Genomic DNA, 72,089 nt, shown 5'->3' on the forward strand with positions numbered 1-72,089 from the left:
GGTTGGAAGGGACCTCTAGAGATCTAGTCTAACCTTCCTGCTCAAGCAGGCACACCTASAGCATGTGGCACAGGGTGGCATCCAGGCGGGTTTTGAAGACCTCCAGAGWAGGAGACTCCACAACCTCCCTGGGCAGCCTGTTCCACTGCTCTGTYACCCTMACAGTAAAGAAGTTGCTCCTCACCTGGAGATGGAACTTCCTGTGCTCCAGGTTGTGGCCATTACCCCTCATCCTATCGCTGGCCACCAGTGAGAACAGCTTGTCCCCTTCCTCCCTGCATTCTCCCTTCCTGAACTCATACATATTAATCATATCCCCTCTGAGCCTTCTCTTCTCCAAAGAAAACAGGCCCAGCTCACTCAGCCGACAGGCCCAGCTCACTCAGAAGTTCCACTACCTCTCCTACCGCTTAACATGTCCATTTAAAACCAGTAGTCCACAGTGGAGATGGAAAATAGTTTCTTTCCTCACTCTATTTTTTTTTCTCTTAATTCCTATGGAGCATAATTTTTGCATATATTCTTGTGTAAATGTCCGTGCCTCTCCAAAGAGCCGAAAAGGTCTCAGAATAAGTGCAGTTCTTGAAAGTACTAGCAGCTACCACAGGGCTCTTGCTTCCCTCCTCCATTAGGAGCTCAAGATCGATTCCCACAAAAGCTTAGTAAAATTTCTGTGAGATATGGATCTCTCTGTGCTCATGTGGCCCCTGAAACTGGGGTACACAAACAGGCAGCCACCACTTCGAGGCCAACAGGGTGTAAGAAACAGTCCCGTGTCTCGCTGAGGTGGCACCCCGAGCCCTGCGAGGCAGGAGTGAGATGACACCAAGAGAGGTGGCGACGTGAGGAGGTGTCCGGAGCATTCAGGGGTCCGTCCTCGGTGCTGTTTCAGGCCAACAGATCCAGGTATGTGCCAGGCCAGCACCTGCCTCAGTTTCCCCACCTGGAATGGGAAACCCACATAGATCCCATCAATGTGAGGCACTGAGCAAGACCAGTGTGGAGAGGGCACAGAAAATACATAAATTAACATCCTGAGGGCTCAGTGCTCCAGGATGCTCTTCTCCACTCCCCAAAAAAGTGGCTGCACAGATGTCACCTGCAGAAGGGGCAGTTTTTCTGAAGCAAAGGAAGGCTGCRTGCCCGGGGGAGCCTGCCTGGGCCATAAGGCAATAAGCATAATTAAACAAGCCACACAAAAGGCCGCCTCCATATTTACTGTTCTGCTCAAATATTTGAACCTTCAAATTGTTTAACATTTTAGAGGTACAAGGGATGAGTGGCAGAGCCTGAGAATTTCATAAAGTAGGTGACCAGAAAAGTGGTGCTTTGGTTACCTGCTCTTTTCTGCACTTTTTTTTTTTTTTTTTAAATGAAGGTTTCGTTTCATTTGCCACAGTTAATGTAAGATATCATTACTATTTATTATCATTATGACTAATCTTACAGCCATATGGAGGAAAATCTTTTAAAGTCAGTTTTATACTTGATAYTGAGAGGAAAAAAGATCACTTCCCAGGAGACATCAAAATCATGAAATCTCCATTCACTTTTGTTTTTTTTCTGGTCACATATTATTCATACCTTATTAAACTCACTTTCTTCCATTATTTCATCAGCTGTGTCTTTAGATGAAATTTAGAGAAATAATGAAGTATTAGTTACATTTTGCCATTAAAAGATCTTAATATGAGCATCACTTAATTACAAAAATAATGTAACATGGAAATTAATACTTTTATTGAAGCAATCATTTTGAATAGTTTTTATATATATATAAAAAAAAAGCTTTGCACTGTATTGCATGTGACGTGCCAAGAAATTTCACAACCTGATGTAAAATAGAGTTTAGAGCAATGCATTTGTATTGAGGACTAGTTATTCTCAGACTCCAGTCATTGTTTCAAACAACAAATAAGTAACTGCCAAGGGGATCGTTTGGAAAACGCAACGTGATGCCTGCAGCAAAGAAGAAGTGAAGACAACCTGCCTGTAACTGGTGTGTGGTCCTGAAATGTTTCCCAGGCAAAACGTGCTAAAAACACCAAATTTCTCCCAAGCCTAAAGAGGAAAACTGACTTCTAAATCATTCCTTCTAGTTATATTTGTGATCCCGTCCCCAGCTTTATGCCGCTTTACAGACAGCTAAATTTAATTTACCTTTGCTGAAGGTCCCTGTGCCGCACAGGACCCCCACGTCCCCCCTAGGGGAGCTCTGTGCCCCCAGCCCGGGCAGAGGGGCTGGGATAATACCCTGGTGGAAGGGAATTTGCTGCCTCCAAAGAGCCTTACTGCTTGCCGGGTAACACACAGCAATTCACTGGCCAGCTGGCCAAAACTCTGCTTTTTCAGACTTAACTTTTTTTCAGATTGGAATTAGAAAAAAAGGCACAATTTGCTTGAAGATGGCACTACAAATGAAAGATCTTTTAATGTGAGATAGACATGTTAATAGTTGTAAATGGAGTAAAAATGACTTGTGTGTTGCTCTGCAAAGACTTCTTACACAACTTACACAGCATGAAAATAGAGTAAAAAAAGTCACCACCCAAATAATTAACATTAATAGCTGGAGCCCCCAGTTCAGCTTTGTGGTATATATTACATCACCCTACTAAATCATGCTGGGGTTATATATTTGTTTTTTTCATAATTCTTCCTATATATGTTTCCAGGACACTCTATAAGCCACAGCTATTCCAGTGCTTGCATTGCCACTGTTAAAAAGGGGGCTTGCTGCTAATTGGGTGCCTTATGAAAATACCAGTTACTTCAGYAAGACAAATGAAAACCTGTAATATTTCTATCCCTAGAATGGTGAAAAAAGATCCTCTATCATTATTTTTTCCCCTTAAAAAAAAAAAAGCTTTCTCATAATCTGTCCTGTTCCTTTCCKTCCATATTCTCCTTCAATAGTGGGAGAAGAATATAATTAAATAGTAATTTTCACAGACTTATTCAATCTATTCTGTCTTTAAATCAAATTACTGCATTGTACAATATTTTTGAACGGAGAGATCATTAATGCAAAGTTATCAGGAAATTTGCAACTGAAGAAAATACATTTTTGGGTTAGTATAGTACACATTACGTATACATTTAAGTAGGTAGCATGAGCACAGAATTTTGGAATTAATTTTATAATAATAAGAGGACTATACAGTTACAAATATATCGGCCTGCTTGTCTGAACGGACACAAACGTGAGGAGAGACCTGTGCAAAACTAACAGCGAGAGCGAGGGGGACGTAATCTGAGGAGGTCCGAGACGGGGCGCACCGCGGAGGCTCCACGTCTCCCTCGTGCCGCAGAGCCTGGCGCTGGGCCCAGGTGCGGGCTGAGGTGGAGGGTCCCCTCCACGGACCCGCCATGCCCCACAGCTGGAAACCAAAGCCGGGCCTTGCAGGACCCCCGCGAAAGGGGAGGCACTGCCGCAGCGCACTCGTTCTTTAGGTTTGTACCCACGTAAAGGGAGGAGGATTGGGGCGACTTAGGTGGGGGATACAATATTTTCCTGTCAGTTCCTGTACTAACTAAGAAAAAAAGAATCTACTGCTGTGATTTATATTTAAAAGAGTTGCTGTAACAATGTGGGCGAACACATTGCCTACTCTTTTTGCTATAAATAAGCTTTTTTACCAGATTTTTCCCCCTTTCCAAACCCTTAGCTTACTAAAGCAATCTCAGTTTTACCTATGGTAAGAAAAAAAAATGAACTCTTTTCTGCCTCCCTTTGGCCCTGGCTCTTTGAAACTGTTGAAGCCTTCCTTGTTCCACTCTTCCTGTGGCCACACGATCCCAGCAAGGATCCCCCAGGCCACATCARTTGGTGGCTAAGGGAAAAGGGCAGCTGAAACAAGGCTTGGCACAACCCTGGAATAAAGAGCGTGGTGGCCACCGGCTCCATGCATGTCCTTGACCTGGGTTTCAGGCTCTCCTCAAACCAGGTTTAGGGTGTTAAATCATCTCTGCTCAGAACCCAGCAGCTTGATCCTCACGCAGGGAGACACGTATCTATCATCCGGGCATCACTACCAGGGTGCGCGCAACCGCCACTGGATAACGCAGGGAGAAACAAGCCATCCATCATCCCAGCCCTGCCGGYAGGGCCACAGTTCACCAACCTCCACGAGAGATTTCTCCAGACTAAAAAGAATTTAGCGACAAACTCACTTGGACAAAGTCGCAGGAAGATATATGGAGCGGTGAGATGCCCGAGCCCTCAGACAGGAGGAAGGCGGACAGTGGGATGGGAGAAGACGGCTTTGCATTAAGAGGTAAGAAATGCTTCCGACTGTGCTTTCTTCCCTGAAATTTTTATGCATACACACAACACACACAAATTTTGGAAGGGAACAARATCTGAGAGCAGACATGACGACAAGCAATAACCGGCAGAGGGAGGAACTCCAGCGGCCGCAGCGGGTGTTGGGAAYGGGGCACAGGGTGCGATGGAGAAGTCGCAGGACCACATATGGACCACCATATTCCCAACGATAACGAAGCTACCAATTTCTGAAAAAATGGGCATTAGAAAGAAGTGATAACATGGGAGCAGCAAGGGATACCTGCTGCAGTGTGAAATAACCTGGCCAAGTTGAAAAATACAAGGAGCAGAAAATAATCTTTAGAGAAGAGAGAACAAGGGAGAGAAGAAAGGCCCATGAATATGAAATGCGTAGAACGATCTATAAAAGCAGTTGTTGGACAAGATCTCTTGTGGAGGGACAAGCCTTTGCAAGTCTGCTAGCCGTTATCTTCCAGAGAGATGGCATTTATTATGAAAAATAATGTGGCCTGTCCCATGATGTAGCATCTTGCTCTCACCACTTCAACATGGCCCTATTTCTTTGTCTGCATTGCCATATATCAYGTATGCGCATCTAGTTTTGCTTCATTTCTTCCTCCTTTTCTCAGCAGATCTTTCCCACGTCATTACGGCAGCGACACTTCATTAATAGGAACACTAATTGCGAGCGTGGAGTGGGCAGCCCGCGCCCGGCACGGGCACCTGTTGACTGAATGGCCAAAGCACTTGCAAAACCCAAGAAAAGCAGCCCAGGCCTTTGTTCCCTTCCAGCTGCCAAATCTCCAGCCCCATAAATGAGGGTCTGAGTGCGCCTGGAGTGGGTTTTCAGGGTGCACTAACCCCTGGCTAAGCTCTGGTTTTACTGAGCTGAGAGGTAGTCAGCTGCAATGKCGCAAATCTCTTGGGATTTGTGACTTCACCATCGAGGCCCTTTTGTTTTTATGGACAGTTTTGCAGCTTGGGTGCACTGGGAAGAGAAAGTAACTGCCATTAACTACCATTCTGGAATGAGAAAGGACATTCATAAACACATACTGTGATGATATTCACTCTGAGCTGCATCACCTCGTCAAAAGGCAGCTAATTATTAAACTACGAAGATTCATTCCAGATTTAATCATGTAAATCTCAGCTGCTCGTTGTGTAACATGGGCCACAAACATTTACTGTGGCTGTGCAATTGTCCTTATTAACTGTTCTCCCAGTTGGTCCTAAAAAGGTCATATGTCCCAAAAGCAGCAAATATAGGCTGCTGCTGGTTCCTCCACTGGAAAGTTTGGATTTCTTTGCATTTCTAAGAGGAGAGGAAAGGAAAAAAAAAAAATAAAAGCAGGTTGCCAATGCTCCTGGTATTTCGAATTTATATAACAGCACTGATGATGAGGCATTCATTTATTAACATATTCCTAAAAAGAATGCTCTAAGGAAGAAATTCTTTAGGTTTGTTACTATGCAGATATTGGTTCAGATCCTACTGGTGTCTTCTCCTTGAGTGGAAGTTCTCATTGATTCTGAGAACCAAATTGCTGGTATTTGTATCCAGTCAGACCACAAGAAAATGAGTATACACCCCCAAGCAGACAAATTTAAGTCTCACTTGCTACGAACATTCAGACCAGCAAGTTTATGATTTTGAGCTACATTCGTTCAGAAGAAAAAATGCAATTTATGACCAATTACAACAAAGCAGATGTCACACTCCAGAGGGCAAAAACAACACATGAAAGAGCTGACAGAGGTCAGGTCATTCCTAAAGTGCAAGAAAAAAATTCAAATTTTCCAGAAAATGCAATATAAATTTGTTACAAGTTTTCACTTTGTGCAAATATTGAACCAGAAATGCCCTTTTGACAGGACACACAGGTGTCCCCTMTCATTTTAAGTCAGAGTATCTATTTCAAGGTTCAAGCATTGAGCCTTACTGGGATGTATGACTGAGATTGCAAAGAAAATTGAACTATTCTCATGCTGCTTTGCAAAATAAGTGGGGAAAAATGAGGGAAAACATGCACAAAAACTATGATTTACATTCAAAGTAAGCAAATCGTGCCATCATATAACAAGACAGTTTCCTTAGAATATCTAAGACCATTTTGAATAAGATCCCGGCCATTGTCAGCAAAAGTAATTTCAAGCCCATAAGAGTTAGTAAGACAGTGACAACTTAGCAGAGACTTTTTGCAAAGTGGGCTAGGCTATTTTTTAAAATAGCAAAGCTTGCTCCAATCTCAGTTACTCAAACTGTTTAGTCTTTAACCACGTGAAAGTGAAAAATGCACCCGCTTTTTGCTCAGCAAGTGGCTGATCGCCTTGAACGTGACTGATGCCAACACCAATACACAATACAGGGCTTCTTTTCATAGGAGAGCATCACTGCGGTCCCCTCCTTCACCTGGGCAAGGCCTGCACCTAGYGAACAGAAATGTTGATATGAGCAGAGGAACTCTTGTGATCAAGAACACCAACACATGGAAAGGAATAAATATTAAAATAAAATAAAAAAAAGATTATAAGAACATTTATAGGCTGTGCATACACGACAGTACTAAAAGCCCTACAAAACTCACTACAAAGCTGCTTGAGTCACTAACAAATTGAAGCACTTTACAAAATTTGTAGCTCTTCAATAATTTTGAATCACTCTAAAGTGCTCATGCTCCAAACCATAAAGTCTTTCTTAACCACTACAAACGTATAAAAGGCACATCATCAAAATGACGGTAATCAACTCCTTCAATCTCAGGTGTGAAATTGTTCTCTATTTTTCCCTTGTCACTTTTGTTATTCACCAAGTGAAAAAAAAAAAAAAAAGTGGTCATAAGGACATAAGAAAAAAAAATCCATTTTCTACATTCCTATGTAATAAGAATTCAAAAAAAACTTTGTAGCTAAAAAAAAAAACCCACAGTTATCTTATGCAAGGTTGGCTAAGCTGTCATAGACCTTTTGTTTTTTAACATCCACCCCCTGCACAAGAAAATCAGTGAAGGACCTTAAGAGCCTCCAGAGGGATTTCCTCTAGCAGCRAAAGTGTGGGGAGAGCAGGGCACAGATGCACACTCAAAGCTTGTTCTGTTGGGTACTGAAAGACATATAACAGACTTGTTAAGCTAAACATTTTTCCTATAACTCCCACCACACAGCAGAGAGCAGTATTGAATTGTCTAGGTCAGATGTTCATAACTAGAAAGTTGTATGAAGAGCGTGTTTCCCGCTCTCTCTACGAAACCAGAAGAATATTGGTGTGTAGGAGGGAAAATTTCAGAGTAACTCCAAATAACATGAAAATATTATTTTACCCCAACTAGAATGGTCAGCTGCAAAAATTCAAAACTTGTGTTCTTTTTTTAAAGGGACTGAAATTAAAAGTTTAAATTGTTTTTGTGGAAAAGAAAACCAAATGGAAAAAAAAAAGAAATTTTGTTACAGTTACCAATTTACCTTGCAAATATTCTTAATCCCCCGAGCAGAGTAGCCTTTTGCCCTTTGGTTTTTATTGAAACCTCCCTTGCCCTCACGCTGGGGCGCAGACGTTTGGCAAGCAAAGGCCTTGCTGCACATGTGGCTACCAGGAAAGCTCTCGTGACCACCATCGGGCCGGCCACAGCCCGGCTCCGCTCTCGGACGTGGCTCCCTGGGGCTCGGGTTATGTTTGATCCGAGTTAACCGGATGTATGTCCGGTTAAGACGTATTATAATGCAGCAGTGGGGCGTTTGAAAGCAACCTTATGTTTAAAAAAGGCAAAACAGAGAGGGAGAGGAGGAAGGAGGGAGAGAAAGGGGGAAAAAAGGCAAATAAATAAATAAATAAATAATAAAAAATAAATAAAAAAAGTGAAGCAAATCCCCCCATGCCACACCATCCCTGGGAGCAGCAGYGATGCCTCCCTCCTCCTGCCTCTCTGCCACAGCCAACTACAGTAATCAGATAAACTAGGTCAGCACAAAWGAACAAGGTGAGCCAGCTGCAAACTAAATGGGCAAAACAGCAGCGAGCAGGAGAGCTCGGAGGGCATGTGCACCAGAGTTCAAATCTCCGGGGAGCAGCTTCATGCAGCTCTAATCAATTTTTAAATGTGCTTATTCTTGGGTTTTGCAAGTGAGTTTAAAACTAGCATTTCACACTAATTTTGGAACCATATTTTGCATCAAACGACACAATAAACTTGTCACTAAATTGCAAAAAACTTCAATTAAACTTTCTGCCTGTGTTAAAATTAACTCAAATCCATTCCTTTTGATTCAGCAAGGTCTATATCCTCCCTGGATCCTGCATTTACCTTTACAGAACCTCCATCTACAGAGTGTGGAAAATATTCATATTCGAGCCACATACAGGCAAAAGGAAAAGTGCCAAAACACGTTWCCATTGCTAAATTCCCTCCAAATGCCACGCAAAACAGGGGAGGGAGCAGGACCAGAAGCAAGGTCCCGCAGAAGACTGATAGAGAAAGAGGCAAGCGTGAGCAAGTAACACCCTGCAGTAGTTATATGCCCTCGCCACAGGGGCAAAGCCCAGCCGCAGACTAAAGCCAGGGGGCCTTAAAATCACCCGGGGGGAAATGAAAAATGCAGGTTTGGGGTTGAAGCAGGCCCAGCACTGCTGTGCCTAAAGCCACTGTGGATCCACTCAGCCAGCTGGAGATGGGCCCAAGTTTAAAAGTCATCAGTAGAGAAAAAAAACCCAAGACCTGGCCCTCTGCGCAGGCTTAGGTAGGCAGCTTCGAAAACTTTGGCCCAGAAACACAAAGAGGGAGATTTATAGTGACAGGGCGGTCTAATATTTACCCACTAAACAAACTATTTACATTGCTAATTCAGATTCATTGCCGTTTTGTTTGTTCAGCAGCGGAAACTTAATTTTAAAGCCTTTTTAATTGAATGACCTGCTAGAAGTATATTAAAGTGATTTCATTATTTTAAAATTTCCTCAGGAAAGGTCATTTGCATAGCGATCATTTTTCACRTGCGCCGGCACCAGCCATTTCTCAACCTTCAGCCTCCGTGGCTCCCTCCCTCCCCGCCGCTCGCTCCCGTTTAATTTGACACCAGGTACCAGACGTGCTTTGTCTGTAACAGCTCTGAGGAGACCCCGCACCCGTGGACCCTACGCCAACCCTTTTGAAAGTGTAAAAGATTCAGACCTTGTTACTCCAGAATTTCACAGCTTCACCATATTAATTTTCCTGAGGTCTCCCTTGACCGTTGCAAGCTCAGGAGGCCCTGCTATGCCAGGATATTGAGCAAGGAGATGCCCCCTCACATGGGGCTCATTCATCGCTCCTCACACAGCTGCTTCCTTTGTGGCAAAAATAAAAGCCAAGGCAGGTTATGGTTGAAGGTTATGGTCCAAGGTTATGGTCCAAGGTTATGGTCCAAGGTTATGGTGTGTGAGGAGCTGTTCTTGTTGAGGGAGAGGCTTCAGAAGGTGGTTGCAGTCATCCTTCCTTATGCTCTTCATCAGTACCTTGCCCTTTCCTCAAGCGATTTGTACTGTTTAGGCTTGATTTCATTTACCTCCATTGCAAAAACTAGTAAAACGCGCCCATCTTCATGCTGTTTCTAAAATCCAGTCTTTTCACACTGATGCTGCTTCGTGGCCCTTTTATTTGAATAGAGAATGATGAAACCACCAGTAAATACATACGTTCAGTCTCTACTGTTGTACTTTCATCTACAACAGAACCTGCTTTAAAAAACATACGTGGCGGCAGAAAAAAATTCTTTCAGTGTTTTGACAATTTTTTATTAAGCATGTGAAACATTTGTGTATGAAACATTAATCACAGTCATTCTCTCAGATATAATAGCCTTCTCGCAGCAAAGAGTTTGGAGGAAAAAAAAACACTCCCCCACACATACACTTTTACACATCTGAATCAGAAGACACTGATAATGGAAGACCAAGGGGGATGCTAGAGAGTCTGAAGAAAGCAACACCAGGGCACTTCAAGACTTGTACCTCAGAGCTTATGAGGAATTTAATGTAAGCTAAGTGAAAGCCTGAAAAGCAGTACACCACATTTCTACAGGGAGGACCAAAGCATACCGGGGGGACAAAAGGATGAGCAATGAGCACAAGTGCACAGCCCTTCTCGTGACGCCTGCCACGGCTGCCAAGCTCTCCACCAAGTTCTGGGGCGCTTTCTCCCACCCGCCCTGCTAAAGAGCTGCTGCTCTGCTTCACACGGGGCAGCATGAGAAGTATTAGTGATTTAACTTTGGGCCTGCGTATGACTATTTAATTCTTTCTGCAGAAAGTTACTCCTTTCTATGCTACAGCTCTGCCATGGAGAGGAAAATATCTTTAATTTTTTATGTTGTTGAGATGTTCAGAGAATACAGGAGATGAAAATAGATATCTAAGTCGAACAAAAACAAAGATCACCCCACTGAAATTACTTTTTGATTCTGCACGGTAACTTTATTGTTTTCTTTCTGAGCCTAGAGAGGCTTTGTTTTCTAGAGAGGAAAACATCTGGAACCTGTGGACATGACAGACAACAAAGCTTAGTTCACCCACGTACCCCACAGGAGAAATCCATGCTGCAGGGTGACTTGGCAGGTTTCAACTCCTGCAGCAGCTCACTTCCCCCAAACCATTTAAGAAAACTGACTTTGCTAGGAGAAAACTAACTTTGCTAGGAAGAGTAAAGAGAGAATGCCAAGTTACGGCAGCATGATAGAAACCAAAAAAGTAATTAGTGCAAGAAACACAGATTCTTCCATAACCAAATAATGGTACATAATTAAGGAGCATAAGAAGGCTACAATCAGCAGATAAGGACAAAACCAAGAAAGCTAAAAGGTCTGCAGCACTAAAGAAATAAGAAGGAAAGATGAATAGCAGTTTACTGCTTAGTAGAGAAAGTAAACAAGCTGCTTAATCCCTTAACATGTTTAATTTTCACAGTGATAGGCCAGAATAGAGGAAGAAAAAATGATAGCCTGTTAAGAAAAGTTAGATGCCTTTAACTAGGAGGGCATAATGAAACCCTCTGGAGCACTCGCTACACAGCTGACGGTGTCACCACGTAATTATTGGCCAGCTCCAGAAATCTCATGGAGGATAAGAAGTTTCACAGGGTTTAAGATAGAGAAATATAATGTCCACCTTTAGAAAATGTGGAGTAGGCTGGGATATTAAATCGCCCAACCTAACTTTAATACCCGGACAAAAAAAAAACCAAACAGATTACTAATCAATTTGTAACCTCTGAGGGGGTAAAGAGATAAGGAAAGCTAACACAGATTTGCCAAGGACAGATCATGTCAAACCAATCTAATTTCCTTTTTTTGACATAACTGGCCTGATGGGAAAGGGGGAGGCAAGAGATGCTATCTTTCCAGGCTTTATTAAGGTCTTTGAGGCAATCCAGCATGAAATTCTCATAAGCAAACTAGAACATATGGATTAAGCAGGCACATGCCAGTTAGTATAGGCAGAAGTGAGCATTTACTATTAGCAGAAAGCAGGGAAGAGGGCATTTATAATAGAAACATGTCTAGATATACACATGTGCTCCTGTGAGGGCAACATGTTTCAATATTTTTACTAGTATCTTAATATAGGAGCAGAAAACACACAAATCTAGCAGACACCAAGCTACAATTACTTTAAAAGATAGCGTTAGAAATTAAAATAGCTCTGATGCACTGAAAAAAAAGGTATAAAATTAAAACACTAAGTACTACGCTTAAAAAGAAATGCATAAATACAAATAGAGAAAATAATAGTCTAATGACAGTACTGCAAAAAAGGACGTGGGAATTATGGTAGATCAAATGCCCAGTACTGCAAAGTTCTTGCAAAAGAAAAGGCAGAATTGATTCTGAGATATATTAATGAGACTGTCACATTAATACTTAGGGAGTGATTATCTGGGATGTTTGAAAGARCTGGGCTTATGGTAGGGAGAGAAAAAGACAGGGTGTGCAGTAATAGCTTTTGTAAGTACATAATGGGGTACAGTGAGTAATAACTGTCTATACCTGCAGCTAAAGATAACTGGGAAAGTGTTGACATTGGTGTCCCTGTTTGTGGGAGCAAGGAGATGAGAAGTCTCATACTTGTGATCATTGAATCAGAATGRGTGGAAAAGACCTTTGAGCTCACCGAGTCCAAAGGTAAGCGCCCCAACACCCTGCCTGCTAAACCAYGTSCCCGAGGGCCTCATCTGCACGTTCCTTGAACACTTGCAGGGACGGCGACTCCCCCTCTTCCCTGGGCAGCCTGCACGTCTCTCACCTCCAGGTAGGGACACGGCGAGCGCCTGCAGGCTGCAGCCGAAACCTCCACCTCTCCCGAAGAGCCGTGTCCAAGGGCTGCACAGCAGATCACACAGGGAAACGAGAATCAGGGGTGAGAAAGGAAGAGGAGCGTACAAGAAAAACAATTTACAGAAAAGAGGCAACTAAAGGAGATAGAAGTCATCCAGCCTAGCCTMTAGGAAGCCTGTAGCAGACGGGGCTGCGTTGAGTTCCTACAGTAACATCCACAGCCAAGTTCAACACTCTGCTTAAACTACCATCGTGGGATATCCCCTTCTCGAGCACAGTTCTGGGGAGGAGAGGAAGTTGCAGGGGGAAAGGAGAGGAAGTATCAACATAGAGTTTCTTGGCAGTGGCACAAAAGTCTCAGCAGTACAGCCAGTAGCCTCCAAAAAGTATGTATTTAAAAAAGTACAGAAGAGAAAATAAATGATCCTTAATTCCAGGCATCTAAAAGAAGTAAATTTAAGCACAGATTTGAAGCCCATAACTGCAACAGGAAATCTCTTCCTACTGACAGCTTCTGCTGCTTTGAAAGCCAAAAATATAACTAAAATGTGTCAGTTCTTGCTCTCTCATCTACAGCTTCCTTAAGAAATCCATGTTTGCTCTATTTTTAGCTGGTAAGTTACAGTCACACAGAAGAGTTAAAGTACTGAAGATTTACCCCTCTAACTTTACAAGAATACAGTTCTGACTCTACYGGTACCATGAAGTTTGATCCAGCAGCTTTTGGAAAAAGAATTTTCAGAGAAAGTTTTCTCTTCCAGGCTATCAGTATGCTATTAAAATGGTAAAAAGTAGTATTTCCCTCCTTTCCTACTTATGTGACCTCCTTTGCCAGATACCAGCAAAATTTGTTTTAGAACATTTGACCCTTTGCAATTTCTCAAAGGCATCCAAACCAATGCAGTCTACAAACCAGCTATACAGTCCAAATTTTAGACACATTWCAGTGAATTCATCACTTCAAATTGCAATCTAATTAGTGAATCAATCTATTAAAATGTTTATTTTATTCTATTGAAATTTACCTAATGTCAAGTTTGAGTCACAAGTCCTCACCCTGTCTTGCTCTGTAAGAGTCCTTCTCCATGCAGCTATGACTCCTCATTAAGGTATTTTAATTTCTGAATTTTCCTTTGATATTTTGCGGAGAGATTTCTTTTCATGTTTCTCAGTAAAAGAAATTTTTCTGGTACTTAAATTCTCCACTTTTCCAGGTTTTCGCATTGAATAAATACTCACATAGAGACCTCTGTAGTCTTGCCGTGTTGGTCCAAGTTATTCTGGTTTGCACAAAACCGGCAAATTTCAACCCACCACTTTTGTTCCCAAATCCATATACCCCACTCTCCTAGATGTTGTTGGAGCAACCTATATGGAGCTGCCCATTTACTACATTGCACTTGTGAGGATAGATCTCTTCCATGTGCCCACCCAAGGAAGAAAACTGGATTTCAGGACCAAACTGTCTTAGAACCTGCTCCCAACATAAATCAAGAGAATGACTTGATGACAACTAGACCTTTGTGATCCTTAAACAGCAACCATAATSTGTAATCCTAATTCAGAGGCTGTAGGCTTTTAGTTTTCAACAACTGTAGGACTGCTTCTTGCACATTATCTGTATGTAAAGAAAGAAGAGCACTTCAGTAAACCACTTGACTATGGTGATTAAAATGCTTTCATAATTGACAGTTGGGAAGCATTTGGGGAAGTTTGCCCATCCGGAGCTGCAGGAAGTAGTTTGTGCCTTTCGTAATTTAGAGATGATGCTTTATCTCCGTTTGAGCTTTCAGGAGAGACAGAATTTAAAATTGGCTCCATAGTTGAAGAATGAAGATCAGTCAAGGCCATGGCTGTAAGAGAGTCCAGGGCAATCCTCTGATAATGACGTTTTAGGAGTGTCTTTAACTGAACAGGCATTTTTATATGAACAGGTTATGACGAGAAGCTGAAAACATTCTAGGGTTGACTCATTTGAACAAACGTAAGAAATTGCATTCAGTTAACATGAAACTTTAACAATAATTAATAGCCCACGTATGGAGCTCAGGGAAAGAGGCTTCCTGTTCTTTGGGAAGGTTTGCTGGTAAACGTAGCACTTCTCCGACCTTCTGAGGAATAGTCCATCTCTACTCCTTTGCAGTAACAGCTGTCTTTTACCATGCCAGCAACAGTAAATGTGTAAGAGCTTTTTTATTATTATCCTTTATAACATATGAATCAAAATGGCAACAACTTCTCTCCTTAGTTTCTTATTTCTGTCCAGAACAGCTAGAATCAGGCAGGTAGCAGATACTTTTCCAGTCTTGCCTTGACTTCTCTGCTACAGAACTGTGGTTTTTATAAAATTAAAGCTAATGTTTTAAAATTTTGGATGGTCCCTACGATATTACATTGAACTATATGGTAATCACGCATGCTTGTCTTTTACAAGGGAACACAACTACTAAAGTTTTGCTCACTGATGGCCTTTAACAGAAAGATACAGAAACCTAGTCCGGAATAAACCTTGAAAAATATATTAGCATATATTAGCTCCATATATTAGCACCTACCAATTAACCTTGAACCYTGAAGTAGCAAAGTATTTCTGATACATTATTCAAAGTTTCTATCTCTAGAGAACATAGGCTATAAAACGCTAAGACAAACCTGCAACATTAAACATCACTTCTTTCTTCTGGAAAGTTTCAAAGATTGTATATTTCTTTCAGTTTGTGGAAAAAAAACAAAACAAAAAACACTCATTACTTTCCTTCTAGCCAGGATCTCAAATTCACCCCCTTATCTGGAATGGGAAAAATACTCTTAAGAGCAGGTCCCACAGTTCGTGTAGCTTGCACGCTTCCAAATATGCCAAAAATCAAGCTATCATCCTAATTTTTTGCTTTATCTTTTCAAAAGCTGCTTGCAATACATATAATTACACAGCTTCAGGAAACAAATAGCTTTCCTAAGTGAGTCTACATAACATTTGGTCGTAACATTTCAAAAGCCCTTGCTCAAGAACTGTTGTATCACAGCTCTCTTCCTTAGAACTGTGGAGCACTTTTCCCCTCTGCTTGTAGTTAAAGGAGATTTTCTTCCCAAGGAGATACACATACGTTTTTTACTGCTGCAGAAGTACCTGGGAGTAATTAACTGAGCAGTTATGGCATTATTCATCTGTATGTGTTGTTATGTGTGAATCCATGAAAAAAAAAAAAAAAAAAAAAAAAAAAAAGCATGCATAGCCAAATTGCATTTATTTAAAAAAATAAAGTAACATTCTTCTAACAATTCTTTTCAAGTATATTCCTTGCTAGTCCTGAAATTCTAGTGATGACAGAGATAGAAGAGACCTTGAAGTGTGGTTTTAAACACATAACTTATCTTCTTTAGTTACTGAAGATTACAAATACAGTCCATGTTTAAGTGGCTACCTATCAGGAAGGGTGACAGTCAAGAAGAATGGTGGGAGATAAATCCAGCAGTGGGTGCACTGTCAAACTTGGAAGATATTCCACTCACCTTTTCACACAGTAGGTCTTTTTTTCCTGAAAGTAAATGATTTCCTAAATTTAATTCTGAAATTCTCAGAAATTAAAATTTTATCATATCTGTAAGTGGTTCTTTACRGACAAACAGTCCTTCATAGGATTAAGTCTGAGCCCATGCTGCTGCATTCCAGACAAGGAGGGGAAACATTCCCCACAGGGCTTTCCAAGCACCCCGCTTTGGACCACTACAGAAACTGAGCAGATAAAGTCTGTATGTGGCAAGTGGGATGTAGGATACAAAAAAAGAATTACACTGACATACAATAACCATTTATTGATCTTCAGCTTTAGAAGCTGTCTTATTCTGAACAAGGGAACTACTGTCTAAAATAATGGAAGGTATATTTTTAACTTAAGAGTAAGTGCTACAAAACAGCCTAAGCCATCACTTTAGTGCTCAAATGCAAGGCATGCAGAGTAGATGTAGGGATGCTGAAATATTGTGTCATCTCTAACGCTGTAGGCATTAAATGCCTCTCAGATCTATGCTTTACAAAGGTAAGCCTGTTGATACACAGCAAATATCTTGAGCTTTTCTTAAAGTCAGTGGGGTAGTACCATTAGCACCTAACTAATACACATTTAATTTAAATAAATTGTTTTTCATACAGCACAAATTAATTACAGCATCTCAACAGAATGCCTAGGGAGATAAAAAAAAAAAAGTATAATCTCTTTTCACTTTGCAACATTTAATGCCAAAATTTTGATTTTTTTGGATTATGCGCACGTACTACTTTTGCCAACATTACTAAAATGCTGACACTCACTAACACTTACTAAGCAAGAAAGAAACAGCTTCTTAGATGCTCTTCGGTAAAATAATAAGMAACATAATTTCTTACACACAGTGCAAAGAAATGTTTACTAAGCTTCCTAGAGCAAGTTTTCCCACGGCATTATATAGAGTTTAGAATGAAAAAGACACTTTTTAGAGCTTAAAGCCCAACACGTTTTTATAAATCTTCCTTTAAGAAGGTTTCCTTTGGTAGATTTAAATTAATAACTCCATTTACAAGCACTTCACATTTAGAATGCATAATTAATTCAAAAGTAGGCACCTACTGTTTTCACCACTTTTTTTTCCTGCTGAATCAGAGCAGTCAGGTTTCATCCTCGGTTCTTACAATTCTCCAGGGAAAAACAAAATAGTAGTTGTAAGGTAAAGGGAAGGTTTTGCCATTTGATACCCTAATAGCATTTTAAAAAACTGATACAACTCACAATTTGTGCTTTCTGCTTTGGATCGCCTTTGTTCAGTCTCAGACAGCTACGTTACAATCCAGCCCTTTCACACACCTTGTGCCCCACATCCATATGGATGTGCTGAACCTCAGTCTCCCTAAGCTCGAGCTGAACTACTTACCTGGCTACAGTTACCTATGGGCCTGCTGAGCAGAGGCTTATGCAACACCAAGGCTGTCATTACAGAGCTCTCTCAAATCCCACCCTTCCAAAGATGTGCCTGTCCTTCAGTCTCGGGGAAAAAAAAGGAAGAAAACTGAATATGAGGGAATATTGGGCAGAGCTTTTAGAATATAATTAAATATGAAAATCAACTTTTCTACAAAACCTTATTTGCTGCCCATTCATAATAACCCTTAGCTCGCACAGGTATTCTACATATAGAAAAACAGAAAGCAGGAGTTTCATATCAAGCCCCTTTTTTAGATCCAGCAGTTGCACTTGCTTTCCCAAAGATAACCTTCTGTTATTTAGTGAAGTACCTACAAAGGCACAAATTTAAAATACATCTCCCAGAGACCACTCATGCTTAGGCACTTTAAGTCTACAATGTACACAGAAACTGCAACTTTTCTGTAGGCTGTTTATTATAGGCAATAATTGCACCTAAGTATTGTCCACACCAACTTAAAAAAACAAACACAAAAGAAAAACAYAAAAGCTCAACTTCAAATCCAACAACTCCCCAGCTTTTCCAACAGGGGCTGCTCTCTCCTGCTCGTAACTTCCCACGAACCTCTAAAGCACGGAGCAAACAAGATTTGTTTTAAAACCACGTGCAAGGCAACCCTAAACAAGTATATGTAATGCAATATCCATTTGGTATCATCTTCACCAGGAAGCATGTTAGTTTTAATACGTGTAAAAGTAGAAATATCAAAWCTTATTTTTACAGTAATTTAGCAGAAGTGGGAAGTTACAATTCACATACACAAAACCAGCGTCCTTCCTGTTTGAAACGAAGGCAGGGGAGCCCTTTGGTCTCAGGTACCATCTAGAATAGGAAATGTTATGTGCTCCTTGCTCCAGAGGRAAAAAAAATAAACGGAAAACCACCCCAAACACAAAAAGATGAACGAGAGTGATACAAGAGCAACACTGAATTTGTGTGTGTTCCCAGCAACAGAGACACATTCAAAGTATTTACAGCCTGGAGCGTGTATCCTGTGCAATTTATAAAAAAAATCTACCTAARGAGAAATCTTAGGCTTAAATTATTTAATAGCATGTTTACATAAATATCTGCGCATACAGATGGAAAAAGAATGAAACACGAGGTGACGTTTTCTGTGATTGCTATTCCAGACCGTTTTCCCATGTATATTCTTCTTAGAAATCTTACATATACTGCAAACATGCAAGATTGTTAATAATAGGACAAAGACATGATTGAAGACAGGAAAAACATTAGTTGGCACATACTGATCAGGCATAAATTGTATTTACAAAAYAGATTTTTTGGTGTATTTTTTTTCTTCATCTCAGCTTTTTATCAAAAATACTGTAAATATGCAGTTTTGAAACTTAGAACATATGAGGAGAGCAAAGTTACAAAGAACAGAAGACAATAAAGTTTCATTTTAAGCACGAGAGTTTTAAGTCTGGCTTAAAAAAGACTTAGCAGCATCATAAAATAAATAAATGTCCAACTACTAAGAAGTTTGAAAAAAGCTACTCTTTAAAACATCAGAGCTTTCTACATAGTTGGGTCATAAGGACAGCATGTTGTTGAGAGAAATACTGTAAATCTGGATTTGCCCCACTATTCCCGACTGATGTGTGATCTGAAAAAATGTTTGGTACTTTTAAGGTTGATACCAATTTCAGTATAAAACTGCACACTTGATAACACTTCAGTCTGGATATCAAGGGTTTTTTTTAAATTAGAATGTAGGAATATTTGAATTCTAGTTGCAGGCACTGATATTAATTTAAACAAAAATAAAAAGGTGATCAATGATATCAGAATTGAAAATAATTTCCATTAAAAATGTTATTCAAGCCAAGATATAAAAATACATAAACCCTGGTACGTAAAACAATGCCCAGTGTAACATTCTCTCCTGGCAGTCGACTTCACAAAGGCTCTGTGCAGCATATGGGGCTTCGTCGGAGCAGCCTTGGAGTCACATCTCAGCCTCACCATTCTCCCGAGCAGGAGGAAGCCCCTTCCCTCTAAAACTAGGAAYGAAGATTATAAATATGCCACCAATTTCAGAACATGCACTGCCACAGCCCCCAAGCATGGCAGCCCTTTTTGAAGTAAAAATTGCACAAAYTAATTCAGAAATACAGGCTGACTACCCTCTATCAACTATAGGCTCAACTATATCTAGCATTTGGCTACAATTCTTGTTGCCTGCATCTTCTGTAGAGAAAATAATCAGTATGGTGAAAATATTGCTCTTCATTTATCATTTAGGATTTAAGACTTAGGCTGCATATGCTGAAAATAACAGTCGTACTCATTATGGTAAACATCCACCTTTAATATTTGATTTAGGATACAAGTGACCTGTTGTTGCCTACCTCCGCTTAGATTTTATTCAGACATAACAGATTTCTCCAACAGAGCACACTATTTTCTTTGGCCTCTTTTTTTAATTCAAGCTTTTCCATTTTCACTGTGCACTTATTTTTTCTATTTTAAGTAAGATGTTTTAGTAGCTTTCTAGGGACAAAATTAAGTGTGAGGTTGACCTTAGCTTTTCTGACTAACAAATGTACAAACTGTGTTGTATTTCAAAACACGGAATATAGCATTTTGAATCTAGTTAGAAATCTCAGGAAGAACAAGATCATGCTCAAAAGGAAAATGAAGGCCTTTGAGAATAAAGAGGTATAAGGACTTTTACCGYGTAGAGCTTACCAACCCATCTAAATAACCGGTTTCAGGACACAGGATGTTTTATGCATTAAATCCAAGACCTCATTACAAGTTAGCTGTCATTACCACGACAAAGCACAAAAGATTTACTTGTGAGTTAGACTTTCTGTACTTGATAACCATATTACATCTGAAGTTACGTGAACTAGCTGCAGTGTTGATGTCTCTGGATACCATTACTGTGGTGAGTTTGACTTCAGAATCTGAAGAAACAGGCATCTCTGCTCTTATACCTTCCAGTATTTGGGTCTAAAATACTGAAGACCAACTCTCATAGAAATGATTTTTTTAAAGCCTATCCTTCCATACCAGGAGGTTCTCTTGCACCGAGATACCATCTGCTTTTTTTGACTTGTTACCTGTTGATTCTTACGAAACATAAGTCAGCAACACCAAAAAAAAAAAAAAAAAAAGTAGGCAGCTGAAGTTACCACAGTCCCTTCAGCAACTTTTAAATCCTAAAGCTTGATTAGGTGTCAAGAGGCAAGTGCTACCTGAGAATACTGAAAAGTGCCCACAAAGTGAAAGGATAGGCTTGCTTATAATCCCCTCTCCTCTTCCCAATCACTTTCTCCAAGTTCAGAAACAGCCAGGGTCATGTTGGGCTTTCCCTGAATCTTGCTGGAAGACTTGCCTTTATTACTATCCTAATATTTTGTCTCAAGGGACTTCCACTATATATCCGAGTGCAGGGTTCAGCCAACCGATAACAAGTCTGTGTTTAGCCATTCATATCCAGCTAGATTTCAAAGTTATTTAAACTACTGGAAGGAAGTAATCCTTCACAGACAGATGAATTTAAATCAAAACCGAAACACTGAAAATCAAACTATAATTTAATTTAGCCAGGTCAACTCTAAACCACATAAGTTCCCAACTCAGAGAAAGCTGTGGGCAGGASTGAGAGTCGAGTTAACAAGCACATTACAGGAGTGAGGAGGGAGGGAGGGAGGGAAGACTGATTCTTCAACAAAGACATCTTTAGAAAACAAAAATCTTCAAAATTAAACRGTAGGGGAAAAATGCAGCAAAACAAACTGCTTAAGTATCCTGAATAAAAACTACTACTTTCTGAATCAGGTTTGACCTGCTTTTTCATTTCTGTAAGCCATTTCCCGCTGCCTGCCTCATGCTGACAAAGATCTGCAAGAAAAATGCATTTGCAGGCTGCTGTTTTAAAGTTAACTCACTAAAGAAGTCAGCAGATACTTCTTTGAAGCTTACATAATATACGTGGAAGTCAGGGCTATCAAACCTGCTATTTTTCTCCTGTGCCACCAGGTAGTTGCACAAAGCACGGCTCACCATCAGAGCAGTATTCTTCCTCTAATGCCTGTGTCATCTCACATTTCAAAGACATTTGTTGCCACATTGTAGTTTATAATAAGCCTCCCGGACTCATGTAAGGATTAAATGAATCCAAGGACCGACCGTCTCCCACTCAGACCCAACTGCTGACCAGAGGGTCAACAATTCAGTTCTGCGGAGCAGCAACAGTCAGAATCCATGGACTTAGTGACAGCCACATCCAGGGGCACGTTTTCAGTTTGATCAGTGTGACCTCTGAAGAATCAGACTGCACAGACACTTATCACAAGTTCAGTGAGGCTCAACTACAGCACACAGTCAACTAGCTTCGCTGAATCGCTGAAAACCTGTTGATTTTATGTAACTACAGCTTATTTTCAGTCATGAGCTTTCAAATTAAGAGTGTTTAAGGCAACAGAAATGGTATCTTTTAACAGAAAAGTACCTTTTCAAGATTTGAATGTGAAGTCAAATATTATTTAGCCAATTCATACAGCCGAGCCTTTGTCACCATGAAAAGTTGGTGTAAAAATGAAGATCCAGTGGCACTGAAATATTATATTGCAATGAAACTGGGCGAATCATGCAAAGTGTTCTCAGATATCCCAAACACATGCAAGAGGTACTAGTTGGTGTATACAAACATTGTCCCCAGTATCAGTAAATACAGTTTAATAAACTAATAAATAACTTAAAAGGCTTTCAGAGTAGCAGGACAGTTAGCACCAGCTTAAATCCTTAATTTTCTGTATCCATTGACACTTTTTTCTTCCATTTTCACATATGGTAAGTTTGCAACAGACCAAATATTTGTTAAGATTTCCATTTATAAATGCTTATTATATGCCAAAGCTTTGCACAGTTTCAAAAGAATAGTAACATAAAAAAAAGCTAAGATTAAAAACTGAGAACTCCCATCAGCTTATTAAAAAGAATGCTACTCCATTTAAGTTTCCACTCCTGTTTCCCGATTACATAAAATCTGTAAAATGCTGTTATTCTAGCTTGTTTCCCAAGGTTTCTATACTTAGTATCTGTCCTACCAATTAAATGAAACTTGTAATATAGACACTTTGCTCCTCCTTACTATAACTGCTTTACTATACCGAAAATCTACTTCTGAAGCCAAATTGTATTAGTTGTTACTATATGGCCAAGTTAACAAAGATTAAACTGGCAAAAATGATGATCTGACAGAGCAAAAATCTCAGGATTAGACAGTTTAGGTGGATCTTGTCTTCCAAAACAGCAAAGGTTAGTGTAGTTAAGTACCTTTGTAGAGGCACCAAAAACAAACAGCCCTTTCAAACTGAACTTTCAAAAAAATTTTAATTTTTCATTTCAAAGGGGATCTTAAAACTACTAGATACACATATATCCCTGCCCCACTGCCTTGTAACATACATTCAGTAATTTAAAATAAAGATTCAATATTTTATAGGTTTCATATATATTATATATTTAATATATAATATATATTTATATGTACATTACACAGATACATACACTCTCAGTCAGCAGGATTAAACTGTTCTGTTTTGAAATGTTTGATTGGTATCACTAGCCTACGTCAATTATTTTGTGAATTCAATGGTATTTATCTATTACCTGAAAGGAAGAAATTTAAAAGACCCAAATGGAACCCATGGATCAATATTAGCACCAATACAGATGGCCAGTACTTAAAAATGACTGCAGGGACTGCAATAATATATATTTTTATAACACCTCTCCCACTGCACAAGCATTCCTGCATATATTTAGGCAGCAATATCTGCCCGGTCTACACATCTATTCCTATGCTAAATTTAAACGTTATGTAACTTTCTTTACTGTAATATACAGCATCTTTCCTGTCCTGTTGGATTATTTCATCTCCCATGGTGAAAAGTGATCATCAGCTATCCAACAGAAGCTTTTATCTCCTCTCCCCCTCCCCTTCACTGTATGGCTCAGTTCCCAGATGTCACTCAGCAGCAGCCACCACCAGCGTAGCAGGCACCCTCCTAACGTCGCTCACGCGCCCACTGCGACCCTCGAGACACGAGGTCTCAAGAGCGGCTCGCTGCTCGTGGAAATCAAGATGCCTGGAGGTGTTATCTTCTCAACATGCCCACCAACACCAGCCACACAACAACCTTAATAAATTCAACTAGTTACCTACCATTTTGGTAACAACAGTAACAAACCCAGTTCTGATTTTAAACATTTTAAGAATATTCACCCTGAGAACGCAGAGGAAGTGTTTACGAATAAACTCTGATATGTTTTCTCTTCGTATATAGCTTTCTTTTATCTTCATCTCCTCTTGGGTACCTGGGTTTGTATCTAGAAGGTGACCTCATACTTGCTTGGCCAGCTGCTCAGTTCATGCCACGGTCAGGTATTGGTGATAGAAAAGCCCAAAAAGGCTCGTGGAAAAGAGGCAAGCAGCAATCCACCAGGTGAGGAAAGACAGCAGTCCCCGGAAAAGGAGAGGAGTGAAAATATTCTTTAGGCTTCCCAAAGCCACTGTTATCTGTACTACAGTTACTTTCATCTTTCCATCAGCAGATGGAGACTCTGAATACATTGAGCTGGGAAGCGGATTGTTTTCTACTGGAGTGTCAGAATTAGATTCTGGATAGATGCCCCAAGAATAATTACCTGTTTAAAAAAAAACAAACAACAAAAAAAGTAACTGGTAAGCTGTTTGTAGAATTAGCCTAAATCCTGCCATTTTTATGAACTTTGCAGTTGACAGAAAAAAAAAGGTCTTTTTTTTCCTCCACAYATAAAAACTGGAAAATTTTACTTATAAACTTAGTAAATATTAACTGTATCCATTCATTTGGCTTCCTGCTAATACTAGTAAGCCAGCAGGCTAGGATTCACCTTACCTTTTGACATCCTGACGTTTACATGTGAACCACTTGCCTCGGGACAGTGCTTGGTGTGATTCATCTCACCAGATGTGGATGCCTACTTTAGCATGGAATGAATCACAGCCTAATGATATCTACTTCTTTCTGTTGACCTTTGGCAAAATGAATGCCACCACTGCGTGGCAAGCTGTGAAAGACACCCCTCACGAGAGAGGAGAGAAAGCTCGGAGCCAGAGCAGGTCTCCTAACAATGAAACAAAACCTGCATCCTATAGCTTGTGTTCAAAAAGTTCACTGAACACTGAAATTTTGGAGATTGAAAAATCGAAAAAGGACTTAACAACTATTCATAAAGTTAAATTGGATGTTCTTTATACAGCTGATTTTTAAAGTACTTGCAAGGAGATGAAAAATGCAATGAAGACAAAACAGCTTAATTTGTATTAAACAACTTATCAGAAATAAATCAAACTGGCATATTGTTGAAAGCCATCAAACACAGCAACAGATGTTTATCAGCTTAAAAGTTGTTTATCAGCTAGTTTTAAATGGCAGGAAACAACTAAACATTTCTTGGTTCCAAGTACCCATACTTTTCAATTCTCTTTAGCAACCTGAAAATATAGGAACATATAGAACAAATCACATTTATGTTCATCAAATTTTGCCTACCTAGTGTTTTCAATAGCAGAGTAGTGTGAAGGAGCATGACCAATGGTGCAACATACTGCAGTGCAATAACACAAAGATAATAGAAAACCCGAGCCACCTGAGAAGACAGAAGAGAGTAATTCATGAGTTCTGGGCATCCAAAACAAACACCTTTAYGTACATGTTTAGGAAAACAAACACACAAGCAATTACTAAAAAAATATATTCCTATTCAAAAAGAAAGCATTTTAAAAAGTTTTCTAGGATGTTTTGGTATGCTAAAAAGATCTAATAGAGAAGTTATCCCTAAAATGAATTCTAGTTGCAGCACACAAAATCCTGAAAGGAAATAAAGAAAATAATTACAAATATCAGTTTATTAAACAAGACTTATTTAGCTTACTTATGCTAACTTAAAATAAGCATTCAAGGTTTCATATCTCAATACACTTACGATTTTGCTAAGCCATCTCAAAGCTCAATATATAGTTAATTTTTAAAATATCAAGTAAATTCCAAACTAAATCCCATTTCAAAAATGATGTAGCAGTCACAGTCTAAATCCTCATTAAAAGTAAATAAAAGTGTGGTTAATATTCCAATCTCTTCTCATGGTGAGGTATTTTTAATATTTCCAAATGTGAAATACCAGTATTTTAAAAACAAAGACAAGAGGGTTTTTCATTAGTAGCTGATCAATAACAAGGTATTTAAATGGTCTTTATTTCGGATACACATTATGGTTCATTGAGACCCACTCAGATTTATCCCTCTCCCTGCTCCCAATCTGTACCATCTTCCTTACRATTGTTACATTACATATTTTATATAAGCTGTTGACCTAAAAGACTAGATCAAATAAAGAAGGAAAAAAGTCATAAAATCAATAGCAAGCAGGCAATGAAATAAAGTTAACTGGATTTCACAAAAGTACAGAATACAGGGTGGCAAGAAAGATGAAGGCAGACATGACATTTTTGGAAACAGCTTTAAAACCTCAAAGGGCTTTGAGATGAGCAAGCATCAAAAACTAACAAGAGCTAAAAAGAAAATAGTAAAACACTGACAGAAGGAAAAGCATGAGACAAAAATATTTTTATCATATGCCATCAATTATTTTACTAGAGCAAGTAAGAGAGTAATGACCAGCACAGACAGACAGACAGRGAGAACTTCACTGGCAAGAGCTCCAAAGAAAAAGGAGTGTGGGATTTTACAAATGATATGAAATCTCCCCAAACTAAGCTAATACATTCACAACAACTACAACAGCTCTGTCACAGCCCCTTGTCACTAGCTGTACTCCCTGTTTTGTTGAAGCCTGGTGCTAGTCACTTTGCAACCTAATATTAAAAATAGCAACCACTGCAGAGCCCATTCACAACCCCCGAATATTTGTGGAGAAGCACAGGAGTAGGGACAATCCAAACGCAGAAAAGATGCTCCATCCCATGACACACTTCTACGTTTCTTCAGGAATACACTCTGATTCAGCAGAGTGTCAGATGTCACCACCATGAAAGATGATAAATTTATTATTTTATAACAAACTTTAAAAAAAGCTACTTTTCAGTTTGTTATAAATAAATAAATAAATAAATGAGTTGTGTTATTATTTATTTATTTATTTATTTATTTAGAGCTCTTTGAGTTGTGTTATTATTTAAAGAGCTCTTTCCTCTTTATTACTTTGCCCAGACAGGCAGACAGTTTTGTATCTAGGCTAGCCCATCTGAGAGTGGTCTTGTACAACTAGAGGACTAACTCATGTTACCCAAAATACAGCCAACCTATCTTAAACTTTGTCCCAATTTAAAAACCACAGTTGAGATTAGGTAAACAACATTCTGCCATTCTATCAAAAGCTATTTTTTCCCTCACACTGTAGCTACAAATAACCACTCGCCCTACATGCTCACTAGGTTACATACGATTAACAGAAGCAATCATCGCGGTAAGCACAAGGCTTGCCAAAATGTTTGCAAAGAATATTTCATGCAGGAATCTCTCAGATGGATAAACAACTTCACAAAGCATCCATATAATAATGGATGACATCTCTTTGGTTTCCAAAGTTTCTCTYTAATGATCCCATTCTTATAAGGGATAGTAGTTTCAGAAGCTTCGTWCAGATTTCTAGTGCCACAAAGACACAACAAACCAGCTGTTTATCTTCCTATTAAAAAGAAATTGCACAGAGCATGCACTCCAACTACATACAAGCTTAACGCTATTTCACTTACCATTTTCTGTAAATCAACTGTACTTATTCTGCCAGCTTCCTTTTTCATCTGATCCACACACTTCTGTGCTAAATTCAGGTAGGCCTGCAAATGACTGCGCATCATAGCCAACCGCAACACGCACAACAGGATTATAATCCACAACCGCATGGTGTCAAACGTATCTTCTGACATCCTGAAGGAAAAGAAAGGTAATGCTTTCCAAAGGTCATTAGAGTTATTTGCTAGTATTATCTGTGAAGACACTGAAGTTCATGTRCAAATGCATGTGCATTGTCTCCTCCTCCCCCTTTTTTGGTCACCCTGTTTTAGCATTAGACCCAAATTAGCACCTATTCACGTGCAAACAAGAACAATCTTAAATGCTGAATTCTGAGCAATGAAGATAGGATGCCAAAAACAAGCTCTTATAGATAATTCAGCTTTTGAGATATATACTTGCAGCTACCTTAYACCTTACAAGCACAACCATAGCACAACTCCGATTTTAAGAAAAAGAGAAATAAAATGAAAACACAAAACTTGTGTTTCAAACTTTTTTTCAATTCTGTGACCACTGAGTTATCTTAGAAACATCAGTTGTATCTAGAAAGCAGAAGGTGACATTCACATGAGTTTCAAGTCAGTGTCTTACTATTTTGAACTAAATTAGCTACATTAATAAGACGACAATGACAATCCCCTATGCTCCTAAGCTAATTTCAGCTATTCTTCCTGAAAATTCTTTCTCTTTTATGCTTTTAAATATTTTAGCTACCAAATTTCATATGCATTTGATCTACACAGATCTTAGGACAAATCTCATGGTACAAAGAGCCTTAGGTCAGTTCTCACACCAATGATTTCAATTGTCTTCAGTGAAGTGACTTCTCTCTCACACCTCTAAGAAAGATGTCAGGTATTAGACACTGGCAATAAAGAAGTATTCTGCTCCAAGGAAGAACAGCACAGGACTCCAAGGAGATGCCAGAAGACAGCAGCTCTTTGGGAACCACAGCTTTACATTTCTCATCAAGCTTTAACACTCTTAAATTAATTCCTTTTTTCCTTAACTACAGAAGACCTTCCAGCCAAAATGCCTGTAGTACCTTTCGAGACAGATATAGCCATACCAACAATTTTCAGTCATCTACATTGTTATAACTTTTACAATGTACTACTTGCACTTTTGGTTTTATCCCAAATATTCCAGAAAGAATTTTTAAAAGGAACCTTACAAAGGAATGCTCTCTTTGCCCAAAGGTGGGTTCATAATGTAGTCCTTAGTGATAGGTTTTACCCACAGTAGAACCATAAGTAAAGGCGCCAAGAAGTTTATATGTAGCAATGTTCTGAAAGAAGGAAAAAAAAGGGTGGAGGGGAGAGAAAGGGGAGTTATTAAAAACAGAAAATCAATATTCTGTTAAAATTGCTGGTACAGATTCAAAAAGAGTAGTTCAATTTTAAAATACTGGGAAAAGGTAAAAAAGAAAATTACTTTCTTACGACCTAAGTTTCACAAAACCAGGAATAAAGTAAATTAAGAAGTCACTGTGGTAAATAAATAAATAAATAAATAAATAAATAAATAAATAAATAAATAAATAAATAAAAGGAGGGAGGGATAAATCCATTTTTCAGACATTCCATCAAACTAACCAAAATGAGCTACATTCATTACACTACACTACGGTCACTTGTTGAAAATTTGCATACAATGGCATAACCCAGAACTGCGGTAGCCATTAAAATCATAATGTAGAGGATTGGTAACTCGGATAATTATGACATATATGCTGCTATTTTGGKTTTTTTTTTTCCACTAACAGGAAACCATTCTCACAGGTCATATTTTCCAGCTTAATGCAATTTTTAAATAGAAATCTTCACTAAATGAAACTTGGTGCCTACATGCAAWTAAAGATACTCTTACTAAAATAATAAACAAAGCCACTTCATTTCAAAAACACTACATTCCCTCTATTACACTACACAGTTAAAGTAGAGGCAGCTCTAAGCTCTAAGTTAAAAAAAAAAAAAAAAGAGAGAGACATTTGCATTTGAAAAGACAAAATAGATTTCTGTAAGTTTTTCTTGAAGTTAACCTTCATTTGAGCCCCATATCCCTGCCTTTTTGCATTACTCAAATGACAACACAGTGAAGATGCTGCAGATCTGGTGTTGTGCTGGGAGCACTTCCTYACTAACAGGTTCAGCTTGTCTATGTTGCCATCTCCAGCCAGACTGCTTCTACTCTATAGAGAAAATAATGAAGTAATCAAATTGATCTAAAAACGTAAGACCTTACTGCTTTCAAATTATCAAGCGTCCTAAACATCTGCACGTTTCAGAAGATGTCACCATACAGTTTAAATCACTGGTTTCATACGGAGAAAGAAGCACTGCTGGTTATGCAGTGTTGCTATGGAACACTACAGCACCAAGGAACGGTCCAAAGCATTTCAATAACTTCCAAAAGAATTTTACCTGAGTTTCTACTTATTTGAGACCTCCTAATAGGTTAATGGACTGGAATGTGCCAAAGGGTGGTAAGAATTGCTTTCWGTTTATTAGAGTTGAGGGAGAAAGGCTGAAAGACTCTGGAAGCAGGCTCAGGGAAAAAAAGAATGTATAGGGAAGTGGTACAAGTAGATTAAGGAACTCCAAAATATATCCAAGGATGAAAGTTGCTGCTAAAGGGAAAAAAAACTCAACAACAACAACAAAACAGAAAAGTCTACTGGAATTAAAAGGGATATCAAGTTATTTTAATTTTATTTTGCACGAAATTTTATACCATATTTATATAGGTAAGAAGAATCATGGTTATGATTTTGGCCAATTAGAGAAGTGGAATTTGATCATTTACCTAACCTCCTCTTCTTTTACTTACTGTTCCCTATAAGGAAAGTCTCACATTCTGTAATTATGTCTTGTGTCTTTTAAGCTTTACAAATGTATGACCTTATATTTGACTGCAGGGAAAGGCATTGTTTTCCAGGACCCAAATTAGAGAGCTTTGTATCAATGACATGTCATCCTCATTTACTGCTCCCCTTTAGTCACTGTCAAACTACTGCAAACGGTCAATAATGATCTACTCATTGATAAAAACACAACACTTAAGGCAAAAACTGATCTCTTCAGAGCCCATTAAAAACAATCAGTCAGCAACGATTCTTTATTTATAACTGCATTACCCAATTACATTGATATCTAACCAATTTTYTAATCCATTTAACATCATTTTTTATATTACTACAGTTGAATAGGCACAGTATTGGTAGACTTACAAAAAAATTTTGCTCCATGCTGCACAATCAGTTTCAACTTTCACTAAAGATTAAGTACAACAAAAGTCTTAAAATTTTTCCTTTTTCTTTTCCACAATTCCAGATGAGTGGATATTAATCACCCTCTTAGTTCTTGATTAATCAAGTTATGTTTAGTTATATTTTTCCTAGACCTAGGATTCTGCAATCTAGCAATCTAGAATCCACAGATCAAGAGAAATACTGGAAAAAACAGTAGTTCCAGARAAGACATAGGAACTTTTAAAATACTGAAAAGCACAAAAACAAAAGGCTCAAGAGTATAATTTGCTTAGCTGAAAAAATAAAAGACTAAAGAGGTGACTTGATCACAGTCTATACATAGACAGAAACTTAAGAGTAGATGTAACAAAATCCATCATCTTGCAGCTGTAACTGGATGCATTCGACTACAATAAGAAAGTAGTGTCAAATACAGAGGAATTAATTAATTAATTAATTAACAAYTCCCCGGCTGAAAGATCCATTCTGAAAACAGATAGTTATTTCAAGTGGGCAGTTGGGGCTAAGAGCTAAAATTTTGTGCGCATACATGTACACCCACACCTTAATTTGAGTAAAATTAATTGGAAAAGAAAAAAAATTCATGTCGAAGTCTAACAAGTTTCTTATGTAAGCAGCAACACTTACGATCACAACAGTTCATGCTGCAAAATCCTTCATTAACATGTGCTAAATATTTAGAGGCTGTGATCTATGAAATTTGAACATTTGAAATTGTTTCCTTAACAAAAAAAAAAAAAAAAAAATAATGCTGAAGAGAAATACTTCAATTTTATTTCCAACCCCAAGAACAGCTGAAAATGAAAGCATTCCCTTAAGATTAATAAACCTCTGACCCTTATTATATATGTTGCATCAAAACAACGCAAGATACCTGGAAATACTGAAGAAAATAATTTTAATTTACCTTTAATTTTAAAGGCAAAAGTATTAACTATTGAACTTGTTTCCTATATGCTATTCTAATTTCAACATTTAACAGAGGTTTTTACTGAGTTTTAGATTTCCTCTGTTTCCAGTTCACTGCTTTTCTAAAGCTATTTATTCCTTTCATTATCTTCTTGTTGATCTTACCCTAAACTCTTTAACATCACCTGGAAGAAGCACAAATAAAATAAATAAATAAATAAATAAATTGGGGTGCACCTCTTCTTCCACAGTTATCTGCATTTCCAAAAAGATGTGACGGGGAAAAGAAAGCAGGAAGTAGAAACACTCACACTGGAACAGAAATGCTCCTGCTGGAGGAAAGGGACATTCCTTGAACTGGCACTCTAGTTCAGAGGCAGAGAAGATAATACACTGGCAGAGGGCAGGTTGAGCAGAAAGAGGCAGATGGCAAGTTTGCTGGATATATGAAAAGCAGGCAGCAACACAAGTCTTAGTCACTACCTTCTTATTGGAATAGTTTTTCTTTTCAGACATCAAATAGAGAATTAAGAGTGGGTAGCATATACCTATGTGTGTATATTTTCTCTTACTGTGTTATTTTTTCTGTTGCTAAATTCAGAGCATCCAGATGCATTTGAGCCAGTCGCAAGCCAGGGAATGTCAAAAAAGCACCAATAAGTGAACACAGAACAGCCAGGAACAATTTGAAGGTTAGTTTAGACACAGGACCCCTAAAAGAAAAGAAAGGAAATAAGCATTTTCTGAGGGGTAGGGGGAGTTGGGGTGGGCAAATCAGAGACTACTTTCAACTTAACATTATCTAGCATTTATCAAAAGAGCAAACAGTATTCTATGGTTTGACTCTAGAATATCAGCATTATTACAAAGCAATTTGAGAAATTGAAATAATAATAAAAAAAAATTCAAGTCACCTATAAAAAAAAGGAAATTCTTCAATGCAGGAAGACAAAAACCTAAACTAATTAAATTTGTTAGTAAAGAAAAAAAAAGAAAAAAATTGTAAATGACAGTGAGTTATTATATCAGACTGGCTAGTAGAATGTAGTGATTTTTTTATACAAGAACAGATATATGGTAAGTTTTAACCACTCAAAGACAAAAAATGGGAATTTTTTAATTCTTGCATTCAATCTTAAATAGCCCTATGTATGTTAACAATAAATCTGTGGATAACTGGATTAATARCAGTTTGATAGGGCTAACCAACATATCTCTACCAAGCAAGGGGTATTGTTTGTTACAATGAACGATCTTTTCAGTATATCATAGATRAGGAAATAAATTCAGAATCAACTCATTTAATGTATTAATAACCATGGGTTACACGAGACAAAAAAARAGGGGGGCAAACAACAAATACAGATTAAAGAGGAACAGAAGCAAGTCTAGTGACCCACATGAGCTGCAGATTCTTTCTTAATCTGCATCGTTCAAACGAACGAGAGACAATATGGTCAACTCAATCACTGCTATAAGCCAAAGCACTGCAAAAGTTTGAGAGAAAGGAATTGGACACTAACAGGAAAATTAATACAGAAGTAAATTCTGAGTAGTTTAGGAAAACTAGAGCAAAAATAGGTTAAGAAACACATGGGATTCATTTTATGGGCTTCTTTCTCATTAAATATCCACATGTATAAAAAGACAGATTATTCTAAGTGTGTGTGTGTGTGTGTATATATGTGTGTTTGAAACTTCTATTCCTCACAAAAAAACACAGTTCTTATACAATATTTTAGAACTTTTGAACATGAAATATAAAGTTGTATGCCTTCAGTGATGACATACTTCATATAAGTATTTTAGAGCATACGTTTCAGAAAAAGACTGTAACAGAGATCAAGTTTTGCAATATATATAAAAGGTCTATGAGTGACTGTACACATAAGTAATATTACAAGTCAAGAGGCGTTCCTTTCTCAGTACAATACTTGGATGTACTATAGCAAGTAGATATATTTGCATAGAGGAAAATATTATTTCCACCTGAAAATATGACTCAAAGCCAAAATTTACTCCTAATTCCAACTTTATCACAGGCTCTGTGACAGGTTTTTGCCCTCTCATGTTCTTGCATACCACAGAAGCTGGAAAAAAAAAAAAAGAAAAAAAAAAGAAAAAAAAAAAAGAAAATCTCCTGATTTAAGCACTTTTCTCAGAGAAGGAGAAACGGTTCTGGAATTACAATGAGAAAGAGGTTCATAATTTGAACTATACTTCATAGTCTCAGGCAACTGCTAGGACAGAAACTGCATCAAAACTAGAAAGAGAAAAGACATCTGGAACTTAAGTTGCTTGCAGATACTGATGGATTATTTTCATTAATCCACCTCTTCATTAACAGAAGAGTACAAGCATATGCAAAAGCAATGCATGCAACACAAACGCTTGCTAAGCAAATTCAAGGGGYTCAGTTATTAATGCAACATAATGAAGACCAATATATTTCCAGAAACTTACTGGGATTCCAAACCCTGCTTTTCAAGAAACTGCATCGCACTTTCCGAAAAATTTGAGAATCCTGTAGAGAGACATATAATATATGTATTTTTTTCACAGTACAAACACAGAATCTTTTTTTTTCTTGAAATAAAATGCTAGGTAACAGAACATCTTTAAAACAAATTTTCACATGTCTAGCGTAGCTCTTTCATGTGCTAATTAGCATGCCACAATGCAATAAAACTTGGTTATTAACATGAGCAGTCTTTGAAAACATCTCTTTGATATTTGTACATTTCATGAACGTGAATAAAATTTACATTAATTTTTAAGAACATAAGTATCTTCTTTTCTGTAGAGGAGCTTCCCCTTACTATGCAAAGTAAAATGGGTTAAAAATAAAACTGGAAGGCAAATAAAATTAATAAAACAAGCAATATAGGCAAAGACTACACTATCTAAAACAAACAGGGAAAATACACAGGATAGCCTTCAAGAACCATACACCAAAGCAAGATTACCTAAAAATTTACCACAGAAAGTTCATTTTAATAAAGATACTATCAAGAACACCCGAAGGCTTAACAGGAGATTTTCAGCTCATGCAATCAATAGGCCTATTGCAAACATGGAGGAAAACAGTTACCTGATTCCAGTCCAAATTCTAGGTAATTTTCCGTCACAATCAGGATTGCCATTGCTTTCACAAAGAAGAAAAAGCCAAAGGTGACACACACAGATCTTTCGCCTCCATCTTCTACTTTGAAATAATGAGTGGTCAATGAAAACAGTATCTTACTAAACAAGGAAAAGGTCAAGGAAAATTAAGAGCTTGTAAAATAACTATACTTAAGAACTATAACACCGTATTTTTACCATCTATACTAATATTGTTCCGAGTGTTAAATAAATAATATGCACTATGCCAATCTGAGAGTTAATTATGCTTTACAGAATTTGGAAAATTTAATAAGCACAGACACAAAATATCATAGTGAGTAGCTAGGTRTAATATACTACTCTGAAATACAGTTTTGTTTTGATTCAGGCTTACTGATAGTGATTGTTGTTGTATTTGGCTATCAAGCAGGGACAGATAAATCAGTTATGTCATAATTATAATGAATTACACAAGTTGCACCAAAACAAGACCTTTTATATTGAAGATATATAACATATGTATATATCTTCAATATAAAAAATCAAGCTACATAAAAAATTAAGCTAAACAACTCAAGATTTCACATTTTTTAACTTCAAAATTCAAAACATTACTTTTGAATAGAACAGGGAACACAGGGAAGTGAGTACACACATTTTTTAAACCGCAGTGATAGTGTATGCATGTCCTGTCAAAATGCACAATCCCAAATGGCTACATTCAAAATTCTGCACTACAGAAATCAAGTTCAAAATCAAAAATATAGAATCATTCAAGTCACTGTATGTTTGTTGCTGACATTATCTGGGTCAAAACGGTGCTTCAATCTCAAGTTAACTGCATGCAAATGTGTGTTTGGACATACACTTCCATTCACACACAAAAATACATACAGAGAGCAAAAATATTGTTTCTTGGTGGAGTAAAAGGCAGAAAAGGTGAGGACACAGATTTTTGTTTGTAAACTAAAGGCAACAAACACACAATAACCATTTAAAACAAAAGCTTTTCTCTTGAATGTCAGCTGAGCTTTCTGAAACAATTAAAGCTTCCAAGTAGTCTTATAAAATCTGTATTCTTTCAATTAAATTTTCCTCATCTTCAGACACAATGATTACTGGAAGCAGAAGACTTAGCTCTTCAAAAGCAAAAAAAAAAAAAAAGTTCCACTTTTTTAATAAATGGCAATGAAGGCCATATTTGTTGTTATTTCAGAAATACTGAAAGATTTTCTCAAGACACCATTCAAATGTCAGATGAGCATCTTTGTGCTCTATCTGGGGAGCAGGGCAGGAAACACCAGGTGCACAAAGAACAGGGACCAGTGCCATGCAGCTGCTCACTGATGCTGATTATTACATGTCTATTTCCTAAACAGAAAAATCTAGGAAACGATGTGTGTTTCTCTACTTCCATAGCAAGGTGTTCATGATATTTCAACTATCAAAATCAATTGCCCAATTAACAGSATATTCAGTATTATCTAGCAAATGCAATCTACTCCTTTCCCATTTTGAAAACAAGAGACTACACACTCTGTATGATACCTCAACTCCTTTCATGTTCGTATTTGTGGCAGCAGGGTTACATCTAAGAGGTTGCCTGCTCTGTTATCAAGCTGTTTAAAAAAAAMGTTCATTGAATATTCTCATTTTTAATGCATTTCTAAACATAATTAGCYCCAAAACTATACACTAGATTAATATAAATTTTTCATAATATACTGTCAACTCTTATTAATATATGCTGGAGCCCATTATAATTTTTTTTTCAAATGGCAAGTGATATCAAGTTCATATTTAAATAAAATACTTAGAGATCACTCCAGATAGTACTTGCTTTGAAATAAAAATAAAAAAAAAAAGGGAGAAAAAAAAGATTAAGTGTAAAGTCTACACATTTTCCTACTACATCATAGCATAGTCATTTATATTTGTACCTTTTTACATACTTGATAGTCATTTATATTTGTACCTTTTTACATACTTGAAATATATTTTAGAATGTAGAGTACATGAAAATCCATTTTAGGGACCTATTCAATAAAACATTTCAACTGTCATCACTTAATCTCTCATGAAAGCATATGATTATGCAATACTGCACTTCATTAAGCAGCACACATTTAATATATGCATTGCTGTATTTCATCTATATGCAGAGAAATATTCATATATGCACATTAGAGTGGCCTAACCACAGCATCTAACTTGACTCTTAAGTTCACAGTAATCAGCTTAAGCTGCCTTTATAGTTCATAAAAAGAACAGGCATGCCTCAAGGAATACTCACCTCATCCTAAAATGGGTACATAATAAGTCACATACAGTATGTTCTGAAAAGGTGTCTTTCTTTATATTAAAGGATGTTAGGAAGAACAGGGTAACTCCAATCCTTATAAACATTTTTTTTTCCAAAATGCAAATGTAAAACATTCCACCAAAAATAAGACATTCTTAAACCAAGTATCCTTACATAGTTAGTGATGCTGAGCACAAACTGAAATATATTACAGTCAAATCCTGAAGATGCACAAAGTACTTTGTAATAGCTTGTGACCACTAGCGCTACCTCCAAACAGGCTTTTTTTATAAAATATTTTTTTTTTTTTTTTATAAAATATCTGCCTCCGCAGATATTTTATATTTTCATCTATGGATTGCACCTAAAGTATCCAAAAACAAGTAACTGAAAAAGCACATTGATAATAAATCCCAGCAACAGCACAGGTTCAGATACCTTTAGGCAAATTAAGGATTRTATAAATCAAGTAAAAAGGCTCAAGTAATGTGAATAATCACCATTGCTACTACTTGATGAGTGAATTCAAAGTACTGTGTAAAGGAAATGTGACTTTTCTTCATGACTTCCATTTCAATGTTAAACTTTGTTTCAGGAACTAAAACAAAGCCTTGAGTGCTATGTTAATAGCTTGGGGGGGTTTTACTTTCCTTTACTTCACTTATTTCATAAATAGTGCTAAGTTTTTAGAATTTATAGAATTATTTCTAGAAATTGTATGCTATCTTTTATTTAAGATGCAGTAATTTTATATTTTTTGAATTACTGTACAGTCCATCAGCATTTATACACATGGTTAAAAAGAACCACTTGCATTTCTGATAAAATAGCTATAATTTGGGGATTTACAATAAAAAAAACAAATAAAGCTCTCTACATTATTTCTAATTGCACGCATGTAGTAAAAAAAAATACAGAAAATGTAACCAAGAATCCCAGAACTGTTGAGGCTGGARGGCACTTATGGAGGCCCATCTAGACCAAACCCCACTCAAGCAGAGTCAGACAGAACAGGCTGCTAACGCCAGCTGCAGTGCTTGGTCACCCTCACAGTGAAAAGGTGTTTTCTCATGTTCCAGTGGGATTTCTGTGCCTCTTGTCCTGTCACTGGGCACCGCTGAGAAGAGCTTGTCTCCTTCTTTATTCCTCTTCCATTTAATATTTAACACATTGATAAAATCCCCTGAGTCTCCTCTTCTGCAGGCTGAGCAGCTCAGTCCAGYGCTCTCAGCCTCTCCTTGCAAGAAAGATGCTCCATCCTTGATGACCTCCGTAGCCTTTTGCTGGACTCGCTCTAGTATCTTCCAGATGCAGCACTCCAGATGGTGACTTACCAATGCTCAATAGAAAGACAGGATCACCTCTCCCAACCCACTAGAAACACTGTTGAATGCAGCCCAGGTCAGGAGGAGGGGGAGGAAAAAAAAAAAAAAAAAAAAAAAAAAAAAAAAGGCCCCTGTAGCTAATTCCATTCCACATTACTAAGAAAACAAGCTTGAAATTCAGTCCTTGTAAACATCTGAGTTTGGTTTTGCCTCTGAATGCACGACCAACAGATGTTCAAATGAAAGCAGTGATTAGGACTGCATTTAAATTCCGCTGTTAGAAAGCGGTGCTTCAGTCCATTTTCCCCTATAATCCAAGCCAATAAATAATTTACCATTCTGTCACCTAGAGTTGCAATTACTATAGTATTCCTCAAATTGGTTACACTCAAGATTTGTTTCAAAGACAAAGCAAGAAGAGAACCAATATGTTACCATCCATACATTTAAGAACACATTACTGCTATTTTTCTTAAAGTTGTTTTTTCATGAGTTATATTAACCCCCCTGCCTTCCACGTTCTCAAAATGGGGTTGGAAGGCATCGGCCTTCTTAACCAGTAGTTGCTCTCCTCTCGTCACGATCGAAATAGGAATATTTCTAGAAATAAAATAAAAGCTGCTTAAAACCACAGATTTAAAAACCCCATTTAAAATGCACTAGAGTCAGGCACTATTTTCCTTGTCACCATCTCGTAGATGAGAAAAACACCTCTACATCTGTCTGTCCATTGACAAATAAAAGTCAACGGAGAAATGGCTTGTCTGAAAAGCAAGCTATTGCCACACACTTTGTTCTTTCATAGTGCAAGTAAATTCCACCTCTTGATGAGTTCTTACTCATGACCAGGAACATTCTGGATCTCATTCATACTGCAAGCTACTTTGAAAAGGAATTATTGTCCTTACTGTAAGGGCAGCACACACTAACAATTACCGAGTACAGACAGATAGTAAGCACATCCAGAACTGTTAGACAAGTCTAGGCAAATATGAGAAGTCAATGGTTTTACAAGAGTTCACAGTCAGTGCTTAAAACCAAAAAAGCTCACAATATGATTTTCTACATGGAAAGAGTGTCATGTCCACAGAGCAATCAATCTCGAATACTGAAGTGTTTCGTTATGTCTAACTTGGCAATTTAACTGGTTACTAGCTGTKGAGGGTACTAAAGAATTGGACAAATTCATTTTCTAACTCACCCCTACATACCCTGCCTTCCTACAGGTCCTTAACCAATTCCCAGGCTCTTAACCAATTCCTCAGCTCATCACCTTTCACATCTTTAAAAGGCTTCTTTCCTCCCCAAAGCATAAGTCTGGAACAGTCGGTGAAAACAGCTAATTACCACACAAACATATGCGTCCAAGACTGCTTTCTGCAGTACATAAAAAACATCACAGGTGCTTCTCACTGTGGCTTGATAATGTKTGTTTCCTAAATACTCTGCTTTGCTTCTCTCAATTTCAGGAGCTCTTCACTGAACTCTCAGCTCCTACAGATCTACATATTTTATTCTCCTATAAGCTTCATTATAAGAATACTAAAGAAATACCATACTAAATGTATGAAAAGCAAAAAGCATGTGGTAAATTTGAAAACTTCTGCTAGTTTAAATACTTCAGGTACAAAAATCTACCCCTGGGCAAAATCTAATCATTGAGAACTATTATTTAGAACCTATTACAGGTAAGCACTGATTTCTGGTTCATATACATTTTGTTCATTTTCTTCCATATATGGTCTGGTATCAAGATTTACAAGTTATTTCCATCAGTACAGGCAAACGGCACATACATTATCTAACATGAGCACTGCCACACACATCCTTTATCCAAATGTTAAATATATATTTATTCTGCAAATGAGCAATACACAGCTTCCTATGAATTGTAGGATGACATAAAAGCTGTTTGGCATGKACTGATTAAAGGAAACAGTAAAGGATACACTGCAAAGGCCAAGACCAGCAGGCACCACACTACGCTGATATTCATTTCTTGTGAGGGCTTCACAATACTGTAGTAGACTTCAGTCACCACATACACAACTGTAGCTGCAACAGTGAAATCCACCAACCACTGATACTCAGGAAAATAATGCAATGCTGAAAGATATAAATTGCAAATCTTAGATGTGCAACGATATTTTAAAGGAAATTATTGACATATACAGAAAAGAGTGACAATTGCAAATTATTTTCAGAGCTGCTTCTTGAGGTCACAGCAATTAAGTTAAGAGCAACAGTAAAAAAAGTAACTTCTGTTTTCCCCAGTAAGTCTACCTTTTAACCTGAATTTCACTGTTCACCTGTTGCTTGATACTGGATTACTATTCAACAATTCCTGAGACTACAAGATGTCACTGTTCTACAAGTTCACCTTTTTTTGCATCAACCTGCTAATATTAAGAAGCACAGCTAATTTAGATTTCAGCTTCAAGGTAGAAAATGATCCTCTACTTTAACTACAGTTATCACAAATTCTATTTCTCTATTTAAGATTGAAAGCCCAGGGACAATCATTTAATGTACTGTATGTACACAGAGAAATTCTACTGAGCATTTTTCCTTTGACTGCAAGGCACTTGATGCCAAAAACAAGAAATCAGCTGAATCCAGGTATTTCAGTGAAAGTCTACTATTTATTTTCAAAAAACTATTTAGTTAGACTTAATGTATGCATGCATATATAATTTTTAAAAGATACTTAAGCCCTTCACAGTATCCGTATCTGTTAGAAGATGCTTATTTTGCTCTCAGGGAGATGCTTTAATACTATTATTTGAAGCAAGAATTACTAACTTAAATTTGTGAATGCTTTTCTAGCATGCCTATTTACATGCTAGTTTCAAAAAGCTGTACATTTTTGTTACAGATCAGGTATTCTCAGCACTATTTTGGAGAGTTTAAGCTGAGAGAACTCCTGCTCAGCACTATGCTTTCTTTCTACATTCATGCATATAATATGTGCATGTAAAAACATGGCTAGGAAGAAAATATGTATCATATATACTTACCTATCCATCCATGTATGACTTCTCTTTAACAGAAAATTGGTTATGTTTAAAGAACCAAAAATTAGCATTACAAAAAACATCTATTAACTTTCAAAGTATTTAATGCTGCTTATTTCTGCAGTGTCACTTTTGTTTTCTAAATATTTTACTTCAAAGTTGTAGATGTGTGGGTGAAAGGTCTAGGTTTCAATGCTACAGCACATCTATTTTAGCTGAAAAGAAAGCGCATGTTTCGACATCTGCCAGTTGTCATTTTCTTGTACAAAGCTATGATCACATTTTTTTATGTCTGTTTCAAATACACGGAGTGATGTGATCCTTTTGGTGTTGTCTCATATTGCTAGGAATGCCTGATACAACAATAGATGTGCTTTATGCTGGATTTCACCTACACATCCTTTTCTGTAACACTGCTATTAAGATGTCACCCATGGAACAACAAAGGAGATTTAACCCTAATTCTTGCCTTCTCACTTTATAATCAGTTGTGCTTTTATTCTTTCATTGTCTATCAAAAGAGATATTCCAGTGTTTATTGCAAATAAACATTTGATGGAAAACAATGTACCACAATGTCAGGATATATTTGACACAATATACATTGTCTGCATCCACTTATCCTTACCTAGAGTGTCCCTTTCAGTCACTGACTTTGTTTCCAGATGAAGATCAATATCTTTTGGAATGGTTAGAGGCTTGTTTTCAATATGACCATTATATTTTCTGTAAAAAAAGTAAATGAAACATGAATACAAACAAATCAACTTGTTAATTACATAAAGATATTTATTATTTAAGAAGCGTGCAGATCATTTTTCCCCTTATGCAAAAATGTTTATCTAGGTTAAAAAAGAAAAAAAAAAAGCATTAACTCAAGTTCAAACATGCACATATCTTGAGAAACAACTATGTCAGTAATTATTAGCTTTACCTTACAAGGCTCTGAAATACTACTTTTCTTAAATGTACAGGCCTAAACAGCATCTGTTTGCTGCATCCTGGCTATGTATCAGGACAGTATCACACGGGCACCCTCTACCCAGCACTCAGGCTTCCTCTGAAAGGGAACTTCCCAGTTCAAGCAGGCAATAACCTGCAGGGTGCTTCAACAGGTCCACCCACGTCTAGTGACGGGACTGCAGGTACACTGCAGACTGTATCACCCTACTATACAAATATATGAGAAAATCAAACTAATGCACGGATCTGCAACTGAGGTCTAGGCCAGGACACTGAAAGGCAGCTGTATTAAAATCACTGGACCAGAAGAAGAGAGACTTGGGAGCGTCCATTTACTGAACATGCTCTACAACTAACAAACTGTGATCCAGCTCAGAAGATAACTGAGGCGGTTAGGCAAATCGTAACCACGTTTCTGAATTCTCCAAATTCCAGTACTGCATCTTTTGGCCACAACAGACTGATTAATAAGCCTACCATCTGAGCTGGAGAAACTTAGGTCTTTCACAGATCTATCCTACCAGCCTTCAAACAAAGACAATTTTAACATACTTTTCTAATTTAAAAGAAAATGCATAAAAATGCCACAGAATTATTTCAATTTGTTATGACAACTAGTTAATTTTATGGAAGTGGTCTGAAAGATCAGCTTTGTAAACCAGGCTAAAAAAACAACTTATTTCACTACTATATTAAAGACACCCCATAAAAACAAAAACATAACATTAAAGCAGACAAGAAAGTGGTTTTGTTAGGCCAAATAAATAAATAAGAAATTGAAACATCTAAATGCTTAGAAGACATCTATCTGCCATATTTTAGAATAGCGCCCCTGAAATTGTAAGGAGAGGTGGATTTTCCATTGAAAGAATTGTCATCAGGACACAAGCATGAACATGCCTGTAAATCAACCATGAACTTATTAAAGAGTTATATCCTACCAGCTGATGTGTAAGATGAAAATTCAGCATAAAGCATCAATAAATATTATTTTTCATGTCATCTTAATTCTTAATATCCCTAACTGAAACATAAAACTTTTAATGAACAAATTCAATAAAAATGCTATAAAAACCTGAAGCATTACCAAAAAAAAAAAACAAAAAAAACCACCACACCCATGTCCAAGCCTAAAGCAGAATTACTCAACACTGTGTAGCCATTTCCACATCTGCTCACTTCTCTGTAGTTCTCCCTACCCTCCTTGTTAAATTCTCATGTTTTCCTCCTGCATGCACCCAGGAGTACCATCATGAGTGAGATGAGCATTTTGATAACTGAAGTCATCTCAGCTCAACAAAATTTGGTGCTCCTATACTTTAATTATCCCCAGGGACCCATAATCCAAGAGACACATGAGAACATACCTAGCATCAGTGACAGTCTTTAATTCAGAGTAATTCACAGTAGCTATGGGCCTTTTCATTAGCCTAACAATTTAGTATAAAGCAAACCATTGTGAAGTAGAAAAACTATCTTATATTCACATGCTATTATAACTTACAGTACAATGTACTATGCATTGAATAAAATGGACTAGTTAAATACAAGTTCACTCTATAGCTGTTTCCAAGCCTAATTTCCAAGCAAGTTCCCTGGATCCCCCTTTACCATTTCTCTATTAACTCTAATCTGGAGAAGTATTTAAGGAGCAGGYATTGTATATTACAGGATTTTGTACTTGGAAAAAAAGAAACAAACAAAAAATCTTTATCTTGAAGACACATGGGAAAAGTCAAGAGGTGCATCTCCTTGGCTCAAATGAGCACCGCATTCCAACACATGCAACCTAAAAAAGTAAATCCAAAGCAAGTAAATAGGAACAATTCCTACTTTAAAATAGGCCTCTCCTCCAATAACAGCAGCTTCTTCAAAGAAGTATAGTCATTGACTGAAAAGTCAGGTTATTACACATCCTATTGTTACAATAGGAAAACAAAGAAAGCAGCATTTAAGTCTCGATATTACAACATCCTGGTTTCTCTGAACTCCTACGCCCATATATAAAATTCACTTTATTATAAACAACTACATATTGTTATTATAGCTATATTTTTAAGTTACATATTAATGTACTAAGACAATTAGATCAACCACTAAATAACTAAATGACCCAAAAGCTGAGTGTGTAGACATGAAATTACAGCATCACATTCGGAACATTAAAATGCAGAGGTTTAACCATTAGAAAAGGAGTTTGGTAAAAAGTGAAAATATACATGCTTTGCATGGCAGAAGGGTAGTCGAAGAAGGGTACTAGCAGTACAGGAAATTATTATTTGGTAATATGATTGTGCTTTTCTGTTTAAAGCTCATATTGGTGGAATGTGTCGCAGTTACGTAACTGAAGTTGTTTTACACATAGCTTAACACCACTGGTTAAATGGGCAGTTATAAGTCGTAATGCTATTCATATTAACTATTTTAATTTGTTACAGAACAATTGGATAAAACCAATTTCTGAATTTAGAAGACTATTGTGAGAAACAAAATTAATATTAAAAGAAAGACTTATTTTTTACACCAAAATTTGGTAAATAAGGTTGCTACCTACATAGCTTAAGAAATAAGAAATTGAAAAAGTCTGCTTTGCTTTTATGATGAGCATACAATATATGCAGCCTATGGATTAACAAAAAAGTTAGATATTAAGAACTGCAGGAGAGCAGTTCATACTGCAATAAAATAAAAAAGACTAAAAGAAATCTCCTATCACACAAGAAAAAAAAAATTAGGCAAATATTTTTTTTCGTCCATAGTCAATTCAGAAATATTGCATCAATATAGCAAGCTCTACCACCTCAAGATTAGCCTTGCTTCTTGCCCCAATTATTATTCTGGTAGGGCTGTTCCAGAACTTCATGTCTGATGGCTAGGAATCTGCTTCCAGCTTAAATTGATACACAGCAAACCTATCCTTTCTCAGCCTTCTTTTTGCTAGGTTAAACAAGTCAAGCTCCTTCAGCCTCCTCTTGTAATACAGGCTTTCCGTTTCCTGGATCATCCTAGCAGCCGTTCTCTTCACCTGTTTGAGTCTGAATTCATTTTTGTTGAACATGAGTGATCAGAACTGTACACAGTAATCCAGATAAAGTTCTACACCAGTGCCTTGTGCAAGAGGATTAACATTTCCCTATCTCCTCTACTGGAAATACCTCACCTAATACATCCTAGGAGCACATTTACCTTTTTCACAGCTGTGTAAGAGTGGTGGCTCATAGTAATCCTGTGTTCAACTAATATAATCAAATCTTTCTTCTCTTGCTTCAAGATGAAGAGCTTCAATCCTACAGAAGATTTGCTATTCTCAGTCTTCACCCAAATGAAGAGATTCATTAAACAAAGTCTTGCCACCAAATTGGTGATTTTACAGATCACTTTAATGAACTGGGAATCATACAGTCCTCCACAATTTGGGCACGTTAAGCTCTGTATTAAACCAAAAGAGCACAGCTCAGTACAGAACTGCAGCAATCAAAGCGAGCAGGGCATGCAACAAGAGGCTTTACACTCACACAAACACAAAAGTTACCCAGTAAGGTTATTATCTGGATTATGCTTCAAAACAATAGTCAAAAAAACAAAAACAAACAAACAAAAAAAAAACACTTGGTCTTAAAACAAGTGTTTACCTATCTTTTTTACTCTTCCCTCTTTGTTTGCCTGCAAGTATCCGTAGCTCTTCTTCAGTTGGATGTTGATACCATCGTAAACTACAGAAAAAAGAGAAAAAAAAATCAAGTAAAAGAATGCCTGTATTAGCAATTTTTTTTTAATCTATATATATCATCATGCACATATACATTCATCAAAACACATAATTTACGGCACATAAACAAAAATACATATTTAAGCACTGACACTACTCTGAATTACAACCGAACTTCAATTCTCTTCAGCAAACAAGACAGTTGCAATTAGAAAGGTCTGTCACTATCAATGCACTACTCAAACAAAAGCTCCTGTGTCTTCAATCTGCTTATTCAAGTTGCCATCAAATACAGCAAATAACACTGTATCTATGTTAGTGAAAAAGTTCACTAAAATAACTATATTGCAGTTACTCATCAGAGTCATATTCTAAAGGATTTTATTAAGGATAATTATTCTTCTCAAAAAAAAAAAAAATTATTTTCCAGAATCTGGAATCACAATGATCAAGTAGCCTTTACCTGCCTTTTTCTCAAACACACTCTCAACATTTACAATTCTGCCTACACAACACCTCAGTGATATTTTCAGCTCTTACTAGAAAGAGGAAGCACCAAACACAACAGCTAACAAAAGCATAACTATTTATAAATTAAAGGTACTTAACTGTAAACTAGAAAAAATATTTGCATGTTCCATTATTGCTTTTAGGAATTTAATATTTAAGCACTACTGAGACTTCATTAATTTATATGCAGTGACTTGTACATTTTCCCACTCTGACAAGAAAATGCTCATTTATTTGAGAGACAAGTAGTGGCAACGAAATTGTGAAGAGGAAAAAAAGCATGGTTAAGTCTCTGGGTGGTACGTTTTACTCTACCTTCTAAGCGTGAGAAGAACCTTAGCAGCTGAAATAAAGCCTTTATCAACTATGGCAAGGGAGTTTTGCCCTTCAGATGACGGACAACTGTTACACCAATTTCCCTCTGAAATATCAAAGTAAAGGGGACAAACTAGTAATGGGAATAGCCTTGGAAAATTTATCTGCATTCAGCTGGAAGTCCTTTCCTCAAACAGAAGGCTACTAGCTTGCCTTCAGCTTTCAGCACAGGTTCATGAGAATGGGTAAGGAAATCCATGACTGTCGGCATTTCACAAGTTAAGAAAACATCACCAAGTGGGACACTTCACACCATCCCCTGGTGAATAAGGGACTTTGTTATGACATGGCAAGGACAATGTATGTGCACCCATGTGCTACAAGAGACTCAAGATAAGGACAAGAAGGAAGAACAGGTAGAATAGACAGAGGTATCACTGGGCATATGCTTGTTTGGTTAATTTTGAACAGAAGACATAGCCTCTCTAACCTCTAACCTTGTCATCATCTCTAACACTGGACTAAACTTGGCTTATGCAAAAAACAAACCAAAAGAGTAGTTCAACAGGAAAAGAATAAGCTAATATACAGAAAGCTGTGCAACAAATTGCCCCTAAAGAATTTTTTGAGGGAACTAGTAAGAGAGAAATTATTACGTTGATTTTCATTTTATTTGCTCCTGTGCGAATATAAAACAAAGACACTGTAAGGTCTAGAGTTAAGTAAAAATCAGAGTAGCTATGTTGCCATCCAAAATGACAAAATATAAAGATACCCATCCTTACATGATCTAGAAGACAGAATGAGAAATCACAGTCTCCTGTTTTCTCATTCATGACCTCCCAGATTTTAACCTTACACACTGATAGTACAAGTAATAAAGATCTCATAAGTATGAAAAAGCTGACTTGTTTTGGAAGCTCTTTTTTCCACAATCTTTCTTCACAGATAGACAACCAGTACTTACCACAACAGCACAGACAAAATTCTTGCTCTGAATAAAGGACTAATAGACATGAAAGATGCTTAAACCAGAGCGAGGTCTTAATTTCTCGACAGGACTATGTCATAAGTAACTCCTATGATATTTTTAATCAACATATATATCCTAAACATGTTGTGTTTAGGGTCTCAAAATAAGGATTTGAACAAATGTTTTAATTAAGGCAGAGACAGAAATTTGTAATTACTATCTGCTGTAGCTTATCTTTGTTTCAAGCTGAGGTCCCAGAACTGGCTGCCCTGCACCTTTGACACATTTGAGTTAGTCTGAACGGGAACAGTGGCACAGATATGCCCTAGTTAATCTCAATGAAGGTCACTAATGAATGCACAGTAAAACATCAGTTTTCTCCTCTCTTCCTGAAGAGGACTGAAAATAGAAGGACAAAAGTAGCTGAACAATTTTAAATCAATTTGTTAGTAAAGCCTGATTATTTGTTAAAATGCAAAGGCCTACACAGATACCTGAGCTGCCAAATGAGTTCAATAAACATGACTATTCAAATTCTGTTCAAGCTTTGATAACAGCACAGACTTTTAAAAGCCTATATATATATATATGTTTTCAAATTTACATAAATAGCTTTTCAATCAGTGATTATCTGTTCATTGAATAATTACCTTACATCCATCTATTCTAACAATTCTTTTAAATTCTGAAAGTCTGTCTTTCCTTTTAATGGGCGTTGAAAGTACACTTACAAGTAATGCTCAAATCAACTGACTTCCCTGTTTATAAATGTGTTTCCCCTCCTTTTTCCTCTATCCCATATGGATATTTTAGCCACCCTTACCTAGAAAATTCAACCAACTTTCTGAAAGGAACAGATGAGGAATACACACACACACACACATATATATATAAAGAAGTCAAATAACTTAAACCAGCTTTATTTAATCAAAGACTAACTAAAAATATACCTAGTGAAACATACCTAGTGAAGTAGGCCACTCAACTACGGGCGTGTGTGTGTGTATATTAATATATAAAACACCCTCTATAACCCCACGAACATAGGTTTAAATCAACAAAGCATTGCTAGCAAAATGACAACTCTACGGAAAAATATGTTAAGATAAAAAATCACTGGTCAGCTGAACTAAGAAAAATAAGTGTTTTTCTTCCTGCCATTACAATTCAGTTTCTTGTTTCAGTGAACTTTATGACTTGGTTTTATTTTGAAACATAGGATTAATTCTCAATCTTTATATAGTCCTTGTATTCAGAGGGTTATCCACAATGCCTGAAGTTACAATGCATTCAAATAATTACCAGGTAAATAGAAGAACACCAAAAAGCAACAGTGAGATTTTCAAGGCTACAAGCATAAAAGGCAGTAATACTGCCAGTGACTTTAATGGAAACAGAAATACATAAGCAAAAGTGCAAAAATCCTGCCATATGATTTTATCAGTTATGGGTGTGCAAAGTTAAGAAAAGGAAAACATGATGAAGAGGAGTATCTGAATGGCAAACTTCTTTACCATTGACCTTAAGGTGTGCCTTAAATAAGGACATAGATACTGAAAGCTTTAACACTTTGAAAGTGTTAAATGAAACAATAAAAAGTAGAAAAAGTCATTTTAAATCCCACTGATAAAAAATACCCTGGTAGTTGCACATCTCTGCAGAAAAAAAAATGAAATTAACAGTTTCATTAATTGATTTCATTAAAAGCTGTCAAATGTTCACTTTCAATTTTAAATTCTTTTTAGAGCACAGAAGAGCTGATCACTACTGCTCTACAGATGTGGTCAACAAACAGACACTGCACAAGATTAAGCATTATCTACATTATCCTGTCTAAACTAGCTAGTTGTCAATCACTATGTTTTCCTTTCAATCTACCCAAGGTTATCTAGCATACCTCTAAACAACATTAGAACTGTTTTTGATGAGCAAATCTTTGGGAGATGAACCAACAAGTAAACGAGGAAAATTAAGAAGAGTTGATAATTTCAAGGTGGGGGAGAATGGAAAATTATATAACATTGGCTAATATTATTAAGGAGCGCACACTTGAGGATACTCCTTCAAAAATGAACAAGTAGAGATTTGACATTTCAAAATGTTAACAATTGCAAAAGACAGTACACTACCTTCTAACAAGACACAGCATTTTTCTTCCTGGAAGAAAATAAAAGTGCCTGTAGATTTTTCATATTTAAGATACTGCTTTATACGCAAATTAGCTGCAAGTTTTAGTTATTATTGATATAGTTACATAGGGTGTTTTTGCCTTGCAACTAATTATGTCTGTCTGATCTACAGTTATGAAGAAATAATGTACTGAAACCTACACTAATCTTGCCCTGTGAAGTATTAAAAAAAAGAAAGTTTTCTTCCTAAGTAAATACCTAAGCACTTTTCCTATGCAAGGCTAATCAGGCAGCAGATTATAGAGAACAGTGAGGCAGCACAAAGAAAATCCCTTCATTCTTGCAGTGTCTCATATTTGGTTCATCTTTTCAGTATCCAAATGTGTAGCTAACACCTTTAGAAAAGTATAGTTAGCTTTGTCCAGCTCTCGCGACTGACAAGTGTTACAGCAACAAACTCATGTCTCCTTTTTTGCATCACCATTATTTTATACCTTTATACTTTAAGTCCATAAGTCAGGTATCACAATACTAGAATCCTGATGGCAGATCAATCATTTTTCAAGAAAACATCATCTGAAATAGTTTGGTTTGCTGTACTCTAATACATAAACGTGTTACCATATTCACATACAGTGTAACAACTGTTTCTTATCTTACCTGCCACTACAGAGAAGCCAACGAGCAAGAGAATAGTGAGGTATGATCTTCTGAATGACACTAGCCATTACCATGGTAACCACCAACTGTACACCTATCACACCCTGTAGAGGAATAAGTTAATAACAAGTCAATATCTATTTTAAAGAAAAAAGTGCTGAAATACCTTTTCTTACATATTTTATGATACTTTCATATAGTAGGGATAACATTTATTTGTTTTAGAACTGAAGGAAAAAAATATTGTATTGATTTTCAAGAAATTTCTTAGAACTTGTTATAATCACTTACATGTCTTATCCGAAAAAGGCACTGCCAGATCACACAGCTAGGAACTTAGGTACTATCTAACAAATCACAAGAGTTTCGCTGTTTAACAGATGGTAAAGCCACATGGTGATGTGACATTTCACAAGACATTAAGCCTTAAAATTACTTCACTGATTACAATCTTGCATTTTGTGGCCTCTCTGATTCTGAAATGATRCTGCGCAGACCCGCAGACCTAGTAGAATTCACAATTTACAACATCTGTGTCTTAACATTACTACTTTCTGTTAGTACACAGCATTTTCTCCTGAGTGAACTTGAGGAAGGGAGAAGAAGGGGCAGAGGAATTAATATAGCTCAGTTATAATGTCTGGTTATTACCCCGTCAAGGCCTGGAACTTCAGCAGTCCCAGCTCTGATCCCTTAGATTCATTAAGAAAAGAATAGATTAGTRTAACAGAAATTCAATTGCTAGCAACTTCTTTTCACGTACAAATTTTCTTTTTCCTTGCCTAAAAAGTATGGAAAGCATGTGCACTCTAGTAGTAGGCTTCTTTTATTATTATTATTGAAGTGGAATCTCTAATGGTCTAAAGCTAACAAGTAAAGAGTGAAATATTGCACCATATTAACTCTGTCCTGCACATAGCAAAGCCATCAATTCATGCTACATTTAAAACACAGCAAGAGGCCTCGTACCTTCTTCTATTTACAGAAAACACTTTTGTACTTAAAACATCACAATCAAGAAAGATATTGAACGCAGAGCATGTGAAATTCAGCAGCATATGCAAAAGGCACCAAAGATACACCAAATTAATTATTTTCTCTTCTTTTTCAAGTGGTGTGTTTTTAAGAATATCCTCCCGTGAAAAGCAGTATACACATTTTCAAGGAGCACATTAAAAAAAACACATTTTGGTGGCCTATGAATGTTTATATGTACATTCATTCCTAGATTCCAGGAATTACTTGGCTAGTAATCTAACAGCGCCTTGAAGACAAAACATTTCCCTCTGTAGCTGCACAAGATCAGAATTGCGCTCTGCTAGGTTTGTATTAATACAGCAGGCCACAGGAGGTCGAGAGGAAAACATACTCCCATTATGTAAGCAGTACACAAAGTACCAATGGCAAATAAAACATATATTAGCTGATGTATTTGAGAGACATTTTCCTAAACTTTTACACCTCATTCCCCACATGAGAAAGATTCACCACCCAATAAAACCTTACCAGCAGCACGGCATGCAATACTGTCAGGGCTCAGAAGTAGGAAGGGATATCTGCTCTCTTGGAGAGGTACTTGCAGTATAAGTTTGAAAGATACTTATTTTTTTTAATAGGAAGTTTATTTCAATGTACAGAAAGAACTGTACGGTTTCATCCTGTACCCTTTGCTTACCAACCCAGTACAACACTTTCACTTRACTGTGAAAATGTTCCCTTGCTTCCCCTTGCTTCTCCATTCCTCACTCAAAGCTTCCCTCTGCAGTCTATTGGCAAAAATAACTTTGCCTCACTTGATTGGGTGGTCACGTCTCTTTTTAAGAGTCCTCATCCTCACAGAGGGTTATGCTTGAATTATTACAGTAAGTACTTCACAGTGGGGATTCTTGTTTTCTTGGAGATGTGCAGCAGACTAGCCAAAACAATTATTTAGCTAAAGGAAAGTGTACTCAAAATGAGCTCTACCTATCCATCTCTTAGAAATAAGGAATTGTTGCATGGGCTGAATAAACTGCCCAGAGTTGCAAAACAGTTTGGAGAAAGTGACAGAATTTGGATTCATTCCATAAAAGGAAATTCAGCACTGATTCTTTGTACATACATATCCCTATCATGCTTCAGCATCACAGCTTGGAATTTGAATTCCAAATTCATGACACTGGAGAGAGAAGTCAGTTTCTTGCTGGTCAGCAAGTGACATTTCTGACAGTCTCCATAAGGGTGAGAAGCACTCAGCCCAAAGAAAAGACAACTAAGAGAGGCCAGTTTCTCTGCAAAACAGAGGCCGGCAAGCAACCTCATCATCACAGATACACCCAGAACAGTACATTCAAACAGGGACTACAGCATCTAAAAGGCTTCTTCTTGGTATAGTTCTGATACAGAGAAGAGTCTTTGGTCAAAACCTTACAGTTTGGAGCCCTGTGCTCAATTCTCCAACTTTCTTAATAAGCAAGGCACTATCACTTCTGCTTGAGCAACGTAAGCACACACCTTTTGTAAGACAGATTTTAAACAGATTTTAATAGAGAAAAATGTGAGGTCTCTGACACAAGATCAGCCACATTAAAGGGGAAAATAGTATGACTTTGTATAACATTGGAAAAAAATGAGAGGTCAAAAAAAAGCAACTGGAGAAAGTATGACCTAGACCTTGGCTTCTGCAGTCAATACGTTTTACACTACATATCTGGAGACTTGTTGCTGATAATTAGGAGAAGAAAACGTAATCATAGGTAATTAAGATAAAGTTACAATACTACTTATCCACAAGTAATCTGTACTTTTAATAAACCTACAGCTACCTTAGTGTAATAATGACAAAACAAACAAGTTCTTAAAAGTCCACTTCCTAAAGGACGTTTTTCTTCACAGCACAAATTGATTTAAAGAATATGCAGAGCAGAGATAACCAAGACTAACAGTTTTATGCCAAGACACCCCTTTAGTTTTCTCATTTTGACTTTGTCCAAGATTGCACTCTCATAATAATGGGTCTTTTTTTTTTTTCTTTGTCCTCCAGACGCTCACTTTATCACACACCTAGATCTTACAAATAAATCAACACCTAGTTTTTAGACAGGACTTGTAGCAACTTGCACTCTAATAATAGCCATGTCCGCCACTGCAAGACCACAGCCTTGCTCTGAACAGATGCACCAGATGCCTGCMTGCACCAGAAATACTGCAGTTTGGGACAGGAGCAATATAAGTGCATGCCTGAAAAAGCACCTAGCAGAACTACTTTACATTTTTGCCTTCAGAGGTGCAATGCCAAACACTTACTTTTTAGACTTTTTAGAGTGGCAAGTCTTCAAAAACAATGACTTTTTTTTTTCTTTTTTTTTTTAATCAAGAGCAAGAGATTATTATGCAAGACATTCTATAGATGTCAATTCAGGGTGCATACATCTCTTTCAATGGTAGCACACAAACACTATATATAGTGTATATGYGTGTGTGTGTATATACATATGTACATACACACACTATAAGGTTGTGAATCTTCAATTAGGAATTGAAAAAGCTTTTACACTGGTAACAACCAGCAAGATCTCTAGGAGAATATAACAAATACCCTTATCTTCCACAATCCCCAAAGTGCAATGGTATTTGCAAGTCTAGAAACTAAATGGATACAACATATCTGAAATGCCATTTAATCAATGACAAGTGACCAAACCTTTCCATGGGCAAAAAACCTTTTCTCCGTATGTATTTGAGCATGCTTAAGCTGCATCTTGGAAAAACAGGACAGTGCTTGCTGAAATGCAAACGTAATGCAAAGTGCTTTACTACACAGTCTAAAATACTATTTAGGATGGCCAAAGAAAAGAGACTACACAAAGATTTAAATGAATGCTCCCTGTGATAAAAAGACTAATTGCACAAAATACAGTCAGAATGATATCTGACAGCTGACAGTCTGATATTTAAAGACCCTGAGGCAATTATGATCTCATGGTCTGTAAGCATCAAGCATTCATAAAGTCAGTTTGGGAAAGACACCTGCATCAAGTAGCCTTTTCAAATTGTTTTCTTTCCCCTCTCCATTTCTTTATGCACAAGTCTTCCTAAATGTAATTTTTACTGCGTGTAAATGTTAAAAATGCAGGGAAAAAAAGTGGCATCAAGAGCACCACAAGGAATTCAGGACTTCCACTGCACTCCTCACCTTCATGTGTCCTCCCGCCTGAAGGTCAYCATCTCCCTCTGAACCACACAGTGCTGCTCCACGTGTTCAGGGGAGGAGGGTCACAAACTGCTGGATGGAAGCAGTCAACAGCAGTATAATTCCCTTTGAAATAAGGTGTCTTGTTTAAAAACACAATTATATTACAACCAGACAACTGTACTTCAACAGAAGCAGTCTTGTTTCTTTTTCCAYGGGAGCTCCCTAAACATAAAGACTTTAGGGCTCTCTGCTARTGACCACCAGGCAATCAAGTTACTGCTGTAGAAATCTCCTGACCGGAACACAGGCATCTTTAAAAATCATACAACTCTCACTACCCCTGAAGTAACCAACAGAAAATGTCTGTTATAGGTAATGCCAAAACATATTCAATGCTTTATTAAATTACAAACAGAATTATTCTGGAGAATCTGATCTACTAAAAATGAAAAAGAACGTTGGATTATATTACTATTATTACAAGATTTTAAAAATCCAGTTTACTGTATTTCCCCAAATAACATATAGACAAGAAATATGGAAGATTGCTCTCCAGAACATTTACTTCTTAAATAAGAAGTTTTGCCATCACAAGAACCACTACAAATATAAATAAGCCCATAGTGTTSAATACCTCTGCTGAACAGTCTGAACACGACGGCCACAGTTATTGAGGTGTTTGTGCACAATTTAGAGGTGCTAGCCTAATGGACATACATAGATGATATCAGGTGGTCAGAACTTGGAAGACTGTAGCCAGTGTTGATGATTTAATTTACAAGCTTTCTAATTCTGTGAAAACCAATGAACATTTCACTCTRCTTGTGCTTTGGAGCTGGAGAATACTTGCTCTGAACAGAGCAAGAGCAGAACATCAAAATGAGATTTTTGCTCATAAGCCACAGAAACATGTGCAAGGATTATTTGTCCATTCTTCCAGCAGCTAGTAAAGAACACAGATTCTGTTTTTCCATGCCCACCAGGCAACAGAAACAAGTGCTTGGAATTGTTGTTTTTAAGATCTACATTGGACCAACAAGCGAAAAGAGTTTCAAATGCAGCATGAGGTGATAAGACCCCTGTTCTACACTTTGGATTATAGCCTCTAGACAACACTTGCACCACTTAAACATTAGTGCCATCACAGCTTAAAATGCCTTACTGATATCTATATCCACACAGGAAGGAAATGCATGCACTAAGMGCATGCAGAAAACATGTTTTTATACCAGCACACGTATATCTCTACTACAATTGGTGTCCCATGCACCTTTTTCTCTGTACATTAAGTATACTAAAAGTGGATGTTAACAGTAAATTACAATTAGGATCTAAACACAGAGTCCGCGTTATCTCTCTTTAAAGCAAAGGCGCTGAGTTCCTAACATGCTCAAGCTACTTAAACTCCAGCTGTGCAACCCGCCATTCCCTAAGAGCAATCCCACCAGTCGCGCCGTCCCCCTCCTTTCCCGGCTGCTGTGCAGAAGCYCATTCACCGCCAGCCGAGCGCAGCACTCTGCGTACAGCCACCTGAAGCCGCAGTTCTCCCAGCGCCCATTGCTTTGCACACTGGTGCAGCACACGCTGATGTACCCCAGGGCCCTGAAAGGGAACTAGTAGCAGGGGGAGCACTCGATAAAGTTTTTAGATGCATTCCGGCTAACAGCTGGCCGAGGTCTCGGCCACGGGGCGTGTGCACATACGCACCCCCGGTGCATGCATCCGTACGTGGGACAGACGCGCGCGGCAGGCAGCAGTGAATGCGGTAACCGTGCCTCTTTCTCCGGGGGGAGAGGCAAACCGGGCCAACAACCGCCGGGACGCAGAGCCCTCCCCGTGTAAGCCCTCGGGGAGCTCGGGAGCCGCCGGCGGCCGCCACGCCGCTTGGGGCCGTTGCTGCCGTTTCCCTTCCCGGGGCCGTTGCTGCCGTTTCCCTTCCCTCCGCTCCTGCGGGAAGGTGGGGGGCCCGAGCGGCAGCRGCGCCCGCCGCCCCGCGCTCACCATGGTGCCGCTGCCGCCGCTGCCGCTCGCAGCTCATAAACCCGCCGCCCCGCGCGGCGCCCCGCGCCCGCCAGGCCCCGCCGGCTTCCCCGCCGCGCACCTCGCCCGACGAGGTCACGCCAGGACCCCGGCAGCGGCCGGCCCGGCGCGGCTGCCCGCGCGGCTGCCTGCACACACGGCCCCGTGGCGCATGGCGGATGCTCGGTACTCGTGAGCCGCCGCGTTGCTGAGCCGCCTGCCGCGCACAGTGGTGAGCGCGGGGAGGAAAAGGACACGCTGAGGAGGGAAGCGCGGCGGCCCGCAGCGCTCTCCCCGTCAGGCGCGGTGTGGGCAGCCTGCGCGGCGCAGGGCGGCAGCGTGACCCTGCGCACGTGACGCGGCGGGTCGCGCGAGCGCTGACCTCGCCGGGGCGAGCGGGGTTGCTCAGCGCGGGCCTGGCGCGGGAGCGCAGGGGCCGCCGGGACGGGAACGGGGCCGGCAGCGGCACCGGGGCGGCAGGAACGACACGGGCCGGGCCCGGGCAGGGAAAGGGGTGCACGGCGGGAGGCGGCCTCAGCCATGCGGCAGGACGGCGCCTCCGCGCATGCGCGGGCACCGAGCGGTCCCGCCTCGCTAGCGGGTAGGCGCGGCGCGGTCCCCGAGGCGCATGCGCCGCGCGCGGCGGGGCTGGACCCGGAAGCGCGCGGGGAGGGGCGGGGCGGGGCGGGGCGGSCGTTGAGGGGCGGTTGGCGGCCGTTGAGGGGCGGTTGGCGGCCGTTGAGGCCCGCCCCGACAGCCCCGCGGGGCGCCCTGGGGAGCCCCCCGGCTTCCCCTTGGAGGCCTGGGAATCCCGCTCCGCACGGAGCCCCCGCCGGGCCCTCTCGGGATGGGTGCGGGTGGCACTGCTGGCGGAACCCGTGCGCTCTCCCCGCTGCCCGCCCTTTTGGGAAYGGGAGTAGGGAATTGAGCATCGCTGCCTCTGGGTAACGTGTGCGAGGTTGCGCTGGGGGTGCCCGGATCCCGGCCGGCGAGGAMAGCTCGGCCTGCGGTCCAGCATGCTGCTTCCCGCGTCCAAAAGCACTGCAGTCCACCAAAGCCAGTGCCTGCGCTGCGGGCTCGAGAGATAACCCATCTTACAGTGTGTACATCAGAACTTGGACAAAGACCTTCCTTCTGCTTAAGAGAATTCAATTAGCCCAGAAATAGCCTCTTAGAGAGTGCCCACGGATTGAGTCGGGCTGTGGTCCTCCTCCCGAGCACAGAAACGAGCGTGACTGTTGTATTGTGGCGCTAGCCCCGCATGAGCATAAAAAGGATGCTTGCTAGTGGCATTTGACCTGGAAAAAATGTACCATGTTTCAGCCTTTAAGCAGCTCTTCCAAACAAACAAAAAAACCCCTCACCCTTTGATCCCTGCTCTGCTTATATATAGCCCTCTGATCCCCCCCACCAACATAATGGGATGCGCCTTGATGCCGCTTCCAGCATCCCGAAAGAGAAATCGTAAATTGTCATATCTATAACTGAATTAGCAAAATAGCTTGCTTGTAAATCCCACTGTTTTAAATATACTGCCACAGTCCTTCATGCATGAACTGGAAACTGAAGCACAAATATTCTGCTTGAATAGATAAACAGTATTTTTATAGAAAATATTTATCTACCTCTATTGGTATTTTGACTAACTTTACCTGCCTTTCAAAGAATCCCAAGAGGGGGATTCAGAGTGAAGCTAAATCTCACACCACACACAAATACCTTGGAAAAGATAATTTAATAATACCTTAACAACTGTCATGGAGACTTATAAAGTGTGACATTCTGACAYTTTTAATTGTTCCTTTGAAATATGTAACAGCTAAAAGAAAAAGCCAACAAAAACACTCAGCATTAATAAAAACAATAGAGAAATAATAAAAAAGAAAGAGCCTTTAAAGGAAATCCACTCAGATATAAGAGATTATAGTACCAGGGACTGAAACAAGATGGTTTTGGCCTGTTCATATGGTTTTAGTCAACAAGTCTTGGTCTACCAATTTACCAGCACTAATTTTAAGATGTTTGTGGCAAATGTAGCATGTTAAATCAGAGCATTATCAATTTACAAAAAGTAAAAAAATACTAAAAACTTTCTGTTTAAATCATTAATCATATATTCACAGTATTCAGAGAATACCAAGGAAAATTAGCAGGTCTTAAAATAGGAGTGCTGTAACTGAAAGCATTAATCTTGTTTTTAGTATATGAACAGTGGGAGATCTGATGCACTTGCAAAGCAATCAATTTAAAACAAATTTTAAACTTGTGAATCTAAGCCCCCCCCAAAAAAACATGTAGCTTTTAAAATAAATTCTTATTTTTTCTGCGGAACTCATTGCCAGTTAAGAGGTGGTGGTATTTTATTTAAAAAAAAAAAAAAAAGCAAATGAAATGGATAACAAACATGTTTTTTCTTGTTAACTAAAATGGAAATTGCTTAGACATTGCCTTATTCTGTAACAAATGTGGTTTTAGGGCCCTTGTATTTTAATTCTGGTATTGCTTAAAGGATATTTAAAATAATAATAATAAATTWAAAAAAAAAGTTGTAATCACTGTGCACAAATGGGTTTTGCTGAAGGACTTCTTTGGGCAGAGCGGCACCTTTACAGCCAGAAGGCTAACAAACCTTGTACTGTGCGTTATTAAGTGCWGCTGACAAAAACACCGTCTCCCCTCCGCTCACCTTGTCCCTGATACTGCGCACCTGGCAAGACACAAGATCCCCCCTGGTATGGACACAGCCCCACTACCAGTGCCACCTGGGAACAAGGCTAGATTAAATAAAACATAGGCCTCGTTCCTGAGGAAACAGGCAGCACCTCCCAAAAGGACCTAACCGTTTTTTAGAGTCGAATGCAGGCTCATTTTCCAGTGGCTTTTATGCACTTCAGTTCTGTTTGTTCTGTAATGATAAATCCTGTTTTCCTGCGAGCTACCATAAACTTTCCCTCACTGAGGTTTCTATGAGAAATGTAGAAAAAAAGAAAAAATATTTTTTTGCATAACAGAGAGCATACTAACATGACCCAAACTCCACTTTCGCGCTAAGATACAAGCATGCCGGTTTGCGACGGGTATGCCAAGATCACGCCATTTGGGGGTTCAGAAAAATACTCCGTGATTTATTTCRTCCCATGGGAAAAAGCAGGATTCACATCTCTGACCAGCTCTGAGAACATTTTCATTACAGTCTCTACAGGCTCCTTCTTTAAGCTTGTTATAAGAGCTGATCTCTGACCGACCTTCTTTATGATGAGCGTTTCACCTGCTGTGATTCAAGACAAACTGTTTCATCAGCCGTTGAACTTGGTATGAGTGAAGTAAGGCCAGGCCACAAGTCTCATCCTCCTGCGCTGGCTACAAGGGTAGTAACTTCCAGCAGAGGGATACACGGACAGAGGGAGACATTATCATCTTAATCAACTCCATGACACTTAATAAGAAGATATCTAACTGAGTGACACAATTAACAAGAGTTGTCAAGCATCATTCSCACTTTCATGTCCAGCTAGAGCTCTGAATGGAAACAAGGCCCTTACACCACTGGGACTACTATGAGCTGATTAGGTSTAAAACTTTAAGGAGGCTTAACATGAGCATGACACAAGTCCTTCTGGTCTCCAACACAACAATATCATGAAATAATCTTGGTTTAGACTAGGAGCTAGGAGTCATCTCTAGTAGGCCTGCACGTGGCACAGTATACCAGGAGCGGAGCTGTCTGGCATAAACCACAATCTAACACCTAACAGAATTACCTGTTGTTCTACACTTACCTAAAGCTGTATTTAAGGAACATCTGTTTCCAACTGCACCATTGTTATTTCGTGAAAGGATAAACTAGAGCTGTTTAAAGAAAGGAATATTCCTATGTATTTCTTTCCAAATTTGTAAAGTTCTGCCTCTCGTTGCATCTATGTTTTATCACACAGAAAAAAAGTTGAAGAGCATCTTTGCTTGTCCAGTGTTTCAGAAGAATTTGTTCCAGAAGCAGAGCCTCACTAATAGACTTCTGGTAGCTGGTATAGGTGTAACATCAAATATTTCACTTACAGGGTATGTAAAAGCCTCAGGGTTCACATTTGGATGGCCTAACTTCCACCTAAGTCTCTCTGTCGGRTTAACAGAGAGATCAAAACTGTCTTTGAAAGTCATTCAGAGGTGCCAGCCAGGGGCTGAACAATGTGACCCCAACTYGCCCACCGAACTTTCCGTGTGGGATTTTGGCAATCTGATAATTGTTGTGGATCTTCCCTGGTACTGGCAGAGCTCTGAGTGCACTGACAGGATTTGGTTGCTCGGAGCAGCTTTAGGATATCTCACGTGTTTGGCATCAGAGTAGACCCACTTGGTAAAGAAGCTCATTTCTAGTTTGTGGAGAGGAATCCACGATGAAGCTCGGATCAGTGTTTCTCTCATGTGCAGCTCTATGCAAAGTTCTCTTAAAACCGCCAGGCTTCTCTGTAGGTGAACACATGCCTGCAAACACAGATCAGTTTAAACAGCTAGGACCTAAAGGACAGAATAGAATGTAGTTTTTCTGTGAAGGGAAGAATGGTAACAAATTTACTTGTAATATGTTCTGTTARTTTTTAACTTTCCATTTTGTTGGCTACTTGCCATTTCTGTCAGGTGAGGAACATCAAATACTCTCTTAAAGGCTAATTCAACACACAAGAGAATGTTGAAGAAAAACAATAATAAAATTACTAAAATGTATTCCAAAGAGGGCTTACTGGTTTRTTTTTTTGATGGTCTGTTAGTCAGACTGGACAGTTTCTATTCAGACAAAGAATTTTGAATCATTTGTGTAAAATACAAATACTTTCTCAACATTTTAGAGTAAAAATACATGCATTTAGGCATAAAAAATGTGTGAGTGGGGATTTAGTTGGCATTTCTTTTGACTTAAGCAGGTGGCTGCTCAGCTTATTTAAACTAGTTCAGTGAATAGTGGGGCTAATGAAGCTTGGTTTCCTATGGATTTCTATCTCATGATTGTTTGACTAAAATGCAAGTTTCTGTTTTAACTGTTTCTCCGATTGGGGCATTTATGATGTCTCTGGCCTACACATAGCCACTTATTTTCATCAAACTTATAGCATTGTAATTATCTTCGAGAACTGTACTTCACTAATTTGGTTGTTACAGGACAGCATGTTTGAAACTTAATGAAAAAGCACTTACCAGGAAACACACGGGTAAATTCATGCATCAATACAAATTTGCATATACATTACAAGACCATATATAACTCAGTTCAATGGGAAATCAGGATTTTTTTTAAAAAAATCTATCTGTTCCACCAGGATGTTTGTTTTACCCATTTTACCATGCCGTAAAACAGAATGGTATGAGTATAAAGCCTGTGCATTCTTTTTATTTTTCGTCTGGTATTTAGTATCTAACATCAAAGGCCCTGAGTCTGCCTTAAATTTTTTAAATATGAATCCCCTCCACCTGCATCTGTCTGTCATGTTTTASTCTGAGCAAATTGTTTTAACTATACACAAAAATGTTTCTTTTCCAATATTGGTATCCACATCTACCCCACAACCACATATAAATATATCGAACTTTACATATATATATATATGTGTGTAAATACATATGTATATATACAAATAAATACATTTTAATATACATAAGTATATGTAAATAGATACATAKATACATATATATGTCTAAAGTTTGTATTAACTAAAGCTCAAGCTCTTCCAAATGAGAAGACAACGGATTTRTCAGCTCCATGCTTGCCACTTAGAGCAGGGTGCTCCTATCCGCTGTGTGTCACTTGTGTCACTTCTGAAGTGGCTGCTGTTCTTTTGTTCAATTAATTTACTTTCTSATAGTGACTAAGAATTCCCTTCTTTCCTTTTTCTTTTTTTTCTTCCTAAAAAAAATCAAATTATTCAGCAGAAAGTGCATTCTTGCTGAGCAGCAGAGTTGAGCTAGAAAGGCCAGTGGTGTGTTGTGACTTTGCTTGACCACTGCATACTAAAAAGAATTTTAACAATAAATGTCTTTTGACAATAGTATTACCTTAAAAAAAAAAAAAAACTCTGAGTAGTTTTGATGTTTTCTCCTTTGAAACATAACTTAAGATTTCATCTATATTGTTTTAACATACGCTAAAGGGTTTGAACAGCAAAATTACCAAAGCAGCCCTGGGAATGCAATTATGTCAGCCAGCGGCCGGTGTATTCAGCACTTTTCCAGAGTGGCATTCATGTGTAAAAAATCTTATCATGAGCGAACAGGCTACAAATTGGCTAAGTGATGCAGCTGTGTAAAATGCAAGGGGGAAAAAAAAAAAAGTAAAGTTCGTTGATATTTTGGTGTTAGAGCTAATAGCTGGTGATGAGCAGGGCTCTGCTTTCTGCAGCGCAAGTGAGGGAAAGAGCTTCTGTGGCTTTGCAGGGCGTGGACCGCTGAAGGTCTTGCAGGTCAGAGGCAGAATTTTAAAATCAATGCTCTGCTTCACAGGGAAGTGGTGTAATGAACAAAGTAACTACAGCATGTTCAGAGGCTTGGGAGCGCGTTAACAACCTGACAGCAGCCTTCTTCAAAAGCTCCGCGAAAGCGCCACAGGCCGACTCCGCGTCTCACTTCCTCAGGCACCCAAAAATGTATTCCAAGCACTCGCGAGGGCTGCTGCGCGCCTTCAGCTGCTTCTCTTTGTAACCAAAGTAAACGCAAACTTTATGCTCCAAGAACRTCCTTCTCCTTCATTTTTATGAATCGAATAAAATAAGCGGCATTTATAACGCTCGCAACGAGGAGCCCTCCACCCCCTGTTTATAATCCGCGCACATGCCTCTGCATTCCTCACAAGAATGATGATTTGTAGAGCTCTAAACCGTGAAAGGGGCCCCAGGATGAATGACTGTGAGTGGGTGGCGATCAGGCAATGACTTTTTCCTTGTTCTAGTCCCATGCTGTCAAAGGGGAGACTAGGGTCAGGAGACAAGTTTTCCCCCTTCCAGGTCCCTCTGCTAGAAGAGGAGATCAAGGTCAGTGATGAATTTTCTCCTTCCCCTGCTGTCTAGGAAGGAGACAGGGCTGGCTCGGTGAACTACAAGGACTGCATGCCTGGAAAACCAAGCAGCCTCTGGTTTTATTTGTGTGCTCTGGCCACCTTTCAGAGAAGAGCCATGCAAATCACACGTGCGGGCCTCCCACCAGAGAAGCCCCTTGAAGGGCAGCAGCAGCAAAGCCTTCRTGCCGCGGGCCCCCAAGAAGTTAGTGATCGTCGCAGCTGAAAGCACCGCTGCCGTCTAATGAGTGCGAGTTAATAAAATGAAGTGGTAAACCAACATGTGAATTATGAAGGCCTTCCCTCACTAATGGGAGTTATCCCGTGTCCCACAGATGCTCATTATGTGTTGTTTATACCCAATAGTAAAGGCGTGYGTTGCTTCAGTAGCATTAGCTGGAAATGATGTTCTGTGATCATGGAATAACAGCTATTGAGGAGTTTTGCTGCCTGCACTTATTCCTCTCTCTGTATTTTTCCTCTCTCTCTCCCTGGCTCCCTGAGTCTGTGAGAGTCTTATTTATAGGAGTAATTTGTCAATCTGTTTAAAATAAAGAAAACCTTTAAAACATCTTGATCCTGGCTGATTATGAAGAAATAGGAATGTTAGCATAACAGGCCAAATTAATCCCCAGTGTAAATCCATTTACTTCAGCAGAGCTATGCTAAGAATGAATCTGGGTCAAAAATGTCTAAAATAAATGTAGTCAAGATATAAGGCTCAAATTAAAAAGTGGAACAGAACAACACATCTGTTGAGTGCTTTCAACTATGCCCTCGTGTGCCTTATTGTGATTCCAAAGTAGCCCTGAGGTAAAAATGTGAAGAACTCTGCCATCCTTCTGTAATATGAAGTGTCACAGCAGCAGAGTTAGCATTAGTTTCCTGGTATGCAAAGAAGAGATCAATGAATTTTATAATCTGGCTTCGGGTAAATGATACTAAAACAGTCGGTGTTTTGGTGTTAATGGGGAATACACAGTTCTGAATAACAGGACCCTTGAGTTTCAGGGGATATTTGAAAAAGCTGAATGTTTTCAGTCATGCCCTTTCAATTCTTTGTGGTTAAAAGAGAATAACAAAATAAAATGTGGAGATTTACAAAAACAAAAAAAAATCACAAAATTTACAAATTTAAAAAATAAAAATAATTCTGCTAGCATACTCTCTGGTATACTGTCACCTCATTTAAAATTATTCTAGTAGCAGCCTGTAATATCACAGAGCATCTGAAAGCTAACACATATTGGAAATAAACATGTTCGTTCTTAAACATTGAGCCTGTTTTCCAAATTTAACCTTTCCAAATTAAACCATTTGCAATGTGTTTGTGTGTGTGTGTGTGTGTGAGTGTGTGTGTGTGTGTGTGTGTGTGTGTGTGTGTGTGTGTGTGTGAGCGAGCACATTGTTGCTTCCTAGCGTCCTCACCTGGATACTTTAGAGCTTTTCAGCCAATATCAACCAAATCTGTAGATACCTCAAAGACACTGGATGTCTTTGGGATATAACTAACAAAGATACCACCATCCTGCAGATGCTCTGAAAATGTGAAGCCAGGGTAACAGAGCCCCGTTATTGCCACCAGCGAGGGTAAGGCTATGATGTGAACTCACCCTTTACTAAAATCTGCATGGAAGAGTACACGTTAAGTGCAGGCAAAGCGTCAGCTGGCCCTCATATCTTATTCAGACATTAGCAAGTTCAAGCACAAGGCACAAATGCAAAGGCGTCATTATCTCTGCTGCTCATGTGATATTTGTGTTCAAGTAAATTTTAATCTGTCGTTTAGGAGCACACTAAAATATAAAGTTCCTCATTCAAAGATTTTTTTTTTGAATTTGTGCTCTATCTCTCACACAATAATTTGAAAACTGTTCTTCACAACTGTTAAAGAGCAAGTCTGCAACTAGTCTTACAGATGGTCAGAAATTTTCCCAAATGTGTGCATATGTGTGTGTGTGCATACACATATATATATGTATGCATATTTATATGTGGGCCTTCACATTTACATGTGCTTATATGTGTGCACGCATGAGTGTGTATTTACAGGAAACTCGATAAAATGCTGTCACTGGCTTATATTTATATTTATATTATATATTTTTATATTTAGACTCCATTGAGTGCTAACTCAAACAATGTTTGAAAGCAGAGCCACTAGTGTGACAAAAAAAATTGATTTATCAAAATGTGTTTATACATCCTTGTGCAAATAGTGGTCTTCAGGCAAAAGGATTGTATCAAACAAGACTTTTCCTTGCTGTGCTTTGCCTCACCAGCTTTACCTTCTTCTACTTCCTTTTATCCCAGGTAAAGAGAGAGATGAGCCTTTGCATAAGCTGGGAAAGATGAGCCCAGCATACTGGTGGCATAAGAGAAATGTGTGGCATGTGTTTTCTGGATCACAGTCCAAGACTATGACCATCCATGTCAGATGAGATATAATCTTAAATTAAAGCATTCAAAATCATGAACCTGTTAATGGAAAAGCACCCAAGAAAGGTTTTTTGCTTCGTGTTCATATATATGCACCTACATTCTCTGTTGGTGTAATTCTCTTGGAAAATTATAAGTTAATAGTAATTTTCTAATCAAGATTACATATGCCTGCTTGCCACAGGAGGATTCTGATAGAGTTTTGCAACTGAAAATCTTCACTGACTTCACATTAAAAAAGGAACTAACACAAAGCTTAAATAATGCCTTTGATATCAAAATGTTTCTCTTTTCACTATAATTCTTTTTTTTTCTATTTCTCCCCATCCTTATGAGTATCTTATAAATATTACAAAACATGTTGGTTTGGTTACCCATGGAGAAAACAAACAAAACAAAACAAACTTCTGTTCCCTACAAAAAATATTTGAACTTGACTTACCACCGAACAAGGAAATATCCGTAATGGGATATTAGTTTAGAAGTGTTTTGCAAATAGCAACATCAATTAGATACAAGTGCTAACAAGCCGAAAAAGCATGAAAGTAAGCAAACATAATTGCAAATACACATGTATTTACCCACGCTTAATCCAATCTACACATTAAATTGTGGAAGATTGTAGATGACTTGAGGAACGTGAAGCCCAGCACCAGGAACTGACTAGTAAAAGGCAGAAGGACTACAGTATTAAACTGGGAGAAAATGGCAGCCCATCCAGCTCTTTCTTAAATCCCTCTTCAAGTCTCACAAGCCATATTATAAGTCCAGTCTACCTACCTTCCAGTTGAGTCTCCAGCATGTGGCATTTTGGGGACACTTATGATAAGGACTCTTTTTGAAATAAACAGTAGTTTACATTGTAAACAGCATTGACTCTTCTAATATCAGGCTTAGAAATTGTATTGTAATAAACATAAGGGAATTAGAGCAGTTTGGGTTTGGGTATGACTGGGAACCTGTATCTGAAACATTTTCTCACTCCACTTTTAATTCTATTTTCTTCTTTCTATCCCTGACTCCTGAGTGGTTTTGATCTCTGCTATATTTGCATGGATGCTTATATAACACTTATTAGTAGTGCACCACTTATTTAAAAAAAAATCACTTTTTTTTTTAAAGCAACAGCACTCTCCTGGTGCTTCTATTATACTTTAAAAAAAAAAGAAAGGCTTTAGACCACATCACGTTCCTCCATGTATCTTTCATTCTAACATCCTGAAAAAATGAGATCTAATAACTAAGTACTAATTATTGTTACAAATCAAACAGCAGTCCTGGGGATTTGGTCACAGTCTCTTATGGGCAGGAGGATTCTTTAGACTCTCTCCTTCTCTCTTCTTCTGTCACACTCAATCATTGTTCTGGGATAATTTTTAAAAATTAATTTTCTATAAGAAGATGGATACAAACAGAGCAAACGGCAGCCTGAATGTTAGACTTAACATAGGAGAAGTAAAGATGACATGCTGCCCTTTTGATATGTCTGTTCAATATTTACTGTCAACTTCAACTAACATTTATATAATATGAATATTTTAAAACAAACTCATTACTACATCCAAGTACTTACTTGAGTAAATATGTTACAACCATAACCACCCTCCCATGTTCCTTTAAATCCCAGCTAGTTGTCTGAGCAATGAAAGAGCAGAAAATCAGGAAATAATGGAAAATGAAATGGGTTTGATAGCCTTGGCACACTCTTTTTTGTCTATCAGCAGAGTATCTTGAGCATTGCTTTGCTGCTCGGATATGGCATTTAAGAAATGCTACAACCGTTTTCCCAATTGTATATCAATGTAGGTGAGGTGTTCTTGGTGCACAGCTCGGGTGAAGTCCGGACAGGAAAGCTCCTGTCCTAGGCCTGGCGTAAGGGCCATGTGAAGCGTGGAAAGGGGAGTGCTCAAGGGTCTCGGCCGAGCTTTGATGTTCAAGTCGATGCCCAGGAGAGAGCTGTGATTATCAATGCTGCAGATGATGCTGTATACGTAAAAACCGTCTTATGTTCTCACATCTCTTTTTTGCCCTCTTGTGTTGTTCAATGACTGAATTTTCATGATTGGCCAAAGAATGGGCTGCTGTACATGGGCTTTTAGGCCCGCATTGGCATCACCCTCTACCCAACTGTTCCTAGCAGCCCCACAAGGAGATTCCTGACCCGTCCTGCAGCCCTGAGCTAGCGCCTTGCAATGGGGAGAGCTCCAAAAGAACCAGATCACACTATTTCCTACTGTCTTACAACTTGTGTCTTGCTAAGCTTTCTTACGCATGCTCTGGTTTACCTTCTCCTCTATGAAGGATACCTGTGGGGAAAAGTGAGCTTGTTACCACTTCTGTTCGCAGAGCTGGGCTTCTTAGCTCTAGCTGCAAGACTAGCCATTACKTCTAGGTGCTCTCTGCTCAGCAGCCTGGGTTGGCCAAAACTGCAGAATACAATGTTGGGACGTAGAAAGCGTGTGTTTAGTATGYACATGTGAGCCATTTCAACATTAGATCTTCTTTGTTATATATATATATATATTATTATTATTTAGTCCTCCGCCCACCTGGTTTACTTGTTCATCCTGAACTGAATGGACATCCTGTCTCATTAAATGCGTCGGATGTGCTAGCTCACCGGGTATAAGGACCCAGTAGTCTGTATTGACCATTTACTTGTAGAAATTAGAGCAAGGAGGCTTTTAATCCATCTAAGAGGAGAGAAACTTCTATAACTTACAACCTGTTGGCAAGTCCTAGCAAGCAGTTAGCCAAACCGAGCTCAGACTATGCAGCCAAGAGTTGCCATGTGCCTGATCAAATGTATTTAAGAAGTTGCTGCTGCCTGGYAACTCCCTTGCTATAAAGCTAATCTGCGGGTACTATGAGGTCTCATCTCTTGTGATACAGTTAAAGCTTCTGTGCCACCTTCTTTACACCAGCTGTGGAGCCATCACCACACCAGCTCATCCCAGTTCATTCTAGTTCTATGGCTTTCACAGGTTTCTCTATCGTTTCGGTAGTGTGGAATACCTCCTTCTTAACTCTGAGGATTATCAATGGCAAATAAGAGATGTGCTTTTAAAAGCAGAAGAAAGGATAAAATAAATGTCACCTGGCAGGAAAAAAAAAATAATTACTCCTCAAAAACATCCTTTTACTCTTATTTTCACCAATTCCACTTAGTTTCTAGGAAAGTTCCTGGAAGTAACTTGGGATTCACCTTGTCCTAGAAAGACCTGAGAAAGCAGCACGACATTGCAGGCATACAGGGATGCGGGTAGTAGAAGTGAAGCAGCAGCAGGTGCCTCACTCCGCTCCCGTAAGGTGCAGCAACCTCACAGCTCAGATTAGCCCTCCTAATAATAAATAAATAAACTCTCTGGGGTGTGTGTGGGGGGRTAGCGGTTCCTGCGTGTCAGGCTCGGGGTCCCCCGTTGYGGGGCGGGAGGAGGCGCCGGGGGCTCCTCGCGTGCGGGGGCGGCCGCTCCGGGTCCCGCCGGCTGAAGCGGAGCGAGGCGGGAGCGGGATCCGGGACAGCGGGATCCACGACCGCGGAGCGCGGGCACTGCGAGCGAGCAAGCGGAGCATCACGCGCGATGTGACCAATTCCCATCTGCTTTTAGGGAAATGYCCGTTAATTCCATTAAAGAGGCAGGGAAGGGGGAACCGCAGCTGGGCGCAGCGGCAGCACCTGGGGCTCCGGGGTGTCTGTATGTGTGTGTTGGGGGGAACTGGGGTTTCCCTGCGCCAACTTCGGCCCGAGCCGAGGACAAGGTCCGAGGCCCCAAACGCTGCCAATGCAGCAAGACGAGGCGGGAGGGGGCGCCTGACAACGGCCTCCCGCAAAGCAAACACCTCCCACGCAGAAACACAAACACGTACACGCACCTTCCCGCGCCACGCGCGCGTGGGCGCCCCCACGGACACGGGGCCTCAGTGGCTGCCCGCCCTCCTTCCCCCACTTCAGCGCCCGCCGCTACGGGGGGGAGCTCGAGGGTTATTTATTTATTTATTTATTTATTTAATTCCTATTGCTGCTACGCCCAGTTACCACGAAATATCTGGCTGCAAAGCGCCGAGTCTCCCCTGATTTATTTTATTATATCTCCCCCCTCTTTTTTTTTTTTTTTTTTTTTGTCCGGTTGGGCTCGGCGCGCGGCCGGCTCTGGAGCGGGGGCCGCCGCCCCCCGCAATCAGGCGGCGGCCTCCCGAGGCCGTGATTGCGGGAGCCGCCTGATTTGCATTGATGAGGCCGCAGCAGCTGCCGGAGCAGACAGGGCTGCACCTGACACAATCACCGCGCCCGGGATTAGCGCGGGCGGCCGCCGGTCCACGGCGCTCCGCGGCGAGCGCGGCCCCCGCGTCAGAGTCACTCATGCAAAATGACCCAAATTTGCAATGAGCGCAATTAGCAATCCAAAGATGCATGTTAATTTAGGGGCTGACATTTCCTTGCGTTTTACTTATTAAATATAACGATTATGTGCAGCTTAGTATGCAAGGCTGGGGGTAGCATCTGAGCGCTTTCCTCCCCCCTGAGCCCCAATAAACACCCTAACTACAGTCCCTGATATTTAGGAAATTCTCTACTCTATAACCCTAAGTTCTTTCTCTCTTTCTCTCTTTCTCTCTTTCTCCCTTTCTCCCTTTCTCTCTCCCTTTCTCCCTTTTTTTCTTTCGAGCGTCAATTTCCATTTTTTTCTTTTTTTTCTTTTTCGATAAACGATGGCTTCCAGTCTATTATGCAAAATATTGCTGTATGACTCCCTCCATACGCTCAAAATGTACACGTATGTACACGTACCTAAATCACTCACCGTCCAGCTCTCTGGGACGAGGATGTTTCGTCAAAGTTATGCTCGGCTTAGGAGCTGACRAAGTAGTTTCTCTCTGTTTCATCCTCTCCTTCCCCAAATTGTTGAATTTATAGTAGGAACCAAAATTGGAGTYCTATTTTACCATGGCTTTCCTCTGTCTAGATATTTAAATCCTCACCTATGCTTTGGAAAATATTTTGCAAAAATAAATAAATAAATAAGTAARTAAATAAATAAATAACAGGAGAAAGAAGAAGAAGAAAAAAAAAAGAATAAGTGATAATTCGGAGCAAAAGCATGCAGTTCAAAAGCTAAAGCTCCCATTGGAGAACAGAAAATTTAATGAGCTTTTAATGGAATGCAATGCTCAGAGTAGTAAATTATTTGTTAGTTGACGATGCAATCAGCATGCTGATTAAGGTTGCTTGGTTTTTTACTAAACATTAACTGAATGAAAACGGTTAGTCCTTGTTGTTCTGCTTGGGGGGCTTTCGTGGAGCAAATGGACTTTCAGAACAGAGATTGTCAATAAAGGTGAGTGCACTCCAGGTGTCATTTGAATATGGTGATAAAATACTTCTGATAAATATTTAAAAGCATTTTAAATCCACAATGTTCGCCTAGTGTATTGTGAAGTCTGTTTAAAGAAACAGTGGGCCTAGGCGGGCCTTCCATCAATCCCGGGTTTTCTTTAACATGATAGATTATTTTATATATATATAATATATATATATATATATATATATTAGTGTTACCTTAAAAATGCACGTTGGGGTGTAAATGCAGGCAAGTTGCGGATTTGGGGGAGTAAATCTGCAATAGGAAATAAAAACTACTTGAAGGAGAAATGACTGTTCCCTGGCTAGATTAGAAGTGTAATTAAAGCTCTTCTATGTGCAGTATTTATAGASTTTAAAAATGGTATTTTTTTAATGTGAAAACCTGCTTTTTATGAAGGGAAATCCCATCATCTTAACACTGGGAGCGATTTCTTTTTACTTTAGTGGATTGGAAGAAAAGCAACAAAACAAAACTCCAGTGGCATTAACACCACAATGGGGA

General features: G+C 38.9%; 1 protein-coding gene across 1 annotated transcript; it reads right to left on the reverse strand.

Moving 5' to 3' along the window:
* Window positions 1-23,062: 23,062 nt before the first annotated feature.
* Window positions 23,063-50,652, reverse strand: TMEM161B (transmembrane protein 161B). The gene is made up of 11 exons (XM_026037249.1): window positions 50,555-50,652; window positions 45,891-45,971; window positions 41,924-42,021; window positions 40,231-40,387; window positions 34,641-34,792; window positions 34,013-34,073; window positions 32,122-32,262; window positions 28,544-28,657; window positions 27,327-27,501; window positions 25,105-25,201; window positions 23,063-24,214 (listed from the first exon to the last, which is right to left on the reverse strand). Exons 1-11 carry the CDS (start codon window positions 50,626-50,628, stop codon window positions 23,937-23,939), a joined length of 1,428 nt encoding a protein of 475 aa, XP_025893034.1. The 5' UTR covers window positions 50,629-50,652; the 3' UTR covers window positions 23,063-23,936.
* Between the last annotated feature and the right edge of the window lie 21,437 nt (window positions 50,653-72,089).

This window comes from Nothoprocta perdicaria, unplaced genomic scaffold (genome assembly GCF_003342845.1).
Source record: "Nothoprocta perdicaria isolate Ctin4 unplaced genomic scaffold, notPer1 scaffold_194, whole genome shotgun sequence".
NCBI lineage: Eukaryota > Metazoa > Chordata > Aves > Tinamiformes > Tinamidae > Nothoprocta > Nothoprocta perdicaria.

Excerpts from the sequence above, each read along its gene's own strand:
- TMEM161B (XM_026037249.1), bottom strand. The coding sequence starts at position 50,628 with ATGGTAATGGCTAGTGTCATTCAGAAGATCATACCTCACTATTCTCTT. Across the intron at positions 32,263-34,012 it reads AAGCAGGGTTTGGAATCCCA|GGGTCCTGTGTCTAAACTAA; the intron begins GTAAGTTTCTGG and ends CTTTTCTTTTAG. Across the intron at positions 28,658-32,121 it reads GCAACAGAAAAAATAACACA|AACATTGCTACATATAAACT; the intron begins GTAAGAGAAAAT and ends TCCTTCTTTCAG.